Source organism: Populus euphratica, unplaced genomic scaffold, assembly GCF_000495115.2.
Source record: "Populus euphratica unplaced genomic scaffold, PopEup_1.0 scaffold114.1, whole genome shotgun sequence".
Taxonomy (NCBI): Eukaryota; Viridiplantae; Streptophyta; class Magnoliopsida; order Malpighiales; family Salicaceae; genus Populus; species Populus euphratica.
This window is the reverse complement of record NW_011499905.1, coordinates 999,761-1,071,849: the sequence shown is the minus strand read 5'-3', so window position 1 is coordinate 1,071,849 and position 72,089 is coordinate 999,761. Positions and strand designations below refer to the sequence as shown.

Sequence of the window (72,089 nt, the reverse complement as noted above, 5' to 3'; positions counted from 1 at the left end):
TTTTTTTCCTTATTTTTCTTTAATGGAGTTATCTCAATCTTATGTTCATAGTTATTGAGTTTGTGAGTTAACTTGATTTAACAACTTTTTTTTCTTTGTTTTTAGTTTTTCTTCAGTTTTATCCTTTCAAATTAGGTTTATTCCAGATAGGCTCATATTGGGTCCTTTTTGGTAGTTTTTATTTTATTTTTTTATCATTTTATTTATTGTTATTGCATTCTTTTTATTCATATTATTTAAATTACTAATTGGTTTAATGAATCAGTTCTTAAATTTTTTTTCCTTAGCATTTTTTTTACATAAAAAATAGACTTGACCATTGGAGTGAGTTTTAATATTTCAAGATGAAAACCTAGAGGGAAGCTTTCCTTTTCGTTTAAAGTGGAGAGGGAGTTCTAGTTGGTTTCACATACAATCTCACTAGTGCTTTCTTAATGAGATTGTCTTTATATTTTATTTACATAAGTTTCTGCACTTAATTACCTATAAGGAAGAAGTTCGGAGAGCTAAGTAACACCTACCCTTCCAATTAAGTCCAACGCAAGGAATTTTAATTGATAATGCGTTCCGTCGTCAATAAATAATGGCTAATAATGGCCCTTTTCCCAAAATATATTAGGAAAATAATTGCACCCCAAGTCTACATGAACTCTCACATGAGCAAAGGATGGACAAAATAATAATGTAGCAATACCCTCTATAATTTCAAGAGGTTGGTGATCAATCGATGAACTCAACTAAGAAGAAAAAAGCACTTCCATCCCACGACAAAGTACAAACCACGGACCTAATTAATAGAAACAAAGCCTTGTAACATTTTTATTGTAATTGAAATCATTATGCACTCTCTCACAAATCACTATGGATTGGAACAATGATTTTTTTCTAAATTTTCAATTTAATTTTTGAACTTTCTCTTTACATAAATACACACTTTTGAACATAAATTAACACCCAATTGCAAGTTTTTCTTTTTAAAGAAAGGATTTGATTGAAAGATAGAGGACCAGAGTGAAAAAGGTGGGTAAAATAGGTGATGGCTTTGAATTATATACAAAGAGTTTATTTCGGTCCCTTGTATTTTTTGGTTTACAGGTGATCAGTCCTTTTAGTTTTTAGAAATTCAATTTTGGTACTAAAGCTTATTTTCCTTATTTTTCAGTCATTTCTTTGTGAGATGAGAGAGAGAAGATCCTCAAATTCCAGTGATAATATAAAACGTGGCCATTGATAATGATTTTGGCCACCAAAATAATTAAAATTGGTATTAATGAGTTTCATTTTATGAAGGACGTTTTCCCTAGGTGTTGTTTTTTTCTTCTTACCTGAGGAGGCATATCTAATCACTGGAATTTTTTGTATTCGAGTTAATTTTGGATCTTTTAAGCAATTTTTTAGGTTTTTTTTAATGTTGTGGATAGGTTTACCAGGGTGTTTAATATGTTTTCTAGATGTTTTGAGTAAACAAATACGTTGAAAATGTGTTTGTAAACCCAAAAAAAAATTGACACCTCGTTTTTCTAGCAACTTTTGGTTGTTGGATTCTACACAACACAGACAATGCATTATTTATTGTCTTGTTTAAAAATAATCCAATAAGAAATTAAAAAAAATAAAACTAATCCAAAGAGCATAGGCTAGATTTTTTTTTTTTTTTGCTCAATGTGTCTAAGCTCCTTTTTTCTTCTTTTTCTTTTTTTTCCTTCTTTTTAAGGTTTTGCTATTTAATAATTGGGTTTAAAAAATGATAAAAGAACTCATTGAACCCAATAAAATCATGAATCGGATTGTATGTTTAACTCTGAACATATGGATTTAAACTTTGAAAAAGCCAAGTATAGGTGAAGAAGGACTATTGACCACCCTAATCACCCTCGATGAGGATTGGTGAACACTTATCAAACATTACTTACTTACTAATAAAATATCTTCTATCAAAATCACTGATATCCTATACTGAAGATCCACCTCAATTTCCTTTCTAAAATGGCAATCAATTTAATGAAAGCACGTGTTTTGAAAGAACTTTATGAAGGAATATGTGGTCTCTATATAGATTTTAGAGCTCTTGCTAACCAAGTTACTTGAGCAGGTTTCTATTGGCTAACCATACTCTGTGATACCACTAATTTGGCTAGAAGATATGGTAAATGCCAAAGATATGTTTTAGTCTCCTATTAGCCTTCTGTATGATGATATTTATAACCTTCTCATAACTTTTCTTCTAATGAGTTATGGATGTCTTAGGTCTTTTTCCCAATGCCACTAGTAATAGATAATTCATCCTAATAGCGGTTGACTATTTCATAAAATAGGTGGAGGCTAAGGCCTTAGAAGATATAACTGTCAACAAAGTAATATTTTTCATTTAGAAGAACATTATATATTATTTTAGACTTTCTAAATTCTTGATAATAGATAATATAACATAATTTGACAACCATAAAATGAGAAAACAATGTTAGAGACTCTATATAGACCATTAGTTTTCTTTAATAACACATCCTTGAACTAATGGTCAAGTTAAGATTACCAATAAAGACCTAATCAGTGGGCTTAAAAAGAAGATAAATGAAGCCAAATCAAAATAGGACCAAAATTTATAGGTCTATCGAACAATCTAAAAGATATCAACTTGGAAAACTCTTTTCCTCCTCATGTATGATATTGAAGTCATAATACTTGCAAAAATTAGGTTTCCAAGTCTTAGGGTAACCCATTACTCCCTAGAAAATAATAAGCAAAGATTTAAAGGTAATCTAGATCTCCATAAAGAATATTAGTTAACAATGGCTGTAAGGAACGAAGCTTATCACCATCAAATTACTCGGTATCATAATGCCAAGGTAAAAAACATGAGTTTTAAATTTAGAGACCTAGTACTTTGAAAAATAAAAGCAACAGGTAATAGGGACACCAAGGGCAAACTAGCACGAAAATAAGATGGTCTTTTTTCAGTGATAAAGGTAGTCAAAGCCAACACTTACCACATTCAAGATATGAAAGGCGAGAATTTTCCTCGTACTTGGCACTTAGATTATCTCAAAATATATCATAGAAAGGAATGTTATTTTTTTAGAAATATATGTTATATTTCTATTTTATATTCATTATGCCTCTTGAGTGATGTATGAGACCAGCACAATACTTTAGTGGTCTTTCAAGCCTCATATTATCGCCAGGGATAGCCTCGAGCCTCCCCTTCTTCAACACAGTCTTGAACTAGCACAACACTCTAGTAGAGCTTTTGAGCCTCATGTTCTCACCAGGGATAGCCTTAATCCTCCCACTTTTTAGTTCAGTCTCTGACTAGCATGATACTTTAGTGAGGTTTTTGAGCCTTATACTATTGCAAAACAGCCTCGGTTCTCCCACTTTTTAGTGCAATTTTGAATTAGCACAACACTTTAATGGGGCTTTTAAACCTCATATTATTATCGATGATGTCCTCAAGCCTCTTATTCTCCAATACAGCCTTGAACTGATATAACTTTTCAATGAAGGGTTTCTAGACTTCAGGCAATAACCAAGAAAGCCATAAGCCTCTGACTCTAGTAAGACTACTCTCAAGTGGGGTGCTCCCATATCCTATGACAATGCTAAGAAAGCCATAGGCCCTCACTCTATAATGTAATTACTTTCTAGTTAGGAGAATTCCAAGCCCCTCGTCAGTCAGGAACTGCAACCAAGAGTTTCCTCATCAATGTTGATAATATAATAACAAAGATTAATTCATCCCAAAAAAAATTATAATTTCTTAGAAAAAAATTAAAGAATAGCTTTACACATCTTGGGCTAAGACTATACATGGATATATTGAACTTCTATATAAAAACCCATTATCCAAAGCACAATTTCTACCAAGGATTGATTGTAGGAATTAGATCCCCTGCCTAGAAAGGTATAAGACCTTGGTTATACTTAGAGCTTTCGGCCTTATAACTCAAACATGGAAAAGTTTTAAACATGATAAGGAATCCTAAAATATATTAATACATTTAATATATTTAAATATAATTATAGAAACTCTATATGTTCAAGGATAATAACTCCTAGAAATTATTGCCCTTAACTAAGAGACTCTCATCACTCGTCAGGCTCCTCAGCCAAGTACTTGCTACGAGTTGTAGCAACCATCCAAGTTGGATATATATTAGCAAAATCAGGAACAGAGTTGGGGTTGAATGCTACTGAAAAGTTCATTATGATCTCCTTTGACAAATTATAAAAATAAAAGTTCGACATAACGTAGAATATCTTATCTCGAATAAATATATCTAAGGCTCGAGATCCCCTAAAACATTGTCAAAAACTCATTAGATAAGTCTCTTAATGCACTTAGGTGAGCACACTCCACTCTAAAGGCCTTCGCCTCAGCCTTAGTCGTAGTCAGATCTCCTTTAAAGCTGCCACCTAAGATTTTAAAGCCTCATAGGACTATATTAGAGATGATAACACCTCATTGGCCAGAAAAATTCTTTCCAGAACAACGCTCAACTTAGAAGCCTAGTAATCTATATCCTTTATCAACTTCCTATTGGTTTTTTAAGAATCATGGACATGGATGTCAAAGACCTCCTTAATCTCACTTTATTGAGTTTTTGGTTATGTCTTTTACCTTACGAAGGCATCGTACCTCTTTTTTTATCTCTTATTGGTTGAGCCAGGTTTGTTTTTATTTAAGCTTTTTGATAGTCCAATGTCTTCGAGAAGGCATTCAGTAGGAAACTCTAAATAAAACAATGATATTAATTTATAAACAAAATCTAAGTGCATATAACAAGGTATGCTAAACAAGATGCTCATATGGAGTAGAAGTTGCTAGTAAGAGCAAAGTGGTGAGCAAGAATCCAATTAGATAGTTTATCAACATCCGAAGGGAGATCCACTAACCTCTTTATTATATTAACCATTACCAGACCATTAAATCATAAGGCAGTGTCATTTTTCCATGTGAAGTGTTGTAAGATGTTCCTCTTCTCTTTCGATAAAGATGGTGGATAAGGTATTATAAAACCAATCAATGATCCAATATAAGAAGAACTTACTAACCTGGGTTGTAAAACTGATGTGGTCGAGCCAGCAATAACAGGTTATTCCTAGCTATTAAGTGTGGGTCTGTCACAACTAAATGAGGATCTTCCCTAGAAAGATTACATGAATGGCCTAGCAAATATATTTTGGACTAGTGGGACAAGTCAAGTTCTAAGAGGAGGTTTGGTAATGCCAAGCTAAAACAACAACTCAAAAGAGCCATAATTTTTTATCCAATCATTGGATTGTGCTTAAATATCACTGTACGAACTTCCATATCTTTAGATATCAAAAATCTAGCTGAGGCCCCTTGGTTGTGGTAGTTTTGTATTTTTCCTTTTTATTTTTGGAGTTCTTGCTTATTTAAGATTGTATGCTTCTTTCCTTTGTAATTTTATGTTTTTATTTTTGTTTTCTAGTTAAGGTAGGGTTTATGGCCTATTTAAGGCTTTGTAAATCTTTTACTGAGGTATACTTAATTATCATTATTTTTAGAGAGAATAAACTTGTTAGTTTGGATCTCACACTTGGAGCTCTTTTTACTTATTTAAAATATTTTATGTTATTTATTTAATAGTTGTCTTTAACTTCTATCTGCAATAACTTAGGGTATAGGAACCTAAATAAAAGCCCTAGCATCTCTTCCAACTAAAGAAGGCGTTGGAGATAAGGACATAGTCATAGGTGCAAGTGTTACTTCCCCACTAGCAGCATAAGACCCTTGTGAAGCTAACACTTTTCTCTTATCACTTTAGCCCTCTCAGCTACTTTAGAAAGGATACCAGGGGAAACAGTTTCCCTTCTTCCCCTAGAGATAGGTGATTTACTTCTCCTAGTGAGGGTACGCTTGGATGGTGGTTCAGTATTAGGAGTGATTTCCATCTTATGATAACTCTCTTCCATCTCTGCAACCCAAAAGATAAATATCCCTTTAGCCTCTACACTTCCTTCATTAGTATCCTCTTACGACTTCTCTTTTGAAGATGGATCTATAAAAAGAAAATAAAATAAAATATGATAAATACATCGAATTATACAAGGTATAAATTCTTGTGTACCTCGTCTTTCCACTTGGTATTGTCTCTTAGCTAACCACATAATGTTATAGTGAAGGGAAGACCTCACTATGTTCAAAAACACATCTCAATCAAAGTTACCAAGACTTGGTTTTTCATTGGCATCAAGCAAACGAGTTTGCTAAGAATAAGGGCATCCCTATTGATCTTTCACTTTGTATGGGATATACTATTTTTCACTCCTTTCAATTAACTACTTCTTATACCAATCCTTCATATAAAAGGTCTTACCCTCTAACATGTTCTTTATAAGATTTTTAGGGTGACCAATTAAAGTGAAGAACTAATGAACATTATTTCCATCACGAGAACAATCATTTAATAAACAATTTCTTAATATATTTAGGTTTGGCTTTACCCCTATTATTGCGAAACACTCCTCAAAAGACCTGACTTAAACCTATATATTAGGATATAGTTAGTTAGCGTATATATTGTTATGGAAAAACATGTCACTTATAAACCCTTTTAAAGGAAAGGTATACCTTAACTCAAACATAATAAAGGAGGTTGTTATTTTATGTAGACCATTACAAGCACCCATGATTGTTTATTGATCCTTTCTAAACTACTAGATATGAAAGCCAAATAATCTCTTCCTTATAGGTGTTTGACCTTAACTACATATTCAGTAGTCAGGGTACTTTTCCTAGTCTTTAGCCCAATCCTTTTCGATCCTAGTCCCTCATTAGAACCCTTAGTTTCTGGTTGTCTTGGCCTAAATATAAAGTCACTACTAAAAACTATTGATTTCTCTCTCCTAATGGCCATTTTAAAAGCAAAAATATTAAGGAAAGGTAGGTTACTTTAAGATGATTTCTTATAATCTATTCCAATGCAAAATTACCACATCTCACACAAAGACTAAATGTTCCTTACAATTAATGCCCTTTACATAATGGTCTAAAGAGAAGTTTTAGATAGAAACTTTAAATGAATTGAAAAGAGTCTTTATATAAAAGAAGATCTCCCTCGTCCTCAACAGGATTGGTGACACTTTTCAACACCCTTATAAATCCTCAAGAAGGCGATTAATATTATCATAAATTGTCCCCTAGGTATTTATCCAACCAAGATGAGAACTCTTTCATCTATAAATAGCATTTTATACAAAGATACTCTACTGAATTATCTTAAGAATCCCTCACTTTTCTTCTATGAAGAAATGTTAAAAACTCTAATAAAGAAAATAGATATATTTTTCAAGTCTCTTCAATAAAAAGTACCGCACAAACTTAGAGGGCCACCGATAGACCAAGATTTATTGATATTTTTTTTTTTAATATATGATAGGAAGATATTCACTTATAGCATAAACCTATAATGGGTTTCAATAATAGTCATGGGCCCAATTAATAGGCCTATATCTAGCACTATTTGGGCTCGAAATGCATTCAAGACTAATTGTTAAGCATATGCTCAGTACCTCGTGGGCTCCGATATTGCGCTCTAACCCAAGTGTTGAGTGAGTACCCAACTCCATATGTGCTCGGGCAATGCATATGAGCCTCATATCTAGACATGTGTCTGGCCTTCATGGGCCCTACCCTTGATTATGAGCCATATAATATGGCTGAATACTTATGAGCCCAACGAGTGTCTTAAGTCCAATCACTTATTCCCTCATTAGCATATGTAAGGGATATCTTTCTTCATTAATATATTCCCTCATTAATTCATGTTTAAGAGATTTTTATCCCTTACTAATGCTATTTTACCCTCCCTACTCAAGGGAAAAAAATAAGTTTCATAGGCTATAAATATCTAGTGAACTACTCATGTAAGAGGTTTAAGATTTTACATTCAAAAACACATATATGTCCAGCATAAGAACAACCTGGTTCTTAGAATTTAATGATCTCTAGCATATTTATTACTTTTTTACCTTTATAAAATTACTAATTTTACCATCTAACAATCCTCAAATCCCCCAATAAAGGATTTTTTAAAGGTATCCAAACACATTTATCAAGAAATAGTTTCCATTAGTTTGGAGAATAGCGTTATTTAAATGAGTATTTGATTAACTTATAATCCAATTACCAAAAAACCTTATTCTTAAGGATATCTAATTTTAGAACATCATCCATCATTATGCTTTAACATGTAAACTTGTAAGTTTAGAAATTTCTAGCACACAATGAAAGAATATATGTAACTTTAGTATATATATATCAACTATCAAGAATAAAAACCTTAAATTGTTTGATCCTATAGGTGAATTAGAAAGTAGATCTAAATACAGGTAATAAAAGTACATATTACTAGGTTAGTTTGTAATGTAAATGTGTTGATATACCATCATGAAATTCACATGGTATAAACTTGAAAATTATATGTTTATATCATGTGGCACTAAGCAAATAAAGGAACAGTCATGCTTTATAAACCCCCGGAATAGAAAAGTCAATTCATTGAAGTAGGATTTTCAATTCACTACATTCCATATTTTTTTAGTGTTATAGATTCTGCTTTTCAATGCTTTTTAAAAGTACGTTTTACTTGAAAAATATTAAATTAATTATTATTTTTTATATTTTTTATTTTGATATATTAATATTTAAAAAATATTTTAATATATTTTTAAGTAAAAATTATTATTCAATAAAAATTCAAGAGAGAGAACTTTAACAACCTTGTGTTCATCGTAAAAAATAGTTATCTTTATATAAACAATTATGCTTGCTCAGTTTTAGTCTTGTGATGAGGGTGCCACTTGGCAGCCGTACCAAGTCCATCTTCAAGTCTCCATGAACGGTTCAATTTCAAACTCTACCTCTCCCATTTTATCATCCTTGCTAATTAAGCCATGGTAAAAGACAATCTAAAATCAGAAAGAAACCTTACCATGAATATGCAAATATTAGGAAATATGAACTTGTAAAAGCCAACTCAGTCATTTAATTCATCATAAAAGGTTGCAAATGTAGCAAACAATATCACTTAGCATTATCTTTCAAATACAAGATTAATAAATTTTAAGGGGTGTAGTTCAACTGGTTAGGTTTTCGATTTGCTTTCTAAAAATTACTAATTTGAATTTTATAAACTTTAAAACTACTTAAGGCTTATATAATTATTAATTTTAGACCCTATAAAATTAGTCAAGATACACATAAATGGATATACATATTAATCTAAAAAAGACCAACAAAACATGTAACATGATAATGACATCCATGACAAAGTGGATGGTCTTCTCACAATATTGAGATGCACATGAGGATACGCAACAACAATGAAATACATGGTTGGTTCTGATGTTAAATCGAAGAATCTAGACTAGAAGTTACAACCAGTGGCGAGGACCATGCACTCTGCAAGGCCATTCCGAATACTGTACAACACCAATGTGGGGTTACACAACAAACTGAAGGCATTTTTTTTCACAAGAGACATAAAGGGCACAATCCACTTTTGACATAATGAAGCATTACTAGCCAGTTTTGGATATTGAAGAATATAGAGGTTGTGTTGCTATCTGGAAGGATAGCTGATTTTACAGTTGGAGTTGCATCTTTGAAGAAAGTGGCAGCAAAAGATTTGAAGGATTTGCCTCAAGTGATCCTGCTTTTAAAATGAAAGAAAAACCATAATAAAGATGGAATCAATATTTATTGGCCCATTGAAAATGAAACCCAGTTGAGATGTATTTTATGATAAAGTTCCACTCCTCTCCCTTCTTCTCCCTTTTCCTTGAGGGGTCTCAGAAGGGAGATATGGGTAAAGCCACATCTGTGTATGTCAACTAAAAGTTTTCAACATAACTTCAATGCGTTTTCAATCAGTTAGACCTTCTGAATTAGGAAAAATTGTTATAATTCTCATCTTTTGAAATAGATTTGCAGTTGGAACAGGAACGTTGAAGAGACGAGAATCAATCATAAAAGGAGTTCTTTTCTGCTAAATAAACAGGTTTATGCATGCCCCTTGTTGAAATGGATCTTATGTCCTGATGTGACAGAACATAAAACTTACCAGCTTGACGGGAAGTAACAGAGAGTTCCGGTGTGGATTTACATCGTTCTTGATCACACGAGTACTTTTCAATCTTTGCGTCGAAATGCTGACAGTCAGAAAATTATATGACATAATCTTCTCTTTAAACAAAACCAGAGAAGATAGCTGGAGCTAGTACCATCCAAAGAGAGAGGAACTTATTAGCATAGCATGCTCAACTGTCAACATTTAATTTGGACTAGGATCACAGAAGAAAAGGAGAGATTAATTTTCACCAGAACAACTAAGCAGCAGCCGACTAGGATTTTACTCTCTCTTTTATTTCCACATTTACGACATGGTTAAAGAACTGATGATCATGCTCAGAAAGCCAATAATCAAGATTCAAGAATACAACCCAAGTTTCTACCAGAAGCAAAATACAATAAAATGGGCATCCACGCGTGCCCGATGACAGCATAAGGATCACTGCTACCATCATCGCGAACAGCAAGATTAATACCCGTTTGACACAAATCCTGAGCAAATCCAGTTTCTTGCTGTAAAGTCTAATGGAGGCAGAGAAGTTATCTAGACTTACTTCCCTGAGAAAAAGGTCTGAAATACTAGGAAAGAAAGCAGCATCTAAGACCGGCCCAACTTTTTCCTGTCTTGCGAATCTGTGATTTCTGAAATGTAAGAAAATTATGAGCACATGGTACTTAGAGTAGACTTATTTTCTTGTTAATTGTTTGAATACTTATTAAAAATTGCAAAATCAGGATATTGATATTGAAAGTTTTATACTTTGAATATTTTTTTTAACTAAAATTTGGGTTAATTTTTTGCAATAAATTAATATAAATATTTTTGGAAATAAAATTAAATTGTTAAAATTGAAAATTTAGGGACCAATATTGATTGAAATTTATCAAATAAAATAATAAAATCGAAGTTTGATGTTCAATTTAAAGCAATTTCAGATTTTAGAGACTAAAGTGGAAATCCTAAAATTTTCTTTTGAGCATGAATAATAACCAGGGCCTATAGAACTCTTCCGTTCATAATTCCGAATAGCATGAGTGATGGCAAATGAAAGATACTGATTCTTTTTCTCTCTTTTGTCTTGATTTCCGTGTACTCAGTTTGGTGTGATTTCTTCCCTTGACGAATGCCATGCCAGCCGAGAGAGGGAAGGAAATAAGTGCAGAACCAATTTTGTTTAATTGAAACAAGAATATCAGGCAAGAATCCATGGGCATTAGGGTAAAGTGGTGACTATAAAAGCCATGCTACCCCTTCTTTTAATATTTTACTAGCAGCGTTGCCTCCGCCATCACCACCTTCGTCATTCGCTAGCATCTTCATATACAGTCCTAGCAGGTACCAAACTTCTTATATAACTTGTGCGTGATTTTTTATTATTATTATTCGAAGTTCTGGACGTGTTGCTGCTTAAATACAATTTTCAAAACTATATTGCAGTTCTGGGGGCTTTCTTAGATGTCACGCTAAGCATTGCACCCTTTTTTTTCATGGAAACATATAGGTTTTTCATCCTTAGAGTGAATAGTATAACATTATCGCAGCAGTCTGTGAAGAGAAAACTAAATGTTTTGCCATATCGTCATCCTCAGGTCAATGCATCAGTGTAGAAATGGAGTTTTGGTGAAACAAAGATATGGAGAGGCATTAGAATCGCCTTCCCTTCATTGGTTTGTCAATATTTTGCAGCAGTGCAGAGTCTCTTTTCCAGTGATAAGTAACAGCTAAAGCTCTAGCCAACCATCGGGAATATAATCCTCTATTCTACAATATAGTGTATTACTTCCAGGAGAGAAAGCTCGTGTGGAACCACAGAGAAATAGCATTACAATATTTCCCTCAGCCCTTCCTGACGGTAAATCGGTGTGTTCCCACAATGTTTAACTAGTACCAGCTGCCATACACCATAGACGAACACAGCATATTGCAAGAAATTTGAGAGGAAGGTGTGTTTTATTAAGTGTTTCTCTCTTTCTATTCATCTTTTTTTTTCTTTCATTTTTATGTTTGTACTTTTGATTATAAATCTATTTATAGATGTAAAGTTCTAGCCAAATAATTAAGAAATTAAAGTAAACAAAGAAAAACCTGATAATTAGAAAAAGTAATTTTATTGACTTACTCAGTTGACTGGTTCTCAACCAGTGCAAAAAAATCAGAAATCTAGTTTATTTTCAACATCTCCCCTTAAACTTGATTTTTGATAACTCATAGGATATCTCTCTTGTTGGCAAAAACATCATGTTTAAGTGGCGATGTAAAAATACAAGTGACTTGGTCTTTGATCTTTACATCCTTGACTTCAACTTCTTTGTTTGTAATGTAATATCGTAGATAATGAAATTGTATATTAATATGCTTACTTCTATCATGAAATACAGGATTTTTTGCTAAAGCAATAACTAATGAGTTGTCCACCTAAATTTCTATAAGCTTCATTTGTATCATTTGTAACTCCTTCAATAATCTTCTTAGGCATATAAAATGACAAACACATGTTGTAACAGCTATATACTTAGCTTTACAAGTTGATAATGTGATTATAGATTGCTACTTCGAACTCCATATGAATGTTATGTTTCCTATGTAGAAGACAAAAATTGTAGTGTTTTTTCTATCATCTATATTTCCAGCCCATTCATTTTCACTATAACCCACAAGATTAAAGATGTTAGAGTAATCATAGAATAAGCCAAAGTATATGGTACCTTTGATATATCAAAGAATTCACTTTAAAACTTTGAAATATGTCATAGTTGGTCTCTTTATGAACTTGCTTACAAGCCCAAACTTCTAAGTAGACTCTTGAATGTTATAGAATTTATCTTCTATCCTTTGTCATTCTTTGACAACTTTACTCCACACTCAACTGGAGTATTTATTTTTACACAATCTTGCATTTTAAACTTATTGAGAATCTCTTTTACAAACTTCTTTTGATTCACAAAGATTCCACATTCTTATTGTTTGATCTTAATCCCTAAATAGTAAGTCATAAAACCAATATTTGTTATCTCAAACTCCTTGATCATTACTTACTTGAAGTCTCCAGATATTTTTAAGATATTACCTGTAAAGATCATGTTATCCACATATAAGCATACAGTAAAAGTATCATCACTCTCTTTTATCTTCACATAAATAGCATATTCATAAGGACATTTTTTCACAAGTATATTCTTTAAGAAATAACTATCAATGCAACTATACCAAGCTTTTGGGAATTGTTTCAATTCATAGAAGGCTTTGTTCAACTTTAATACCTTGTTTTCATATCCCTTCATTTAATAATCTATAGGTTGCTCAATGTAGACCTTTTCTTTAAGAAAATCATTTAGAAAGGCTAACTTGACATCTATTTGGTAGATTTCCCATCTATATTGGACAGTTATGGCAATTATTAAGCATATGATCTTCAATTTAGCAACTAGAGCAAAAACTTTATCATATTCAATACCTGATTTTTTACTATGGCCTTTTGCTACTAATATTGGCTCATACCTCTCCACCTCTCCTTTGGCATTCTTTTTTTCTTTGTAGATCCACATAATACCTATTAGCTTTTTTCCCTATGGTATAGAAACCAATTCTCATGTGTCATTCTTCTTAATTAATGCAATATCCCCGTCTATAGCAATTCTCCATATTTCATACTTTATTGCTTCTTCAAATACTAGGTTCATATATGGCAAGATGACAATATAGTGTTAGATCATCATCAATTGGATTAGTTATCTCATACAACTCATCAAAGCTCCTTGTCTTTCTTGGTAGACTTGGTGGGATGTCATTACTTGAACTTCTACTAGAAGAAATGATAAAGGCGAAGTTTAGTTCATTAGTAATTGTGGAGGTGTAACTAGTTCTTAATGATATTCATATCTCTCCTCCTCTTCATCAAGAACTGATAGAAAGTCATATTTCTCCTCACATCTACCTTACAATCTCATTCTTTTTTTTCATCATATTTAGTTTCCCTACTAATCACCGTCTTTTCTTTATTGAGATTGTAAAGCTTGTATCCTTTAGATTTTTATTATAGCCCATAAAAATTATATTTTTGCTCTTGTCATATGGCTTGGTCCTTACTTGATCATATATATTCACATAGCCAATGCTTTTAAACACCTTCAAGTATATAGCACTTGGCTTTCTTCCATTTCGTGTCTCTTATGGAGTCATATCATTCAAGCCTTTTAGAGGACATTTATTTGACAAGTAAACAACACAATCTACAACTTCAGCCTAAAACTCGTTGGGCATCTTTCTTATTTTGAGCATATTTCTCGTCATTTTAAGGATGCTTTTATTCTTTTTCTCCACCTCTATTTTTTTATAGGGATATATAGATACTATTAAGAGTTTTTTTGTACCTTGATCCGCACAAAACTCATTAAACTTATTAGAAAAAAATCACTACCCCTATTTGTTTTAAATAATTTTATAATATAATTACTTTTTTTTAACTAATGCTTTAAACTTCTTAAAACATTTAAATATATTAGACTTTTTTAAGAAGTATACTCTTTTTTTTTTACTATAATCATCAATAAAAAGTAGAAAATATAATTTTTTACAAAATAAGCATGGTTGAATAGGACCCCTTACATCTGCTTGTATCTCTGATTGGGGTTGACTTGCTATAGATATAGACTTTTTTTAAACGCTCTTATAGGATTGTTTGCCCACTATATATCCTTCACATAACTGATTTAGATGTTTAATGGATGTAAACCCTTCAACATCTCATTTTACATCATCATCTTCAAGTCAAAGTTTACATGCTCAAGTCTCATATGTCAATTCCGAGTATCATCTTTCATATATATATATTTAGGCATTTAGGCACATCTATCTCTATGTTTAGCAAAAACACCTTGTTCGTTGTCATGGTTACTTTTGCAATCATAATTTAATAAGTATCGATGGTCTTTTATTTTAATTTCATAACCCTTCTCCAATAATTAACCCAAACTCAATTTATTGCTTTTTATAGTTAGGATATAATGAATATCACTAATAAATTGGTGAGTATCATCTTTCATTTGAATCAAAATTGTATCTTTTTCTTTTATAGAAATCTTTGAATGATCTATAAAAGTGAAATTATCTTTAATTGATTCATCAAGCTCCACGAACTTGTCTTTTTTTATACATATGTGATTGTTGTCTCCATTGTCAAGACACCATATGTTTTCTTTGGTTTTTATTTTTTTAATCATGAATTAGTAATAAAGTGGCTTCTTGCTCCTCTTATACTATTAGATTGACATTCTTTTTAACCTTTTTGGTTGAAATCCAACAATCCTTAACATAATGATCTATTCTTTGACAATTATAACACTTAATTTTATTTTATTTTTTATCAAACTTCTGGTCGACTGGTTAGCTTTAATCGATCGACCAGTTGATCTATCTACCTTAACCTCCTTTTTCTAATTTGTCTATTCCTCTACCTTGTCCACGACCTCTACCTTCTTGGCTATATCCAGATTCATCTTGCTTTTTTTTCATGAAAAGTTTTGAGAAAAGTGCTCGTGTGTCCATGTTTTCTTGAACTTTGTTGATTTTTTTTCAAGCGCTTGTAGTTTTCTTATAAGATCTTGAATTGTTAGAAAAAAAAAAAACCATTTTTTGGCAATTCCTTTATTATGACCACCACATAGTGGGATTTCTTTAACAACAAGCTTAAGATCTTTTCTACCACACTCGTTTCTTCCATATCTTTTAATCTACTTATATATAGTAAATCCTCTAATAAATTAATTTAAAATATTCTCTAATTTAAGCATATGTGATTTTTCAAAGTCACCTCGTAACTTTTGTAAGTGTATCTTTTTTACACTATCAACTTCTTGGTTTGACTGTTGTAAAACTTTTCATACTTGTCTGACAGTGATTGTGTTACATTGATGAATGATTATGAATGCTTGTTGATCCTTCCTTTCATATCTTTTACACAACTTTCATTTGGACTGAAATCAACATCACTGTTTCAAGCTCTTCAAAGATTTTTTTAATTGTTTTCCACACATCTTGAAAACTTAGCCAAGTTTTCAAACGAATACATCAAATAATACTAAATCACAAAGCAAAAGAATAAAAAGAAATTTGATAGGAACATATGTTGAATTAAATGTTTTTTTTTCCTTCTTACATTCACCTTTTTCTCTCTAATCTTATATTTATACTTCTAATTATAAGCTTATTTATATGTCTAAAGTCCTAAATAAATAAAGAATTAAACTAAACATAGAAAAATATAATACGATCAAGAAAAGTATTTATACCAACTAAACCAACTCTCAACCAATAAACCAATTTTCTTATTTAAACTAGTCGACTGATTCCTCTAATCTTTAGAAAAACTAAAAATCTAGTTTCCTGTACCAAGTCATGATACGTGGAGTAATTCAATGGATTAGAGGAAGTAATTCAATGGATTAGCAAGGATCAACCCTATACCACTAGCTAGAGCTACCACCAAACCCTTTTCTTCATCATGGAGTTCATTGCGAGTACAATTTTTTCTCGCTTTCATTGCATCAAGGGATCCAACAAGGCAAAATCTTGCCCGGTCACTGGAGACACTGGCAGCTTTAACATCCATTGAATTGATCAAGGGGTAAAACTTCCCAGTAGGTAGAGTATTAGCATTAAAACTCAGGCCCTTGTATTGTTTGTTACTTACAAGATATCAGATGGAAAATCCCTGCTGATGGTGCTAGCAGCAACCGTGAGAATCCATGGGGTTGTATTTCCAACCACACAATGAGGAGGTCCATCATTTCCTGCTGAGGAAACTAAGAGGATCCCATTCTCTCAAGCACAGAGCTCGTTTCTATATATAGAAGTGGAATCTATTAATGGTTATCTCCTTTTATGTGAGTGATGGAATAATGCACTAGGAGATTAATAGTTGGGGTAAGATCTAAATCCAAATAAAAGAAAGATTTTTCATGCAAAAAATCTCCCCTCAAAACGAGAATTGCATGCCAGTTGTCGAATATTTAAACAAACAAAATTGGACTATAATTACATGTTTTGGCAACAATTTCTCCCGAGCTCCTAAGGTGTTCTATACGATCAAACCACAAATTCTACAGGCAAAAAAGGCCCCATGGAAAAATCAGGCATAAATTGGCATCTAGCAAGTATCAACTACTTAACTGGGGGTCATTGGCATAGAGCCACCAACCGAAGCTTTGATGTATATGACTGCTAAATTTTAAACTCCTCCCCTCCCGGAAACTATTGGTTTTACTTCAATAACCTGCTGCGAATACTTTCTGCAATCTTTCAGCAGAAAGGGATGCTCTTTTATTAGTTGGCTCAAGCACCAGGGCATATTTGAAATCTGCAAGAATAAAAGGTTTCATTAATCCAGTGGGGTCAAGCGGTAAGATTATAAATAACTGGAAGATATGGATCAGACAAATTCCAAAGACGAATATATATTTGGCATATCGCCCCTTCAAAAATAAAAACTGTCCTCTTTTTAATTGAAACCAACAATGTTTAATTTGGGCCCATTTAAATTATCCTCGCCTCTGTTGACATGGAACCTGGATTTGACCAAAGCCAGGGAGCAAGCAGCCAACATATAGATGAAAAGATGAAACAAAGAATAAATCTACTCAAAGAAACTTGTAATGTGATGAATTGACTCACCTTCAATTGCATCCTTATAGTAACCAAGCATCTCTCTTGCTGTCCCTCTTCGCAAATAAGCCTTAACATTCTGGAAACAAAAAGGAAAACAGGAACCAATGTTAAAGTAGTCTGAATAAACTACAGCACAATGCACTAAATCTCCAGGGATAACCGTTGCTTCAGATGTATAAAGCAAACCTTAACAAATGAGCAAGTTTCAAAGACAAATTCATTGTAGTTAATGAAAAATAGTGATAACAAGCAATCCATGACAAAACTAATAAAAAATTGCAAGAAATCACCTTTTTATCAAGGTTGATAGCATTGGAACAATCTGCTTCAGCATGGTGGAAACTGAAAGTAAAATAAAATATGTCAAGCAAGTACAATAAGATACCTATACAACAATGTTGAAGAATAAAAAAAATACCTTCCCAGTTCAAGATATGCTGCAGCTCTGTTACTGTAATATGTTGCATTTTTGTCATTAAGTTTGATAGCTTCGGTATAATAGCTAACAGCCTTCTGCCACTGCTGCTCCTTAAATGCTTGATTGCCCTTGATCATAGAATTAGGTGGCAAGCAAAGAAGTTCAGGCTCAATAAAGATCCATTAACTAATATAGCACAAAAACATTTGTAAAGTATATAGGGTAGTAAAACAATATGAAACTAATTAATATTTTGCATGAAACCAGACACTGAATAAAGTCATAAAGATGACTACTAACATATTTTCCAAACTATAAGAATCACAAGTCTTCCATCTCATGTAGTCCAAGATAAGTTATGACTACTAACATATTTTCCAAACTATAAGAATCACAAGTCTTCCATCTCATGTAGTCCATGATAAGTTGAAATGAAAATGCACATTTATAGAAGCTGATCAAATTTAAAAAAAAAAAATCCATTGATCATTGGCAGCATCACCAAGCTTCTGTTCAGGTGTTGCTGGTCTGTGTCTGTGATCTTCTCTTATGCATCTTCCTTGAAATGTTTTTTCATTTACTTATTTAATTTTTTAAACACCAATTGAAAAAGGGTGCAAAGAGCTACAAGCAAGAAGCCAATTTTCTCAGAAAGATAAATAAACAGTTTAATGATTACAAAAAATTGTAGTAGCCATGCTATCACCACTACAAGTGCACATCCAACTGGCTGAGATATCTAAAAGGAAAAGAACATAAAACTTTTCAAATTCATCACGTACACCATTGAATAAGCAGTATCATCAACAACATGAATAGAATTAGCAAATAAATTCAGAAAAATTCAGTGGACTTCCTTTTTCTCTTTTGAAGAGAGGGAGAGAACCACAAGCTGAACGTGAAAAAAAGTTAAATTCACTATACACACACACACAGACTCTCAGTATTGAAACAAGATGGGCACTGGATCCAAGATTAAATTCCATTTGATTATCTAGAACAGTTCATCGTGCAAAGGTGCACTATGAACAACATTTTAATTATGACAGTGAATCTAATTAGTACAGCTAAATCCAAGGCTCAGTTCTAACTTTTGACCCTCAGTCAACTTCTGAGGTGCATATGGAAATCGATTTAAAGCAAGCATTAAAGTCAACAAATAAAAGATCAAGATCAACATGCCAAGTGCAATCAAATTCAATCCAAAATCTGTCACTGGACATGTTACAGTTTTGACAGGTAAGACACATGAAGAATGCATAATCTACCTTTTCTTTAGCCATCTCAGCAGAATTTGCCCGGCTGTCTTTGTTACTCAATTTGGAATTCACATATGTCTCAGCTTGTTCTTGAAAAGTTTTATACATGGTCTGCACTGTATCTAGTAAAAAGCGATCGCTGCCATGTCTGGCTATCAAGGACACTGAGACAGGACACTTGTTATAATATCCTAATGGTACAGTGACCTGAAACATATAAAAAAACAAATAAAGTTAAATAACAAAACTTTGCTGTTATAAGAGGAAACAGGAATTCAGTGCAGCGTCTTATTGCCATTTGCACATGCATGCATGTCTCGTCTTATTGCCATTTGCACATGCATGCATGTCTCTGTGTGTGTGTGTGTGTGTGAAAGAGAGAGGGGGAGAGAGAGAGAGAGATTCACCTGACAGCAACCTGATAGGCTAGCAATACTCAAAAGACCAAATGAAGAGCTCTGATATTCTTCAGATAAAATCTCCTTCCCACCAAGTTTTGGAGGAAGATAAGCAGTTGTCGGGACCACCAGAATCCCATCATCCTGGAAAGCCACAGAAACCAAAAGAAGAAAAAATAAAGGTGTTTACAAGGCATAATCAATATAACCATTATGAATAAACAAATCAAAATTAGATAATCAAGGTTGCACTATTTGAAAAACAAACAGAAATGTTAATTCAAGCTCCAAGACCCTAACTCGAACCAATTACACAAATTAAAATGGAAGTGCAATGTGTTTTCTTTTCCAAGTGCTCCTACATATTCATAAAATGAAAAAAGAGTTAATGAAGTTCTAGAAGAAGAAACCCACTGAAAGACAGAAGGTTATATAGTCAAAAAATAAAATAAAATAAACTGGGACAAGGATATAATGACTCCAGCAACTAACTAAAATGGGCATAACCATATACACTTAAAGCCCAGTCATAGAGTTGAAGGATACAAGATCCTTGCATTTCAGAACTAACATTGATGTGTAATGAGAAAAAAATAAAAGCCAAAGTTAGATATAAGGTACTGTATGCACTGTAACAATCCTATCGTCAACCTAGCACATAAAAACAGAGTAAAGGAGAGCATTAAAGGATGATGAATTGCAATAAAAACAATGATCTCATACATGCTGTTCAACCAATTATTATTGTTTTTTTAATTGTTTCAACTCTGTTCTTTTTTCCCAAGACTCATTTTTCTTTATTTGGGCGGAAAACATAAGACAAGCTGGGCATTGCATTAAAAATCTAAACAACCACTCTTTCCTTTTAGCTGTATTCATTAATGCATCCATTAGGAGTTGATGGAAGCTTAAGCGAAGAAAAATCAATTCCAGTATATAAGATAGACATTAAACCAATATCAGCTTTTAATTAACAAAGCATCTCTTGTAGTTTTCAACAAATGATATTTTTGTTTATATAAACTATTGATGACTTGTGATATTCAAATTCAAAGGTCTTCATTTAAGGAAAAAAAATACCTTCAATAGGAAGTTGACAGCCGAACGCATTTCTTCTCTAATAGACTTGCAGAGTTCAATCTCTGCATCTGACAGCTCCATTATTTCATTCATCTGAGCTGAGAAATTGGGTTCAAGAATTGGCTTTACTGTGTTAATCCATTCCTCGTGATTGCTTCTGAACTCATATCTATTACAAGATAGAGACAAGATTCATATTGTCAAGAAAATATCAAAATAAATGTACAATAAAGTGAAGAAGCATCCGACTTTCACGTCATACACCATACTCAAATGCTCATCAAGAAATTGAACATCACAAAATTCTATCCTCCTCCACAAGTTAAATAACACATATAATTAAGTCAAAGAGCACCCAGGTCTAGTCCAAAATGCAGAGGAAATAATTATTTGGTTTGTCCGTTGTAACTTTAACAGATCATGAGGCTTCTAATAACAGTATATTCAATGTATTGATCATAATTTGAAGGTAGGAAACAGTCTCTAACTACTACACCTGATTAGAAACTATAAATACATTTTATAAGCCATAAGCAACTACTGGTTGAAATCCCATTTTATTCCAACACAAGAAGTCGAGAGATCTAGCCCAATCATCTGATAATCTCTCTCTCAGATTTTCTTTTTTTATTGATAAAATTTCTCATTAACTACAAACCCCAATATAAACATACTGATTTATGTCTTCGGAGATGACTATCAGAAAAAGGTTAAAGTTCCAAAACTGATATTGATGTTTGAACACTATAAATTTCTCGCATGGACTGTACACATAAATGATCTATATCAAACCACCTCCATATGCCTAAATATGATCGATAATGATACCTCCATCCCAAGCGACCAAAAAAACAGATGAAGAAAGCTAATCAAAAACTAATTTCGATATTGGTTTTCCAATCATATTACAAAAAGTGGAAAAAAGAACAAAGTTCTACAGTGGTACAATTACAAGCAGTAGATAAACTGTCATCGTGCCTTCAAAGGAAATTTTGACTACAACTGTATATCCCATTCTCAGCTTTTCCACAACAAGTTCAATCATATATTCACACTTGATTATCTGAAAGACTTACCTATGAAGAAGCTGCATGACATTCGCAAGCAATCTTATTGAAGAAGTTTTAACTTCACCATTTGTTTTTTTGTTGTGGAACTCTTTCAGGCTTGGAACTTTAGATTTCAGATACACATCAAGAATTTCATGCTTCAATAATTGTCCTGGAGAAGTGTGTCGAGGTATAATTCAGAGACAAACTCCACTAGAGAAGAGCAAATATTTGTGAAATATAACAAAGGAAAAAATTTACAACTCTAGGTCAGAAGATCATGACATACTTCCGAAATGCTTTTCAGTTGACTTAACCACCACCTGGGCAATTCTATCAACAGGAATCTTTAGTGATTGAAAACAATCATCTGCCATTATAATTTGCCTAGGACTACGGTGACCTCCAAAAGCAGATTGAAGAAGAACATGTCCAACACGTTGCAGAATATTAGGATCCTTAGCAAACCAACCTGCAAGAGTTGTTTCAGAAGTTGATCAAAATTAGTATTGATGAGGCAACCAGAGAGAATCAAAAGGAATCTCATCAATTCAAAGTAATAGTCAATCAATGGCTAGACGAGAATAAAATGACCTCTACTTCAAAGATGACGTTACACACATGCTCAAAGCAAAATAAATTACATAAAAAGTGGTGTGAAAAATAAAGAAGCAAATTCAACTTCAGAGCAAGGTTTTGATATATTTTTATTTTTATTTTGATCTAGTTCAAGGAGCTTATTAAGGCAACAAAACCAGCTCTTAGGACGTTCCAAAGCATGGATTAAGGTGAAATTTGCTTGCCTCAAGCAACAAACAATGAAATGTCATAACTGGTCAGTAGTGCAGGGCACTACAAAGTTTAGAGCTTTAGCTCGTTAAATAAATGTGCAACGAAAAGACTAAACTTCAGTTCGCATTCAAGAGAATTGATATCAGTCATCACCAAGTAAAATTACACAATAAGTAATTATATGATCAATCCTAGCTTAAACATTTGCATAATTGGTTCTTTTCTTGAAAAGGTAAAGCCAAGATCTGTGCAAAATACTAAATCATATTGTGTTCCAACTATATTTTTTTAAGTTAAAAAACATATGGAGCAAGTTGAAACACACACACATCAATCATATTCCTACTTGAAAGTAATATGAGAGAAAAATGTTCAATCAGAAAAACCTACATCAATTTGAAATAGAGACCAACAATAGACATTCAACAATTGCAATACAGAAAAATGTAGGTCGTCAACAACATTATTTCCAAAATGTGACCCTTACATACCAACAGTGTCAAGACTGGGTGAAACAGGTAAGACTCCTATCTTTGAAATAGCTCCATATGAGGGACGAAATCCTATGATACCACAAAATCCAGCAGGTACTCTCACACCACCAACAGTATCAACACCTGCCATAAAAATATCTGTATCAAATGCACATTACAAAATTTGCACATGTTTTATAGAGGTTAACTTAATGTCCAGAAAGCTAAAATTTTATTGAGTGGTCTGAAAATGCCAAAAGTTCACAAAAAGCTTGCATAACCTAAAGAAATTTAACAGCAGAATGACCTGAACAACAGTATCCTATATTACATGAATAAATACCGTCAAACAAAGTCGAAATTTTATGATGCTCCGGAAGAAACTAGTGGCATCCTATTAGTTACTTCCTGGAGTCCATTTTCAAGAAATAGATAGATACAAGTAAGGAGAGAGAAATCCTAGGTAAAAATATTATTATGACTTTTGGTGAGTAATGGATTTTATTCTATTTCCTATTTGTGTTTGTCTCTTTCTAGAAAGTAGGCCCCAGATAGTATCTAATAGGATATCACTAGTAACTCTTTGTGCACTATAAAATTTTCTCAAAAAAAAGTATCATGCAAATCATGCATTCCATTTATAGAATAGTTTATTATCATATTCCATTTCTATTTGAGGAACCATATAACTTGTGCTATATGTAAATCAACTTCAATTAAATCACAGTAAAATATTTTTGGTTTCTGTAAGAATTAAATTATAATCACTGCCAATTTAAAATGTACTTTATATAAGTATATATAAAAAAATAACTCCATTACGAAATATTCAATTAATAAGATTTGTCTCGGTGACTGATATAAAAAAGGTTTATGCCGCACATAGAAAAATAAAAAACAACAAAAGAACAAACCAATTTACAAACTGTTAAATATGTTAGAGAGCTTCATGCTAACCAGTATCCATCAATGACCCAACTTAATCATAACAACAGCAGTGACCAAAATCAAGTGAATAAAAATCAAGATTGTTTGATATACAATCACGCAACCTGCTCATAAGACAACTTTGGGATTTCAAATTTATGACAACTGTGATTGCCTTGCGGTCTAAAGGACATTCACACTAATGATAGTTTGGAAACAAAAGGAGAGCCACCCAAGCATATACAAAGGTTTCACATAAAACATTTGCATGAAAGCAATTCAAATGTTTCTGAACTCAACCCCATGATCAACGAAGATTGCCTGGTTATCTAAACAGAAAAGAAGTCACAAGAAAGATAATAACAAGCTCACCCAAAGAGAAGTCAACCAGATTAGCAGCTACAGCCACAGCAGCTCCACTACTGCATCCACCTGGTACTCGTGCAGGCTCAACAGGATTGGTAGGTGTACCATAATGCTTGTTTTCTCCAGTGATACTGAAAACAAACAGCACGCAAAGCAAACATCATCATCATCATCATCATACAAAAGAAAGCATAAATTCATAGTATGCCCTAAGTTTGCAATCTGTAGAAATTTGAAAAGAACAATAACACACCTATAAGCAAGCTCATCAATAACAGTTTTACCGACACAAGCAGCACCTCCTTCAACAAGAGTCGAAACAACAACAGATGTTCGAGAAGCCGCCTCGTGTGTCTTTGCCCAGTCTGGATGACCAAATCCAGTCACATGTCCTTCAATATCAAATCTGACAATCCCAATATATTAGCCATTCACCCAGAAAGAAAAATGTAAATTGAAAAATTAAAAACCACAAAGTTAAAACCCTAAAAAGAATATTGAACTCAAGACTAATCGACAAACAAAGCTTATTTCAATTACTCTCCAATAACTGATTCAAAAAAAAAAATTGATGAACAGAAGTGAAGGGACATACAAGTCGGAGACGGCGAAAGTAAGGCCGGTGAGAGGATGGGGAGCTTTAGGAGGAGCAGGCTGCGGCGGAGGAAGCAACTGAAGCTTGTGGATAAAAGCGCCAAAATCTTCTCTAAGAACTTTCTTGAACTTTTTAGTGAATAAAAAAATACCAGCTAGTCCTAGTCCTAACAACACCCATAGATTTGCAGGATTCGACGCCATCTCACCCTCTCCCTCTCTTATCTACCAGTACTAATCTTTACCTACCACTGCTTTGTTTATTAAAAAAAATAGAGCAGATACATTAGAGGAAAAAGGAAAAACCCTAGCAGAGGAGCAAGCCAAAGAGGAGATAAGGGGGAGAGAGAGACAGAAAGAGAGATTTTTATTTATGTGTAGTGAATTTTGGATTTTTCTAGCTGTTGATGTGCATTTCTTCCCTATCTTTTTTATTTACAAAAGCTGTGAAATGTGGACAGTTTTTCTATATAATACCGTAATGACTAAATTTTAGTTTTTCTGGTTTTTGGTCCATTCTTTTTACCTATTGTTGTATTTTGGTCCTTTTGTTCACATATACAGCCGATGCCGGATAGTTTTACGGTGAAGCCGCCGTCAGCAAGCGTAGTGTATTTAAAATTGTTGTAGTTATTATTTTTTAAAATATATTAAAATAATATTTTTTATTTAAAAATTATTATTAATTTCAGTACCAAAAAAAATATAAAAATATAAAAAAATTTAATTTAAAATAAAAAATTATTTCCGAAAAACAATATTAAACACAATAAGGGAATGGGATATGGAAAGCCAAAATCCCTTCTCTTCTCCTATGTATTTTTGGAGGAAAAGTCATAAAATAAGAGAGAAATTTTAACTTTTTTTTCACTTTAAACTATTTTTTTCTTTTTTCATTCTATATAAAATACAAAAAGATTTTTTAAAATATTATTTTTCATCGGAGTGCCCCATAAAAAAAAAAAGGCTAAGTTACAGTATTGAAATAGTTATATTGACAATTTAACTCTTTAAAATGATTTTTGGCATGAAGGGAAAAGGAGAATATGATTTTTGGACCCAACTAAGAAATAAAATTAGATAATATTATATTAGTTTATTCTCTACACCTCCTAATGTTCACAATCTCAGAATTAACTTGTATTGCAATAGTGTTTTTTCAATAAATTTTTATTTTGATTTATTTAAAAGTGCATTTTAGTTCTTTTATCTTTTTAGTTTATTAATTGACTTGTTCTTTCAATTTTAAAAAAATTAATTTTAATATTAAACTTTATTTTTTTAGTTTTTTTAATATAAAAAGAGAAAGAGGCTCACTGTATTCCAACTTAAAAAGAGAAATTTTTTGTTGCAATAATTCTAATAATCAAAATAATTAATTTTTATATAAAATAATTTTATATAATAAGAGGAGTTCAAATGAGATGTTTTTAAATCTTCAAAGTGCATACAAAAAGAGATCTTACCTTGGAATTTTAGGGTTTGGTGCCATTTTTTTTTTAGAAATTATGGATTTATTTAACAAGGTTTTTACGTATTTCTTAGACATTTTAAATTAAAAATAGATTAAAAATAAATTTCCAGCCCAAAAAAAAACCCTATTTTACATGATAATGCTGGAAGAGAAACAGATGTAGACCATAAATTTAACTTATTAACATATGTAGACTTAGAAGAGAAATAACAAGAAACAGGATAATGCTGGAGATACCATCATGATTTATTTTACAGTTACAAAAAAATCTTGAATGAAATAAATCCAACTGTAATTTTAAGTTTTTGGTTGTAAGAATTAAACAATTAACTCAATATAATTTTCTAATCTTTTTTTTTTTTTTGTATTTCAGCGATGTTGATTAATGAATGCTACAGTAAGATTGATAAATAATCAGATTCTTACCAGGAATGTCTTTTAATTAAAATTCAATATTACAACTTTATTTTTCTTTTCTTTTGGTCACTTTCTACAATACGAAACGTGATAAGCTTATAAGCTTACACCCATATTCAAAAGATTATCTGCTGCAAAAATACCAAATTAAAGGGAGCCTATCTGTATCCCTACGAGCACAAAGCTAGCATTGATGGAATTCATTGATCGAATAATATCATCAACCATACGAGTTCTAATAGATTGTTTTAAAGTCTAGCTATGATTATGCATACGAGTTCTAATAGATTGTTTTAAAGTGTAGCTATGATTATTAAAATATTTTTTATTAAAATAATATTTTTTTAATTTTTTAAAAATTATTTTTGATAGCAATATATCGTAATAATCTAAAAATATTAATTTAAAAAAAATTCAAAAACATTTTTGAAAGGTAAAAATAATTTTTGCTACCTTGGCCATAAATCCCAAGCTCTGAGTTACTTCTCCAATGATAAAATGAAGATTTTTACTTCAGACAACGTAAATATGGAGGTGTTATTCAGCACACATACCTGTTCAATTCACCATCCATAATCCAAGCTCACATACCAGAAAAGATTCATCTTGGTTAATTCTTTCTTTCTAAATTTTAGCTATCAATGATGAGCAAAACCCTCTACAGCTTTGTTGCCAACAAACAGTACAATCAATGAGAGCATGAGGATGCTAAAATCGGGATCAAAATCTTGTATCCTCAATCCTCGACGGAGCAGGATAGAACTATGGCTTGCTGAGCTCATCATGTTCTTTGAAGTTAAAAAGGCAGGAACAAATAGCAATTCTCAGACCAGGTGATCCAAGGAAAAACACAACAGTGAGATCACGTTTTTTATATTAACCGACGAATTCAACTGAGGTCAATGTTATTAGGTGCTTATATTTCATGGGGTTGAACTTATGTTTGCGCTATGCTAGTTTCAGACTTCTTGGTTCCAGAATAAGGTATGCAATTCCAATCATGCAATGATTCATGCCTAGTTAATCAACATTCAACATACATTGACTCTACCTTCCAAGTTCAAATATTGTAACATAACTTCAGCATTCTTAGTAGAAAAGGAAGCTGGTATCATCATTAAACCTTCTCCGGAAAATGCCAGAGTGGAAACCACTTCTTTTAGCGGTGGGGCAAACAAAATAAAACTGAAAACAGAAACAAAATGAAACAAAGTAGTAGAGTTGAATACCAAACAAGCAAGCAAGCACAGCAGTATCGAGCTCAAGCTTCAATAGAGAAATGACGATGATAGAAGCCAAAAGGTGGCAGATAACGCAGAAATTTAGATTGATTTGCCCTTGGAGCTGCATTACAGAATCATGGTACGTTCTTGTATCCAACAAAATGGAGTAACACAACAAGAAGTTAAACTATCTTGGAATCATAAACTGAAAAGTTTTCAACTATTAGATTACCATGTCATTTTGGAAGACCAATTTTTCTCTATATAGCTTGAATAGCTGACAAGCTTCATCAAAACAATTACAAACTTCTCAAGGAGCTTCTCAAAATATTTAAACAGAGCAACCAATTTGGGAAGCTCGTCAATCAAACTATTTGATAACAGACATGGTACTATTGAAGCCCTAGGTACAAGTCTGACCTCTTATCTCAACAGCTATACCAATTAACAGAAATGGTACTATTGAAGCCCTAGGTACAAGTCTCACCTCTTAGCTCAACAGCTACACCAATTGAATTCACCATCAACGCAGACATGCTAGAAAATCTCATCAAGTTAGATTTTCTTTTACTACGTTTCAACTTGAGGCATTGATGACGAAGGAACCTCAGCACGGATTACTGCAAGAATACAATCAACGAGCACAAGAGGCATTAAAAATTAAGATTAAATTTCTATATGCTGCTCCTTCAAACAATATTCAACCAAACAGAAACATTCTTTGGAAAGGAAAAATAAAAAATAAAAGGAAAATTTCATTACAGGCATGTCATAAATAAAACTATGACTAGCTGGTTGTAGCGGTGAAAACTCTCACCCTTTTCTTTCTTCACGAATTTGGAGAAAAGCTGAATATCTGATTCTCATTCCATCAAAAAGAAAAACAGAACAAATTCCAAGTATTTAAGTGGTAGAGACTGGTGCAAATTGATAGGATGGAAATACAAAAATGCGCATGTCCATCTGCCTGTGCACACAATAACAGCCAACAACAATTTATCTATACTTTAAACATCCAAAAGGAAGACTGCAACACGTACTTACTGAAATTGCTATAATGCTTCTAATGTGAAAATAATTGCCAGGTCTCATTTTTCAAACATGTCAAATTCAGTAACAACCAGTTAAAATTTTCAAACTAGGTGATATATTTAAAAAGAAAGGAATAAAAATAGTGAGGTTGAGTTTTAGATATGGAACAATGAATTCCACCACCCACTGAAATGTTGTAAGGTGTTTCCAAATCGTAATATTTAACAAGCCTGCACTATTCTTGATTCAGAAGCCTAGGTCTATCTCTAGCATGTGGAATTTCTATCATACAATTACTCATGCCTATTCAATAAAACTTCAATGTAAAGTGACTCGGTTGTCCCTTCCAACCATCAAATTTCACTGTTCCAACATAACTTCAGCATTCTAAGTGGAAGAGGAAGATGACCTCATCATTATATGGACCCATATGCCGGCTTAAGAAAACACCAGATAATAGAAATAGCTGCCTTTTGCTTTGCGGCAGGCAAACAGAAATCACATGTGCAAACTATGTGAAACAAGGTAGTAGATTGCATACAAGACAACAAAGCATTGCTTGACCTCCGATCAAGAAAATAAAGAAGAGAGAAGCCAAAATTGCAGATAACAAGGAAATTTAAATTGCTTTCCCTGCATCAGAGTACAGCTTGGAAGAAAGCATCCAATAAAATCAAGTACAACAACAGGAAGGAAAACCAAAATGGACCAATGATCTTAACAATGTTCAACTATTACGTTACCTCTCATTTTTGAAAGATTTGATTTCTTTTGTTATACAGCTTCAATAGCTGTGGGGCTTCCTCAACACAATTCACGAACTTCTCAAGGAACAACTTCTCAGAACACAAAAACAGAGTAACCAAGTTCGGCTTCCTTTTAATCAACTGTTTCGATAACAAAAACTGAGCAACTGAAGCTCTTGGTATAAATGTTGTCTTCAAGCCTGGCTTTAAAAGATAGGGGTTTTTCACAATAAATGAAGGTTCACAATCCATGTTATTAACCAAAAAATCCATCACTGCCATAATCTTATCATCTGATGTCATCATGCACCAAGGCTCCTTTATGAAAGCAGCAAGAACGTCTTCCTCGGACCAGCCCCAGCTCTTATAAACACCCAACCTCCTTTCCCACCCAGAATTGCTCAATAGACCCATCACCATCACTGCCGTAGCAAAATGCGGCTTAAGAGGATCACATCCCATTTCTCTCACCGTCTCAGCTATGCTTCTCAAATGATTCGGAGACATCATGACAGACCTAGGAGAACGGTGAACCAATGTAGCAATATGCCTTTTGGGGACTCCATACTCTTCCAAAATGTCGATACAAGGTTTCAAATATGTATCGATTTTATGATAGAGAATAGGCGAGTATCTTTTAACAGCAGCAATTGTCTTTTCATTAGATTGAAGCAAATTGCTAAGGAAGTTGAAATTAAGAATTATTTGGTTTTCCAAGCTTCTATTCAAAATACAAGGATGTGCACATAAAATGTGGGCAATGTCATTGCCTGACATGCCTTCGGAGTGAAAAAACTTGAGTTTCGGCAAAAGGGTTTTCTCAGGTTTGCACGAAAGCACTCGTGGGTATTTTTTAACAAGTTTAAAGATTTGGTCTTGAGAGAGACCATAGTGCTGGAACATGTGAATCACTGAGTCAGGGTTATCTGGGGTTTTAAAACTGAGATGTTTAGAAGCTGAAAGAGCAGATTCAGGAGAGAACCCAAATTTGTTTATGAGATAAGAGGCAGCAAATGACTGTTTATTTGGGTTTTCGAGGTTTGAGATGAAGAATCTAAGAGTAATAATCGAAGGTGAGTGTTGAAATGAAAAGAGCTTATGGGTGGGTGAAAGTGTGGCGGCGTGTCTCCCATGTTGGAGAAGGGATTTGTAGAGGAAATAAAACATGGGAATTGAGGGATGCAAGAAAGTTTAACTCTTTCTCTTCGTCAAGAGAATCTACAAGGATGTTGATTCGCAGAGCGAATCATGAACTTGCACCGAAGAAACCCTAATGTTTTAACTGCCCCAAATCACCGTTTCAGAAAGAGCTGGCCCGTTTAGTCGTTGTTATGTTTTAAAAGTGTATTTAAAAAAAGTTTAAATTTTTTTATATTTTTATAATATTTTAATAAGTTGATATTAAAATTAATTTTTTTAAAATAAAAAAATATATTATTTTTATATATTCTTAAGTAAAAAATATTTTAAAAAATAATTGCAGCTACACTTTCAAATATTTTTTTTTAAATAATATTATTAATATAAAAAAATCTAATAAATATTTTTTAATATATTTTTAATTAAAAATATTTTTTCGCACAATTAGTTATTTTTAACTTTTAATTCTTATAATTTTTTAATTTTAATTCTTACTATTTATTTTTAATTAATTAACTAACTAATTAATTATTATTATTATTATTATTATATTTAAAAATTTGAAAATTTCAAATGAACTTGAGTTTTTTAATGTTATTTAATAAGCTGAAATATCTAGTTTGAATTTTTGTTTTAGAAATTTCTACATGAATAGGAGATTATTGGATATTAGAGTTTGTTTAAAAATATAGTTATAGTTGTATTTTAAATAATTTTTTATGTTATAATGTATATAAATAATTATTTTTATTTTTTAAAAGTTATTTTTATATTAGCACGTTAAAATGATTTAAAAATATTAAAAATATATTAATTTAAAAAAATAAAATAAAATTTAAATTTTTTAAAAATACTTTTAAAACATATATATATATATATGGATCTATTTCTTTATATCTAGTACTTGATAATCTTCAAGTATTTATACACCCTTGGATCATTTAGACCACGTGATTTTACCGAGCAACAAATAGGAGATAAGCTTGTTGTATAATACTCTCCGAGGAATCATAAAAAAACATTTGTTTTATTACGGAGACTATGCAGCTCATAAATAAAATGAATTGTTTACATGTCCAAACAGTAACTTTTGGTTTGCTAGCTGATGAAATATTAATTATAAACTATTTAATTTTAAAAGGCACAAATTACATCATGAATTTACTTTTAAAATATTACCAATTTAAATTTTATAAATTTTAGGATTATTAGCTAATTAAATATCAATTATCAAGCTATTCAATTTCAAGAAATATAATTCAACTAATCATATTCTAAATTTATTTTCTAGAAGTCACGAATTTAAGTTCCATAAATATCAGGATTAATAAAAATTTATATAATTATTAATTTCAAAACCTGTAGAATTAGACAAGATATACACAAGCTGACCTAAATATCCATATTAATAAAAAAAAATACAAATTATCAAACTATTTCAGTTTTCTTCTCTCTCTCCCCGGTATAGTTGCCACCTCTAGTATTTAAAATTATATAAAATTTTAAAGACTCTTAAATGTTTTTTATTAAGTTGATTTTTAAGGCCAACATTAATGTAACAAACCCTATTGATGTAAAATCTAAAAACTCACAAACAAATTTAAACATAATATTGAAAAACAAAAAATCATATTTGAGCTAAAAAACATGGCACAACAATTATCTTAAATTAATGAGCCATCACGGTTAGAATTCAAATCCTCATCTAATGATTAGAAAATTACAAATAAAACATATAAGGAAACATCATTAGACAATTGTTCTTCACTAAGATAATTTCAATTCTTTTAAGAATTGAAAAGTATGAGTTTGTCTTGCACATATAAATATTACTTTGAAATCATAATTTGTAAGAGAAAAACATAAATACAAACTAAATAACTCCATTTATGATAAATAAAAAAAGATCATAAATAATGCTAGAAAAATAATAATAAAATTCTAAATAAAATAGAAAATAAATCCTAAATCAAGTAAAAAACTAATATAATCTTACATATTGGCTACTTGTAAGCCCCTACAGACAATAACAATAACAGTAATAATGGAAATGTTTCATGATGATAGATTATGGAAGAAATATAAAGAATAAGAAGGTTAACTTTGTGAATTAATAGAAATTAAAATCAAAATAAGGTTAAATTGTAGTTTTTTAATTTTTAAAAATTAATAAAACAACCAAAAGAGAAACGAGAGATTTGAGGGGGGAAAACATAAATATAAAAAGGCCAACCTCCACCTTTAATTGTAAGGAAGGTCGGCGATACCTGGCAGGTTGCGGCTCAGTGGTGTTGGCGCAGCTCTCTTTTCTTCGAACTTTGGTTCGAATTTCAGTGAGAGTGGGGCTGGAAAGCTATTTCCTTTTTGTTTCTACTAGATCCTCTTTGTGTGGTACTCTTGTCACCTCCGTGGTGCTTTACTTGTTCAGTGGGCTTGCAGGATGTTCAGTGGGCTGTGGGATTAGTCGTGGTGCGCATAAGTTAATCCGGACTCCCACGTTAATAAAAAAAAAAAAAGAAGAAGGTCGGCGACCAGCTAGTAGAGAGGGAAGATAAATTCTTCGAATCCTTTTGCTTTTCCTTTAAATTGTGAGAAGATTTACGGTTTAAAGGTCTATGAAAGAGAGAAACACCTAAGCTTCAAATTAAGAGGGATTGAAAAGAGAAAGAGTGGACTTAATGAGAGAAAGCCAAGGAAAAAGAATAAGAAAAGAAAAAAAAATTGAATGGTTGAATTTTAAAGTTTACGTTATAGATTGCTAAGGTACTTGAAACTCAAATATACATCTTAGAATAGAATTTAATTATTTTAGAGCATGTTAGAGAAAATATGGATTAAGGTTCATGGGGAAGAATTAAAACAAATGCAATTGTATGTGGAATTAACTTAATTAATAATTTATGGTCCCAAGTGTTATGGATGGTCGGCCTAAAGTGGTAATACAAGATATGATTTGATGTTGGTTTAATAATTTATTCCATAGAAGTATTAATTGAGATTTTTTGGAAAAATAGCCCTAAAGAATATTATAAAAATTTGATAAATCATTGATAAAAACTAGTATGCAGAAACCCTATTGGGAGTTTGATTCGCAGGTCGCTGAAGAAACCCTAATGTTTCAATTGCCTAACAACACACTGAAGGAGGAAGAGCAAACCAACACAACACCATCTGTTTATTTTTTTTATTTTAAAAGTATTTTTAATCAAATTAATTTTTTTTATTTTTTATTTTAAATTAATATATTTTTTATATTTTAAAATTATTTTAATATTAAAAATAATTTTTAAAAATTAAAAAAATATGATTTTAATATTAAATTAAAAATATTTTAACACGGTAGTTTTTAGCTTTTAAGAAATGAGAAAATATTGTTTCCAGTACACTGGATCAAGGTTGTCATTCCATTTCAGTTTGCGCTATGTGTTTTCAATTGGAACGGATTTTGGAGAGTACTGGCATGCAGTTTTTGACGTGCTGTTTATATACATAACAAAATTTTAATTTAACATTAAATTAACTTCAAATTATATAATTTAAATTTTAAATAAAAAAATAAAAATTAAACTAATATGATCCAATCAACTCAAAGAATCCAAAAACAATCTGAATAATTAGTAAAAATATAATTTGACTAAAACAAATTTAAAATAAGATCCAATCAACTCAAAAAATCCAAAAAAAATTGAATAATTAGTAAAAATATAATTTGACTAAAAAAAATTTAAAATAAAATATTTCTTTTAAAAAATATTTTATTTTTAATAAAAAATATTTTATTTTGAATTTTTTTTATTCAAACTATATTTTTACTAATTATAGTATATTGATAGACTCAGGTCAACCTAGGTTAAACTTTTAAATTTATGTTCTGAGTCATGAGACCATAATAACCTCAAATAAAACAAATCAAAATAAATTATGAAACTCAACTTTCAATAAATTTAAATGATAAAATTAAAAAAAAAATCAATTTAAAAAAATGACAAAAAATGATATTTTTGAAATAAAATTACAAATTTAAATAAAATTATAAAAATATCTTCAGTAGTTTCACAAGACTTTTCTAAACTCTAATTGTTTTAAAATTTTAACTTGAGATATAACAATATGTTAAGAGATTCCTCGTAAAATTTTAACTTAATCACAAGTTGGATTAGAAGATACGATTGATACCGTAAAACTAGATAATATATATTTAAAAAAAAAATATTTGGCTAGAATGGAACAGTCAAAACAAAACCAAAATATTCCACTTGGAATTTAGGCAAAATTTATAGAACGAGATGAGATTCTGAGCGACATAAAATCTATTCAAGTTTGTTTAATTTTTTAAACTAGAACAAGATATATCAAGTATTCCAGATGGAATGAAATAAATTTAATAACTCTATTATAAAATAAAATCCATGAGCACAACAAATTTACCATGCCTATGAGTTATTTTTTTTAGGCCCCTTTTCTTTCTTTCTTTTAATCTTGCCTCGTGAGGGTTTGATTGGAGGCTAATTTAAATAAAATTATTAATAAATAACAAAATTAAAAGATAGAAGACTAAAATAAAACACCAAAGGAAGATGAGTTGTGTTTTAGAAACTTCAAAATGATAACCTTAGTGCTTGGTATTTACTAATTACAAAAACTGGGTCCTTAAATCTTTAAAATTTTATAAAATAAGAATTTTGATCCGAAACTTTTTTTTTTTCTGGGTTTAAGAGTATAAAATAAGAATTTTGATCCGAAACTTTATTTTTTTTTTCTGGGTTTAAAATAAATTTATCGTATTGTAACAGTAAATAGAGAAAAATGATGTTGATGATGATTATAATTATCAAAACAGTAGATTTTTGTATCAAATAATTCTATATAATAAGTGAAGTTCCACTTATGTATTGTTTTTACATTGAAAATGCTTAAAAAAAATAATTTAAAATCAGGAAAGTTTTTGATTTTTCAGTTGATTTTCGGGTTTTTGGGGGTTTTAAGGCTATATATTGATTAACAAGGTTTTTATAGTGTTTTTTAAGTGTTTTCGCTAAAAAATAGGTTGAAAATAAGTTTTTGAGTGAAACATATCTTCAAGTTCGATTTTGTTATTATGGATGAAATTTATAGATAGTTAGACAGGTGTCATTTAACCTTTTTTTTCCCTTAAAAAATTTAAGATAAATAACATATTATCTGTTTTATTCATCAAAACAAAAGAGCCCATATCGCAAGCCAGCCCTGACAGGTACTAACTTCGTCTTTTTTTATGTATTTATATTTTTTATTTGTTTCTTTTTAAGTCTTTTTTCAAAATCAAATTTTAATTTAGATTTAAATTAACAAACTTTCTCTCTTTTAATTTGTTATTTAGACTTTTCTAAATAATAATTATTTTTTAATTATCTTGTATACATTTAGTTTTTTGAATAGATTATTCAAGTTCACCTATATTTTTTTTCTTTTTATATTTTATATGAATAGATAATATTTATTTTTTTTAATAATATTTCTAATATATATAACCTTACATAATATTTTTTATTTTATTCAATTAATTTTATACATGTTTATTTATATTATCATTTGATTAATTAAAAATTCAATTTTGATAAACAATATCATTAAATATAGTTGATTAAAAATTCAATTTTTTCATTTTCCTCTTTATTTATTTGATTATATATATATATATATATATCAAAATTTTAATTTAAAAATAAATTAACTTCAAATTATATAATTTAAATTTCAAATAAAAAAATAAAAATTAAACTGATATTATCTGATCAATTTAAAGAATCCAAAAACAACCTGAATAATTAGTAAAAATATAGTTTGACTAAAAAATATTCAAAATAAAATATTTTCTTAAAAACAAATTAAGACAACAATGTACTAATAGACTTAGGTCAACCTGGGTTAAACTTTTAAATTAATGTTCTGGGTCATGAGACCATAATAACCTCAAATATAATAAATCAAAATAAATTATGAAACTTATTTTTTAATAAATTTAAATGATAAAATTAAAAAGAAAATTCAATTTAAAAAAATAACAAAAAATGATATTTTTGAAATAAAATTACAAATTTGAACAAAATTATAAAAATATCTTCAGCAGTCTCACAATGCTTTTTTAAATTCTAATTGTTTGAAAATTTTAACTTGATAACAATATGTTAGGAGACTCCTCGTAAAATTTTAACTTGATCATAAGTTGGATTAAAAGATACAATTGATACCGTAAAACTAGATAATATATTTTTTTTTTAAAAAAATATTTGGCTAAAATGAAATAATTGAAACAAAACTAGAACATTCCACTTGGAATTCAAGCAAAATTTATAGAATGAGCTGAGATTATAAGCGACATAAAATCTATTCAAGTTCGTTTAATTTTATCAAGTATTCCAAATGGAATGAAATAAAATTAATAACTAAATTTACTATGCCCATGAGTTCCTTTTTTCTTTGTTTAGGCCCCTTGTCTTTCTTTTCTTTTAATCTTGCCTTGTGAGGGTTTGATTGGAGGCTAATTTGACTAAAATTGTTAACAAATAGCAAAATTGAAAGATAAAGGACTAAAATAAAATACAAAGATGAGTTATGTCTTAGAAACTTCAAAATGATAACCTTAGTCCTCATTATTTACTAATTACAAGAACTGGTCCCTTAAATCTTTGAAATTTCATAAAATAAAAATTTTGATCCGAAATTTCATTTTTTTCCTAGTTTAAGAGAAATTCATCAGATTGTAAAGTAAATAGAGAAAAATGATGTTGATGATGATTATGACTATCAAAACAGTAGATTTTTGTGTCAAATGATTCTATATAATAAGTGAAGTTCTACTTATGTATTGTTTTATATTGAAAGTGTTTAAAAAAACAAATTTGAAATTAGGAAAGTTTTTGGTTTTTCAGTTGATTTTCGGGTTTTTAGAAGTTTTGAGGTCATATATTGATTAACAAGGTTTCTATAGTATTTTTTAAGTGTTTTCGCTAAAAATAGGTTGAAAATAAGTTTTTGAATGAAAAACCACTTAAAGTTGGATTTTCTTAGGATGAAATTTATGAATAGTTAAACATGTGTCATTTAACCTTTTTTTTCCTTAAAAATTTAAGATGAATAATATATTATCTACTTTATATATATATAAAAAACTCATATCATAAGTCAGCCCTAGCAGGTGCTAACCTGACCTTTTTCTTTTTATTTATTTCTTTTTAAGTCTTGCTAACCTGACCTTTTTCTTTTTATTTATATTTTTTATTTATTTCTTTTTAAGTCTTTTTTCAAAATAAAATTTTAATTTAGATTTAAATTAACAACCTTTCTCTTTTAATTTTTTATTTAGATTTTTTTTAAATAAAAATTATTTTTTAATTATTTTGTATACATTTAGTTTTTTGAATAGATTAGTTGAGTTCATCTATATTTGTTTCTTTTTATATTTTATATGAATAGATAATATTTATTTTTTTTAATAATATTTCTAATATATATAACCTTACATAATATTTTTTATTTTATTCAATTAATTTTATACATGTTTATTTATATTATCATTTGATTAATTAAAAATTCAATTTTGATAAACAATATCATTAAATATAATTGATTAAAAATTCAATTTTTTCATTTCCTTCTTTATTTATTTGATTATATATACATATAAATTAAAGTTTTTTAATTTATACTTAATTTTTTTAATAGAAACAAACATTCATATATAATTTTTTTTTAGCAAAAAACAATATGGCACCCACATGGCGCGAATTAAATAGCTTTCTATAACAACTAAAACAACACTTTAAGTCTACAACTTTTATTATTGTACTCGTCACCTTGGCCCCGCAGGCTGTCTCCATAATCGTGTGTCACAGAGCGAGTTGAAAGACAATTGGAGAGAAGGAAAAATTGAATCCAAGGAATTGAGAAAACAAAGTCAGAGAGAGAGGAAGACATTTTATAAGACTCGTGGAAAACATGAATTTTAAGGTTAACAAAGCTGAATAAAAAATGGTTAACAAGACAACAAAAGTGACGGTTAAAGAAAGCAGCAGTGAGTCAAAAGGTACAGTAAAAACAGAGACTGCAACATAAAATTTGGATGTCAGAAGGGCTCGACAAACACATGTTGTTGGAGCTGGTGCGACTGAAGGCAGCTATGATCAGTGAGAGACGCAAAAGCAAGCTCCCAGTCAGCTACATGCCAAGCAAAAACATGTGGCATGGAGTCGAAAGCTAGCTAGTCTGCACCAAACAAGCAATGAATGTAAATGCAAGCTGAACAATCCAGTAGATTTCTCAAAGAAGCAATGAACAAAATAGGAGGAAAAAAAGAGAGGAGATTGCTGTCTTAAAAAAAAAAGTTGATTGAAACAAAAGGCAGAGTCATGGTTTGTCCCCACAAAACCGTATTCAAGTTGTGAAGAGCTAGCAATAATGGCACAATAACGACATCAAAGAGACCCCATTACTCCATTCATCTTGAAGCTCCTATGCGTCACTGAAACCAAACCTACAGCAGCCTTTTGATAATAAAAAACATGCATAGCAATACAGTAAAATGTGTAAAGTCTAATGCATAACAATACAGTAAAATGTGTAAAGTGTAAGGGAGAGCTTGGAAGGTGAAAGATAAACTCAAAAACAAAAATACACAAAAAAAAAAGTATTAATAAGCAATTTGCCTGCCAAATTTGATGAGAATTTTACGATACCAAGAGGGTAGCGACCATCAATTCTAAGATCTAAAGCCTAAAAAATATCTATGAATTACTTCTCATTCACTGTTAATCTCCATTTTAGGAATGAAGAGGTTGCCTACGATAAGCAGAGTCCAACTTTTGCATCATTCATACCATCAATAAGAGCAGAGAAATGTTTAATTTAAGATTAAAATCATACATGCTACCACTTTAAATGATTTTCAATCTTCAATTGAAAAGCAGATAAACTGTGTCACAAAGAGCTCATCACACAACAATCATAAGGAGAAAAACGAAAAAAATGGAAGAAGGAAACATATGGGTAATTTACGAGATGCATTGTTAATGAGGTCAGTACAAATGCTGAGGGTAGACGGTTCCCATGAAAATAAGATTAGAATTATTCTGGTCAGTAAAATTGAGCTAGACCCTAGGCACATGCAGACAGCCAGGGTCCACGTTACTGCAATACATCATAGGCAGATGCAATTGCTAATGAATGCTGAGATTGAGTTTAGATGTGGAACATTGAATTCAAAATCCTTAATCTATCTGCATTCTAGCATATGGACTCTCAATCATTCCATGACTGCTCAAAATTCACCATACAGGTAGTGTTTTTCAACACCAATTCCACCACAGCATGACTTTGATACACTTGAAATGGAAGAAGAAGATAACTCCACCAATTAATGGATGCACATGTCTTCTCAGGAAGACACCAGAGAACAGAGGCCTTCATCTTTTCCTTTGTGCTGGTAAACAAACTCACTTATAAAAGACACCACATAAATGTAGCAGTGGAGTTGCATAAAAGAGCGATGAAATACCACATTACTCAAATCGAGCTTCAATTGAGAAACTGAAGAATAAGGAAGCCAAAAACTGAGGTCAACTTACCCTTGTAGTTGCATTACAGTATCCAAATACAGCTGGAGAGAGAAAAACGATTCACAAAATGGTTACATTTCCATGTCATTTTGAAAGATTTGATTGATCTCCATACAGCTTTAATAGCTGAGGGGCTTCTTCAAAACGATACACGAATTTCTCAAGGAACATCTTCTCAGAACACAAAAACAGAGTAACCAAGTTCGGCTTCCTTTTAATCAACTGTTTCGATAACAAAAACTGAGCAACTGAAGCTCTTGGTATAAATGTTGTCTTCAAGCCTGGCTTCAAAAGATAGGGGTTTTTCACAATAAATGAAGGCTCACAATCCATGTTGTTGACCAAAAAATCCATCACTGCCATAATCTTATCATCTGATGTCATCATGCACCAAGGCTCCTTTATGAAAGCAGCATGAACGTCTTCCTCAGACCAACCCCAACTCTTATAAACACCCAGCCTCCTTTCCCACCCAGATTGGCTCAGTAGACTCATCACCATCACTGCCGTAGTAAACTGTGGCTTAAGAGGATCACATCCCATTTCTCTCACCTTCTCTACAATTCTTCTCAGATAATTCGGAGACATCATGACAGACCTAGGCCAACGGTGAACCAATGAAGCAATATGCTTTTTGGGGACTCCATACTCTTCCAAAATGTCGATACAAGGTTTCAAGAATCTATCGGGTTTATGATATAGAATAGGCGAGTATCTTTTAGCAGCAGCAATTGTCTTGTCATTAGATTGAAGCAAATTGCCAAGGAAGTTAAAATTAAGAGTTATACAGTTTTCCAAGCTTCTAACTAAAATATGAGGATACGTACATAAAATGCGTGCAATGTCATTGTTTGACATGCCTTTAGAGTGGAAAAACTCTAGTTTAGGCAAAAGGGTTTTCTCAGGGTTGCACGAAAGCACTCGTGGGTATTTTTTAACGAGTTTTAAGGTTTGAACCTGAGAGAAACCATAGTGCTTGAAAATGTGAATCACAGAGTCAGGTTTTTCTGTGGTTGTAAAATTGAGATGTTTAGAAGCTGAAAGAGCAGAATCAGGAGAGAACCCAAATTTGCTTATGAGATAAGAGGCTGCAAATGAGTGTTTATTTGGATTTTCAAGGGTTGAGATGAAGAATCTAAGAGTGAGAGTTGAAGGTGAGAGTTGAAATGAAAAGTGCTTGTGGGTGGGTGAAACGGCAGTAGTGTGTCTCCCATACTGGAGAACGGATTTGCTGAGAAAATAGAACATGGGGATTGGATTGAATTGAATTTCACTTCAAGTGATGCAAGAAAGTTACCTCTTTCTTTCCGCCAAGATAATCTACAGGGAGCTTGATCCGCAGGTCGCCGAAGAAACCCTAATGTTTCAATTGGCCAACAAAACACCGAACCAGAAGAGCAAGCCAGCCGCTAGCTAAACCAGTAGTTTTTAGCTTTTAATTGTTTACTATTTTATTTTTTTCAAGAAATGGGGAAATATTGTTTCCAAAGCACTGTGGATTTGTCATTCCGTTTCAGTTTGCGGTATGTTTTTTCAATTGGAACGGATTTTGGCATGCAGTTTTTGACGTGCTGTTTTGGAGTTATATATATATATATATTAAACAAATATAATTTTAATTTTAATTTTAAAATAAATTAATTTAAAATTATACTATTCAAAATTCAAAAATAACTAAAAAAATAAAAATTAAATTAATATGATCCAATTAACTCAACGAATCCAAAAACAATCATAATTGGTAAAAATATAATTCAACTCAAAAAAATTTTAAAAGAATTTTTTTTTTAAAAAAAATATTGAGACAATAATATATTGATAAACTTGAATCAACTTAAATTAACCTTTCAAATTTATAATCCGGGTTATAAGATCACAATAATCTAAAATAAAACAAATCAAAATAAATTATGAAACTCAATTCTTAATAAATTTGAATGATGAAATTGAAAAAAATTCAATCTTTAAAAGGATAAAAAATAACCTTTTTGAAACAAAATTACAAATTTAAAAGAAATTATAAAAATACCATTGATAGTTGCACAAGATCTTTTTAAATTCTGATTGTCTTGTTTAATCTGAGATATACTAATATATGCACAAGATCTTTTTAAATTCTGATTGTCCTGGAATTTTAATCTGAGATATACTAATATGTTAGGAGGCTTCTTATAAAATTCTAACTTGTTCAAAGGTTAGATTAATAATTATAATTGATATCATAAAACTAGACTCTTTCTCTCTCTCTCTCTTTATATATATATCATTTGGCTCGAACAAAACATTTAGAACAAAACCAGAATGTTCCCTCTTTATATATATATCATTTGGCTCGAACGAAACATTTAAAATAAAACTAAAATGTTCTAACTGGAATTTGGGCAAAATATATAAAATGAGTTGAGATTTTGAGTGAGATAAAATTCATTTTAATTTGTGTAATTTTTAAAACTAGAAAGAGATATATCAAATATTCCAAAAAAAAGTTAAATGAAATTGATAACTTTATTATAAATTGAGATTTATGGGTATAGTGAATTTATCATGCCCATAAGTTTCCTTTTTTTACCTTTTTTTTTTTAATCTTGCCTCGTAAGGGTTTGATTAAAAGCAAATTTGGTGAAAATTGTTAACAAATAGCAAAATTAAAAGATAAAAAATTAAAATAAAACACATAAAGGAGATGAGTAGTGTTGTAGAAACTTTTTTGCTAAATGCTCACTGTAATCCTTGTTTTTTTACTAATTATAAGAATTGGATTCCTCAATTCTTTGAAGTTTTTTACAAAATAATTTTGATCCAAAACTTTATTTTTCTATTTTTAGTTCGTGGTTTAAGAAAAGAAAGAGAAATTCATTGAATTTTGACAATAAAGAAAGAAAAATGAAATTGATATCGATTTTGACTACCAAAATAATTAATTTTTGTGTCATATAGTTCTATATGATAAGTAAAATTCCATTTAAGTATTGTTTTATATTGAAAACGCTTAAAAAACAGATTTAAACTAGGAAAAATAATTGGTTTTCTAGTTGATTTTGGGTTTTAGGGTAGTTTTTGGGGGTTTTAAGGCTGTATATTGATTAACAAGGTTTTTATAGAGTTTTTACAGTGTTTTAATTGAAAAGTATATTGAAAATAAATTTTTAAATGAAAAGTAACTTTAACTTTGATTGTTTTATTATGAATGGAATCTAGGAATTGTTAGACGTGCATTGTCTGACTTTTTTTTATTTAAAAAATTAAAATAAATAATATATTATCCGCTCCATTTATCAACAAAAACAAAAATATGGGCTCATATATGTGAGCCAACTTTTTCAGGTGTTGGCTAGGCCTTTTTTTATTTATATTTTTTTTTAAGTTTGTTTTCAAAATAAATTTTTAATTTGGATTTGAATTAGCAACCCTTTTCTCTTTTATTTTTTTATTTAGACTTTTCTAAATAGTAATTATTTTTTAATTATTTTGCATGCGTTTAATTTTTAAATAAACTATTCTAATTCATCTAAATTTTTTTCTTTTTATTTTTTATATGAATAGAGTATTTTTTTATAATATTTATAATATATGTAACCTTACATAATATTTTTTTATTTTATTTAATTAATTTCATATGTGTATATTTATATTATCATTTGATTAATTAAAATTTTAATTTTAGTAAATAAAGTTATTATTAAAAATTTATGTTATGAGGTCAAGTATCTTTATCTATATATGTTTCTTGATTTTTTTATTTTCATCTCGCTAGCAACTACAGTAGATTATGAACACTACAGTAGATTTCTCAAAGAAGCAATGAACAAAGTAAGAGGAAAAAACAGAGAGGAGATTGCTGTCTTAAAAAAAAAGTTGATTGAAACAAAGGGCAGAGTCATGGAACCCCCAACAAAACCATATTCAAGTTGTATTCAAGTTGTGAAGAGCTAGCAGTAACGGCACAATAACAACTCGTCAAAGAGACCCCATTACTCCATTCATCTTGAAGCTCCTAAGCGTCACTGAAACCAAACCTACAGCAGCCTTTTGATGATAAAAAAACTTGCATAAGTGCATAACAATACAGTAAAATGTGTAAAGTCTAGGGGAGAGCTTGGAAGGTGAAAGAAGAACTCAAAAACAAAAATACGAAAAAAAAAATGGTACTAATAAGCAATCTCATTCACTGTTAATCTCCGTTTCAGGAATGAAGAGGTTGCCTACAATAAGCAAAGTCCAACTTTTGAAATGCTGGAAGATTCACATGGATGTCTGCACGGGTTCTTGGTGTCATTAACTACTTTAATATCAAGGGGTTAATTTTATATCTCACCAAATAATACAAAACATAGTGTTTTATTCCTTCAATTTCAACAAGAACATAGAGTGCCTCCGTAGATGTATATGGAAAGACTTCTGAATATGATCTTGAAAAGTTTATAAAAACAATCAAAACATTACAATTTTTAATCAAATCCATCTATTATGGCGAATTAAGAAAATATGATAGGTACTGTACCATCAATTGTGAACATCAGGAAAAGAGGGGTCCTTACTCATTTAGCCAATAGAGAACCTCTCACGTAGCGATGGCTATACACCTCCATATCGAGGGTTTTTATATTCATGAAACGAGCTTCCCTCCAAGATCTTTCTCTGTACAAACTTTCAAAGAAAGTTCTTGATGATAGGTGGTGATGACAATGACTTTATACTAAATGTTCCTTAGACTTGTTTTTGGTATGCTTGGAGTATATATCCCACTTGGACAACGCTTTTTATAATGGCGAGAGTGACTTTTTATAATCGTCCTCTCCCGGCTCAGGCTCAACAAAATACGCAGGAGTTTCAACAGCCAAATCAATTCAGTCCACCATCCAAGCACATATGCAAGAAAATCCAATTCCCTCACTGGCTGCTTTGGAGGAAAAGCACACCAGACTGGGACACCCATCAAAAACTGGGAAGAGAACTGCATCATGGTGACAAGAAGATGTGCTCGAGCCTTCAAAACTTGATGTAAAGTAGGATCTTTCCCGTTACTGCAGATATTACGGTGCTGTTGTGCCAAATGTAGTTGTCCTTAAAACAGAAAACTAGTCTAACCAAATACGCAGGGTGTTATTCAAAAGGCAAACCAGTTCTATTCATCATCCAAGGGCTCGAGCAAGAATTTCACCTCATTAGTCTTTTTCCAACTTTCTAGCACCCATGACAAACAAATCTGAAGTAGCTTTGCTGCCAACCATACTATCAATAACAGAAATTGAACAGCCAAGGCCCCGGTAAAATAACAGAAATCGAACAGCCATAGCTTATTGAACAAACAAAAGGATCAAAATAGCATAAAGAATGATAGCTGTGTAATGTACCAGTTAAGAATACGATGATCCATGGATAGTTTTACAATCCAAGTGTAAAATTTCTTTATTTTCCTATCTCTCTCCAATTATACGACAGTAATCATGTTTTTAAAAATAAGATTCAGCTTCAAATTCTTCCATCACAAAATTGTTTAGCCATCAAAATCATTATCAAATCTTTTGGTTCATGTTCACAATACCGTGGTTGTAGAAGCTGGAAGTTAAAATGAGTAGTGCATAATCTATGCCTTCATCCTTGAGGACTCCCCCACAGCATTCTCCATTCTTGTGTACCAATCCCCTATTCGAGTTTGCTCCACCATATCTCTACCAGACCTCAAATAGCGGATGGGTCTCAATACCCCAAAGACAGCAAGGTCAGCTAAGTTAGGCTTTGACCCCCCTGTGGCATATAAGAAAAAACATAAGTATATCTGTCACATACAACTTTGAAAGGTTGTGCAAAGGTTAAAATCAGAATCTTAGCTTTAAACAGTTGTGAAAGTTATCTTAGCTTTCTATGAGATAAAGCAGATCAATTGCGCAGGATGGAGGCCTGGCCTTGGAAACCATCTGTTCTCCCATTACTTTTGGTTTGGTTTTTTAATTGGAGTTTACAATATAAAATGATATGGCAGCGTGCACATGTATATACATATAGTATGCAAGTCACGTGCATTAATATGATATTATGTCAGCTGCATACCAAGAAACTCTTGGCCATTTAGAGCATCCATCCACGTTTCCACAGCTTCATACAGGGCAGCACGTTCATCAGTAATGTTATATTTCTTCTTCAAATTCTTTGACACAAAATACATTGCAGCAGCTCCGGCATACTTGACTGTGATTCTTTCTGTAAAGCTAAAATTACCTGCATTTACAGGAGAAGTTTACAATGAAATCAAGATAAATGGACAAAATATATGCCATCTCACAGATAATTTTGAACAGAACCAAAGTGAACCTTAAAAGCATAATTCCATGAACAACATTAACTTGGAATAACTTACCTAGAACCTATATGAGGATGAGTACAGGATGATGAAGTAATCATAAATGAAATGATAACTGTCACTAGCAATCAAATGAAAGGAATGACTAAAGGAAGTTATTGAGTAGTTGTGATCCCCGGATGAAACAATTCAATACAATTATTAATTTTCTGATCTTCAAAGGTTCCTCAAAATAACAAACTCACACATTTACATTAGACGAGAGATGGGATACAAAGCAGTGAAAACAGAACAGCTTGATTAAAGCTTGATGGAGCCATAGACCATTTCTAGAATATTAAAGACAAGTTAATGAGATTAATTATCTGACAACCAAAAGTATAATAATGTAGAAATTCCCAATGAAACAGGGGGTGTCAAGTAATTTTGTTTCTAATATCCTGACATAATGTTCTACACCAGCCGCATCAATGTTGCCCTCAAAATAAGATTGCTCTCAAAGACAAAGTATTCTCTCCCTTTGCTCTTACTGGGAAAACGTTCTTAGAGACAAGTTTGTAATTATCAGTGGTTCTAAGACACCAACTCTAACTTTCTAAAGAATAGACTATGAGAAGAAACTGCCCAGGAACTTGGTCGTCTTATTGCTAAGTATGATGAATGTAAATACGTAAAAACTTGGTCACTATTAAACAAACTGAAAATCTTAAACAATGGTGCATTTAGTATATGCAGGTGACAATCTGTACTTCTTAACTATCAAACTTCGCACTTCGCACTTCGCACTTCAATTCTTTTTTTTTTTTTTTTTTGGTGCAGATAACTTATATGATCATTGCTTGGCAATGTTTTATAGAAAAGAGATATTTAAATGGTCCGTTGATTTACAAAGTGTATGCATACTGTCAAGCATATCATGTTTTTCACCATAATCATCAATGCAACAAAGTTAAGAGTAATCTAGGTAACTCATGTTCACGTTATCCAGCAGGGAATAAAATTGAGTGGAAAAGCCTTCCCGAGCAAATCAAGTAAGGTGAAGTTAAGAGTAATCTACAAACAAAAGCTTTGCAAATGAACATGAACAGAAATATGTACAAGAAAAGGGACTATGATAGGTAGTTATGTACAAGAAAATGGACTATGATAGGTAGTTAATTACAATGTTTCCCAAAAATATTATAATATTTTTTCAAAGGCATCATGAGCATATGGAGCAAATATTATAAGGAGAAACATACCAGACTTTCCTCGTTTAATGATTGAGAAAAAAATGAAACCATATACCAATAGGTAAATAATTATAAATCATGGCACAAAGTTATAAATGGAAAAAAGCATAAACAGAACCAAAGATATCTTTCCCACAAGAGTCAGCTGTAGGGAAACTACTGTTTCATTCAGGCATGCATATCCATGGATCATCTTACCATTGCTCGTGATATAGTCAAAGGATTCAAGAGCCTCAGAAGTATTTCGATATATGTTTGGAGACAAGACATGAACCAAGTGATTGTCAACCCACCTAAATAAGCAATAAATAATATGTCAAGATCTAGCATTGGCATGCGAGCAACAACTAAAATCTAACCAGTATTGTGCTTACAAAGAAAGAAAAGAAACAAAAACGTGACAAGTTGATAACTGTTTTACGAACATCAACCAAACATGGCATAAACATGTTGACAAAATTATGTAAGCATGGCATGTGCAAGAGTATGAGAGCATTGATTTTCTTACAATAGAAAATTATGTATGCATTAGATCACAAGCATGCAAGTCACCAAAAACAATTCCACAAATGTTCCATAACTTCATCTATATGCATAAGCAAAATTATCAGGAAATAAAAGCAAAAATTAGTCAGCCAGCTTTTGGGGAATTTCTATTTGATTTTCCTCTTTTTTCTATTTTTTTTTTGTCGATCAACAAGTGTATTTGTTGGTGGGGACACTAGAGACATTGTTTACATACTCGTATAATCATAATCATAGATGACAGAAAATAACCCAAACCATTGAGAGATTGAGCTTCAGCTTATGTTTTTAAATTGAATTTATTTGAATTTTTAGTTGTGATTTCTTAATTAGACTTTATTTATTGGGATTGATTTAACTATTGTTGTGCATTATATTTATTGAACTATGAACCCAATTCTCTATTCTAGTTAAGATTTTAGTATCTATATCTTATTTTTTTAGATATCTTATTTTTTTAGATGTTAGATAATTTTGATGAATTTAATAAAAATTGCAAAGTTACAGATTTTTTCAACACTCATTTAGTTTATCTTTTATATTGATTTATTAAAAAAAATTCAAAAGTCAAAATAGAAGGGGAGAGAGAGAGAGAATCGTGACAAAAAAAGTGGTCAAGAGAAAAAAAAAAGTGAAAAGTGACCGGAAAAAAATAAATAAAACAGGGAAAAAAATAAATAAAACAGAGAAAAAAAAGGGGGAAGTGAAAACAACAAAATGACATTATTTAGGACATTATGACATCAATGATTCAAAGTCATTTGCAATCAAATTTAATGATTTGAGTCTCGGTCAATGAATTACTCTATTTTTTGATTCCTTGAATTTTAATTTTCTTCTTTTTACATTTGTTATTTAAAGTTGTCGTTAATATTATTTTTATGCCTAAAAAAATTCTACCTTACATTTTTATCTTTTAATTTTTGTTCATCAACCTCTTTTGTCATTAATATCTAGTATCTTGTCCCCTTTGATAAGTGTAAGTCTGTGCCTAAGATATTGTGTTTGATTTTTTGTTTATAATTAGAATGTCTAGCATTGCATATCTATGCCTATGATATTATGTTTGATTTTTTGTTTATACTTGAATGTCTAGCATTGCATGCTTCTAATTTTCCCGGCGAGCTCCATTTTTTATTGATCTCCACATTAAGGGAAAAAACATGTTGTTATCTTTATTTTTATATGATGGTTCCGCGTGAAAGAACCATTTGTGATCTCAATTTTATCTCTATAGTAGTATTACATGCATTTGTGGTCATTTAGTGTCTATCTTTGAATCTACACTTATCATTGACCTGACCATTAGTGATGCACTTAGGGAATTACAACTTATGCAAATTCAGGTGACTAACATGTTTAAAAGAATTGAGCCCTAATAGAGTTCTCAAATAAGATACCCGAAGACCAATACATATTACAAGAATAATCATTGTAGACAAGTTCACCTTGAGCACCACTAATGTGACAATCATTTAGGTTACTTTAAATACGAATACCTTGATGAAGGAGTCATGAGTCCTAATAAAATAGAAGCCACCACTTTTGAGGATCATCATGACCCTTTGATATTTGATATGTGAATTCATGACATGGATCAATTCTTTGAGTGGTACAACTTGTCTGATAATAAAAGAGTTAGATCTGCTAAAATGATGCTTATTGGTGAAGTCCAACTTTATTGGAGAGATGTTGATGATTTGTTTAGAGATAAAAGGTAAACCTGTTATAACTGATTGAATCAGAATGAAACAAAAACTACAAGAGAAGTACATATTTTAGTTTTGTAGAAATAAACTCTAAGACCAATAGACCAATCTAAGACAAAGGAACAAGTCTATCAATGAGTATATAACATAGTTTAATGATTACATGATGAGATGTGCCATAAAAAAATAAAGTCATGACTTTGCATAGATTTTGTAAAGGTTTGAATGATAATTTTAGAAAAGAGATCTGGCTCACAAGTGATTTCACTCTTGACCAAGCATTTACTATAATACAAGATTATGAGTTGCTTGTAATAAGTCAATTGATAAAATGTTAAGACCCTCATACTACCCCTTTGAGATATCTCAATTTAGGAATGATGGTTATTTGTTAGGCAACCTATCATATAGACATAATCACAGTAGTGCTCAAATTTATAAAGAAAACAAGGAAAAAGAGTCGTTAGTGAAATGTCTAGAATAAGTTCAAAGGTTTAATGTGCTGACCATCAAGGTTTCGATCATATCTTCTTCAATTGCACCTTTAAACCCTTAGTCATCTAAGAACACAAGGATATAGGTGAAAAGAAAAACTATTGTGTCAAGTATATGAATCTAATCTTGAAGACTTTAGTGACCTAGATGAAGAAGATGTAAAAGAAGAGAGACTTAACATTATAAATCCAAATGAATATGAAGATGAGATTAATAAAGAATATAATAATTCTATTTTAGTGGTAGATTCATAAGTTTTAGAAAAACAATTAATGAAATTGCTTGAAGAGTTAAATAAAACCTTAGAGTCTCATGATATTAGTCCTCTTAAACTACTTGATTCCCCACTCACCGTACTTGATGTTCAGTATGTCAAAAGTTTAGAGCCGCATGCTCCTCACCCCCCTTATGCTTGACATCCAACACGTCATAAGTTTAGAGCAACATGTTGACCTTTACAATCCCTTACCCCTGATGCGTGATGAGGATGATAAAGATAATCTTAATTTACTAGGTTATGTTCAAGCTATATCTACTGAAGTTTCAAATAGTGTTTGTTTCACTCCATATTCTCAATCATATAATGTTCATAGTTACCGACTTAGAAAGCCTGTAGATCTTCTTTTGATGTCTCTTCACTCTAGAAGGTTTGATTTAGCTAAGTTTTTTGCATATAGAGTTCATAATTTGCATGTTAAGATCATAAAACATATTCAAGCAAGTAATCAACAATACAAATTTAGAGTTGATTTACACAACTATCATAATGAACTTAATGTTAAATATTATTTCATAATACAGATTTGACCTAAACGATATTCTTTGAAAACTAGTCATAAATTTCAAATGAGTAGTGTTAGACTATTCAAAGTGTTGCAAATGATTGAATCAAATAATGATATCATTAAATTGACACTAAACTTTGATATTAGCTCTACTTTTAACATGAAGGACTTCATTATATATAAAACACGATAGTCTATTCCCAATGCTCCTTTTAATATCATCACCCTTTTATCCTTATCGTTGGCACAAAAAGAACATATTAATGCTACTTAGAATGCACAAGTTATTTTTACCAAAGACTGTAAATTTCTGCGAATCACAATATATGAGCTAGATAACCAGATTTAGACTATACCTAAATTATTAGAGAGACATCGCAACAACTTGATCATGATCTTTGGAAGTATTATTGGAGTCGTCTTGAACTAGACTTGACGAAATCAAGTTTCTCCAATCCCAAGATAGTTAGTGGGGACACCGGACCGAAGATATTAATTATGCACTTATATGATCATAGATGATGGATGGTAGCTCAAACTATTAAGAGATTGGACTTTAACTTATGTTTTTATGGTTTAATTTATTTGAATTTTTAGTTGAAGTTTCTTAATTAGGCTTTAATTGTTGAGCTTGATTTAGCTATTGTTAGGTATTTTATTTATTAGGCTATGAGCTCAACTGTTTATTCTAATTAGGATTTTAGTATTTATATCTTATTTTTCTAAATGTTTGACATTTTGATGAATTGGATAAAAATTATAAAGATGTAAACTTTTCCAAAACTCATTCTTCTCTTCTTTGGCCTTTTCTTCTTTTTCTTTGGCTTCTTCTTCTTAGCTTATTACTTCATCTTCAAATCTCTTTTATCCACATTTAAAATTTTCAATTCAAGTCTAAAATGAGATGTTAGTTAGGAAAAACCTAGTATAGCTGGCAAATGTTGACATTCAAGGTGTACAGAGTTACAACAGGTGAGAAGCACCAGTTATGTTGGACAACCATCAACATTGGGGAATAAAAAAAGTGTTGTTCTTCTATTTGAAAATATAAACTTTTAAAAACACATAAAATGACTGAAAATATTTTGAAAGAACAAAAAACCAAAAAGAAAGAAACAAAGTTAACCTTTGATTCCAATGATGAAGATGCCATAATTATGAGGAAATCTCTCCCTAGTCTTAGAAATTTAATGCTTGCAATTGGATTATGGCCTACATGTGGGATATGAATTTTTGAGCTACACAATTTTCTATCACCTATTTTAAGATGTCACAACTTGAGAGAGGTTAAAGAACTCATGGTCAAGTGAGAGAATTTTGGTGGTTTAAACCAATCACAGATAGAATATGGCGAGCTAAACAACCTACCCAACAGCAATCAATCTGCTACAGGGCTAAGTTTTCATCCAGCAAGGCAGCCATAACTAATGCATCAAGATCGAACAGCTCTCATTCTGTATCTTCTGTATGATTAGATTTACAATTTGATACAAATAATGAAGAACCATTGCTGAAACTGATATAGATTACCAATTTTGAGACTTTGGGAGGGAGACCTAAGCTGAAATGTAAATGTGTAGGTTTTGATTAAAGGAGAGAGGAACTCATACCAGGGACCCATATAAATTGAAGAGATATCTTGGATTCAGATGAAAATTTGACAAAGATATATGGACCCAAAGCTGAGTTCATGAAAATCATGGAAAACCAATCTACATTACTTATTGGTCTGAACACCATGTGCAATTCATTTTTCTTTTGACCATCTGCACATTTACACATTGGTTGTCCATTCCCCTAATGAATTGGCCACATTACGATTCCCCCAGATGCATTTTAAGATGGAATTTAAAGTTTTGATTGGAAAGAAGAAGAAGAAGAAGAAGATTAGAATTCAAAAGGGAATTTTAAGAGTTAAGGTACTATTCCCTGTATCATATATATCTTTTAGTCTATTTTAGACAGCATACTACTGCTTATTTTAACATGCATGGATAAGTAGGTGTTTGCTTCATGTAGCTATAGGTACCGTTAAACTCCATAAATGGCTACAAGAATACGAAACGTTTTCAACACTCTGAAATTAATAGACACAACACGGATTATTAACTTTCCCACATTACATATATAACCAAATTCAGTAGAAACCCAACCAGTACCACTTGGAGCTCCTTTAAAGCCAGGATTCAAAACTAATTTTTATATGCCTTTCCTAAAACACCAAATCCAAAACTTAAAGAAAAAGGTCTTTTTAACCAAAAGAAAAGAACAAGCTTACAAAGGTTAAGACATTGCCGACAAAATTAACTTGCCCTAAATTTAAACATTCCCATTTTATATGATAACAATAAATAATAAATTCTCTTTTTACGACACCGGTAATGCATCTGTCTTCATTGAACAAAGAAACCAAAATGACCGAAAAAGAAAACTAAGCTACAAAAGTGAGGCACCATACCTCCGCCACTTTTTCTCTTCATCGTCCTCCTTATCAGAAGCAGAATCTACAATTTCCTTACCATGGATCTTGTTTCCCAACTTATCAATTATAGCTGCTCACATTCAATTCAACATAATCAATAACCGAAATTTACACCACCAAAATAAAATCCATCAATACAATTCAAAATCCCTTTTTAAGAAGAATCACAATGAAAATAACCTGAAGAATCAACAAGCTGCTCGCCATCTACCAACAAAATAGGTACCTTCTTATAATCAGACCATTTGATCTCTTTCTTACTAATAGGGTTCACTTCCACCACTTTGTATGGTATATCATAGTAATCCAAATATGCTGAAAATTTTACCAAACAAAAAATATCAACTATTTTAAGAACTGCAGAGCTAAAAAGCTCTATATTCATAAAATTATTTATAACTTGCATATGAAAAGGAGACCTTTAACTTTATTGCAGAAAGGACAGGCCTCATACTGATAAAGAACAACTTCCTTGGGCACGAGCTGGGCCGGTGGTGGCTCCTTGGCGAGGACTTCTTGAGAGAGAGAAGCGGCGGCAGCGGCAGAGACCAAGGCTCCCGCGACAACTAAAGGATTGAAGATCCGGCGAGTGTTGGAACTGCCAGTGCTGGTGGTGGTGCTAAAGAGTGCAGCATGGAGGAAGCGGTGGTTGATGGTAGCAACTGAGGTGGTGGAGAGGCCACTGCAATCGTGGAGGGTGGAGGAGAGGGTCCGAGAGAGGACGGAAGACGCGAGAGTCGACGCTCTTCTCATGATTGTGAACAGAAAGGAGGAGAGATCTGCGAAGAAGAGAAGAGGTTTATGTGGGGTTTTGTATTTTTATTTTTATTTAAGAAAATGAGGGTTTTATGGGAGATGATCGATTTATTCATTTTATTAGATGTGAGAATTAAATTTTGACTTTATTATTATTATTTTATAATGTCAGAAGATTATATTATTAATTATTGTATTACGGTTTTTTAAATATTTTTTTATTTAAAAATATATTAAAATATTTTTTTAATTTTTTAATATAAATATATCAAAACAATCTAAAAATATTTTAAAAAATATATTTTTACAGCAACATTTTTCAACACCACAAACAAAACAAACTCTAAAGCACAGTAGTATTCTTATAAATAACTAGTCTATTAATTAGTGTTAATCACGCTAAAATTTATTATTTTATTCAATATTTTTTTTTAATTTTAAATCTTTCCATATTATCTATTTTTAAAACAAGAATAACAAAATAAACTGAAATAAAAATTAAAAATATAGAACCAATAAAAATATTAATTTATAAATAAAACTAAAAACATAAGGACTAATTAATTGATTTTTAAACTAGAAAAATTATTTATTTTATTTTATTTTATAAAATTAGAGGGACTAATTTAAAATTAATTGTGCACTTAGGACTAAAAAAAGTATATTGTTGCCCCTAAAAAATAAATATTATTCACTTCATAACAATTAAATAATTACAAATATTAAATAGATTCACTTAATCTACTATAATACATTATCTAAACTTTTAGTAATATAATTAATTATTTCATAATTATGATAGTTATTAACAATTAAATATAACTTCAATAAAAAAAATTATATTAACTTAAAAAGGAAATAAAGTAGTTTTTTAATTATAAAAAAAATATTCTTAAGAGATTACGAAGTAGTAAATATTCAATTATTGCATGTAACCCCCAAAATAAAATAAAAATAAAAATGAGAGATGACAATCAAAATCAATCCGAGCCGTGTGTGCCATAAGTCTCCTGTGCTTGCTTGCTGCCATTTGCCTAAAACCCTGCAAAACCCCCAACCTCCATCTTTCTACCTTCCACCAATGTCATCAGCGTCAAGATTCTTACTCTTTGGCACTTCGCTCTTTCCCCGTACAACTCATTATAGCCATCCCCACAAAACTCTCTCTCCATTTTTCTCCTTTAAACCCCTCCCTTCCCTTCAATTCCACCTCTACTGCTCTTCCTCCATTGCAGCCACCGTTGCTACAGCCGCTACAGATAACACAGAAACCTTGAACTCCCTTCTACAAGAAAGGAAACAAAAACAACATCCGTGGCCTGAGTGGGTCATTTTTGTTGATAAATTGAAGGCCAGGGGTTACTTTAGCAACGCTTCTACAAAAGAAGAGGATGACGATACTTCTAGTGAGATTGCTTACACTGACATGAATCAATTAAAGAATGCTTGTCTTAGCTTTGCTCGTGACAGATATGATATTTTCAAGTAAGCCACTTTTTACCCTTTCAGTTGGATTGAAATTTGATTAGTGGTTTAAAAATGAAGGGAAGATTAAAAGATTGAGAATTTTGATTTTCAGATATTTGAGAATTAAGAAATTTTTATTGGGTCTTGAATTTGTTTTGTTTCCACTTTTGCAGATCATTGTCTATACCTGATATTCAAACAGTTGTGGAGTGTGGATGTCCTAATCTTCTTCGAAAAGCTGTTAATTCAGCTAAAAGAATGAGAGCTTACGTGCAAAAGGATGAAGGGGATGTATGTTGCTTTCCTTTCTTAATTTCGTTCCTGATTTGTTAGTGATTAAAAAGATGCATTTCAATAGAAATTTTCAAGTGCCTTCTAGCATTGTGTTTTATGAACTGTTAAGACTCTTGCTTGCAGGCTTGTGGTACTTGTACTCATCGGGGTTTTTGTGATAGAGCGTATGTGACACTAAAAGGTAATGACGCAGAAGGTCGTACCGTGGACATAGTGCGGGTCTTAATGTTCCATGCACTAGATCCATTTGTTATTTCAGGAGGACAGAAATCTCCTGGTAGTGAGCTCATTGAATCGTCTGCAAGGAAGCTGCTTTCTGAGTTGATTGAATTAAGTGAGACACCCCAAGATCCAGCACTACCAAAGCATATTCCCAAAGCCTACCATAAGAAGGAGCGAGATATTGATTTCATGGATGGCCAACTGTGTGATAATGTCGAAATGAAGAAAGAAGATTGGATGTGTACCAAGTAAGTGACAATTAGAAAATAATTAAATATATCTCTACAATGCTTTCCTTTATAACTTGATAAACTCTGCATATTCTTGAATGATGTGATCAGAGGGGAACTTTTTCTTAATGCAAAAGGGATCAAAGTTCGGATCATTGGATAACCAATCCAACTTTATGATCCTTAATAGCTTAAGTAGATGCATTGCCTCATTGGGAATTGTTTTTGTTGGCGTGCATGTTAGAATTGTATTTCTTTATTTTGATGTTTGTGGGATTTTCATTAATACCATCAAAGATTTCAGGAGGACTTCTTTTTGGAATTTGGGAAAAGGCTCCTTTGTTCTCAGTTATTCTATGTAACCCCAACCCCGTCATGTTATTTTGGTTTATAACAATTCCTTGATAATATAATTATATTACATCATCCATTTTGGATTGCCCCACAGTTCAAACATTGCATCCTTGCTTGCAATACTAATTTATTGTTGATTATTGTGCGTCTTACAACTGCATCATGAAGGTATGTGCCCAAAGAGAAAATATGATGGAATCATTTCATTCTTCGAGGATATTGCTTAGGCTTAGACTTCAACTTTTTAGTTGTTGAGAGCTTGAGGTCGAAAGATCAGAAGGAGTTAGTTAAGGGGTATTGAGAAGGAACAAGATTCATCTCTTCTGTGCCATTCCCTTGCATCTATTGTGTCCTATGAGAGGCCAGTTCTTTTTCAGTATTTTACCACTAATCACCCCAAGTCACTTACAATTAAATGATGTCCATGGCTTTGTCTCCAGTAACAATTCAGTCATCTAATAAGATTAAGCCTGAAACAGAAGGTCCATTGTCTCTAGCACCTTGATGATGTAGATTATAGGAATGTTACATTTGTGCTCAAATGCGTGCATGCAAGAGCTTTCTTCGTCTTTGCACAGGGGAATGCTTATGCATGTGGATGTTCAATATGAATCTGAAGCCAGAACTTACTATATAAATGTCAAAATGAGATGAACATCACCAATGCTCCTATTCTTTTTTCTTTTTTTCCTTTTCTTGGGAAGTTGGTCGCTGTTGGAAAGTGCAGCTCTGTATTAATCCCTCATTTTCCTCTTGCTTCTAATTGTGTGTTTATATGCTTCTTCAGACACCAGATACAGTGTGATACCCCGTTAAAAAAATTTGCATTTTGTTTATTGAAATCCTTGGTATGTTCATGCAGATGCAACTTTATGAACTTCTCAAAAAATAAAAGATGCCAAAAATGTGGTGAACAAAGTGCGAAGAAGGATGGTGATAACAATATTGAAGCTAAGAAAGGAGATTGGATATGCTCTGAGTAAGCTCCCTGTCATCTTATTTTCTTTACATTGTGTTTGACCTTTTTAAGTTTTTTGCTCTATCGACAGTATTAGGGGAAAAGAACAAATGTTTGAACTTCGAACCATGATTGATTTTACAATATTAGCTGTTATATTTGTGCTGTATTTTGTTGGTCCAGTTTCATTATGCCTTTGGAGTTCCTTTGCTAGATTCAGAAACCATTTATTTATCCAGTTTTTGCATGATTTTTGTATCTATTAAAAGCCAGTTTTCACCTAAATATTAGGGCAGAATGCAATTTGCTATTTTTTCGGGTAGAAAACTGTTCTCACACTTGTTGAAAGATTGGTCTAGAGCATTTAGTTCAAGGGGCATTTGATTTTCTTATAAATGTTCGTGTGACTTTTAGGATCTTTTGATGCATTTTCTGACTGTTCTTTTCTTTTTTATAGTTTCTAGTAAAAACTTTGATTTGTTAATTCTCAGGAACCTATAATGTTGTTCAATACAGACGAGGGTAAATCTCACAGTACTATGAGATCACAGGGCCCTCTTCTTTAAGTTCAACAACTGTAATGGCGATTCCATGTGTGAGTTGTAAAGACATGAGAGCCATCGTGTTAATCAAATGGAGTAATTTGTAAATCTACCTATCTGATTCTAGAAACTAGAGGGAGTTCTTTGTAATTATATTATACTGCAGGGGTGGCCCATGGTAAACAATATTTGAGGTACAAATTCCTAGCCTTTCTATTTATATCTGTTCCAAAAACCCAAGGAATTCCTTTTGATGCTTTTTTCTTTTTTGAATTGTAGAGCAATAACCTACAAACTCCAGTTTCTGTAGTTGAGTCGATGTTATTATTTTCATAGTGGTCTAACATAATATTCTCTATGTTGTCATAAACCTGTTGCATCTCTTATTAAATCCTTTGTCTCATTCAATCCATTAACTGGCACATTCCATTTCTGTTGCAGCTGTGAATTCGTGAATTTTTCTAGAAATATAAAATGCCTAAAGTGCAAAGCAGAGGGCCCAAAGAGGCCCGGTGTAGATGATGTGAAAATGAAGAAGGGAGATTGGAATTGCAATAGGTAAACGTAAATTTTTTGTTCCAGTAACAAGCGCAATGTAGATATACACAATTGACATTGTGGTGGGAGCATATGAGGAGAAAATAATGTGTTCTTCACCCTAATGAGATTTTTGTTTGATTAAATTTTGAAAGCATGAAATTAAGCTTGGTGCTTTTGAAGAGGGGGTTGTGGATGTTATGACAGGGCAGTTCTTTGTACCATTTATGTGAAACAATTGGCAGTGAATCATTTTTGTTACCGTACTGTGAGGCTTCTTGATTTCTGACATCCAACATAATTTCATTGATAGTTCTTGTCAGCAATAATTATATCTAGGATTTTTTTGGGACGATGGTTAAAGGAAATTTATCTTATGAAGAATGCACAAGTACATTAAAAAAATGTAATAAATGCTATTCTCCCTACGAACCACTACCATTAAATCCCTTTTTTAGTAAGTATTATGTCAGTAAAAAACACGTGGAAATATAAAAGAAACAAAGAGAAAGCCTTTGAAAGATGTGTTCCAGCTTTCATATCATCGTTATCTATCTATCTTGAAAGCTATCAACTTTTTATGGAATTTTAATTCGATATTGTTTTTTTTTTTTTCCATCTTATTGTCTGCTTTTGAAATTCTTCTGTCCATGTCACTTGGTTTCTGTTTGCAGCTGTGGGTTCATGAATTTTGCTAGCAATAAGACATGCTTACGTTGCCGAGATCCACGCCCTGAAAGAAAGACTGGAGAGTGGAACTGCCCATCGTGAGTCTCCCTCGCTCCTGATTGATTTGTCTTTCAGGATAAGATCCATCTTACTCTTTGCTTTCTGTTTCTGCAGGTGTGATTTCCTGAATTTCAGTAAGAATAAAGTCTGCCTCAAGTGCAATTGTGTGCGCCCCAAAAGAATGGCCGGAGAGTGGCACTGCCCATCGTGAGTCTTCCTCACTCTCATCATTGAGTGTCTTCCATGAAAAGATATGTTTAACTCTTTTGCTTTCCGTTTATGTAGGTGTGACTTTTTGAATTTCAGTCGGAATAAAGACTGCATCAAGTGTAAATGTAAGGCGCCCCAAGGAAGCAACAACCGAATATGAAGAACAGATATGTAAAAGCCCTTATTAAGTTATTAGTAGATGGAGGATGCATGATGCAGGAGGATCTGAATAGTAAAATATAGATATGATGCATTCGAATCACCTGGGAAGCCTAACATGTAGATTTATGGACCAGATGGACTTGTGCAAGCCCAAAAAAAGGTCTGATTGTGCCAAACAACATTTCTAAGAGAAACAAACATAATTTTTAATTTGATGATTGTATTGTGTCCAAAGTTTTTTAGAAGATTTTACGAGCCAAGTTTTGTTTTTAATCAACCGAGGTCAAGAAGGCTTTCAAATTGGATCAAAAACTAATTTTTTTCTCAATTTTGGTTTTTTTCTTATTAATTTCAGATTTTCGGTCTTTATTTTTTGATGTTTGATTAGGGTTATCTTTCCTTTCCGATTAAGGTAGATATATGTTTATATAAACTATTATAATTTTTATGTTTTTTCAAGTTAGGGATTGACATGATCATTTTTAATTAAAATATATAGTACGCTTATAGTTTATTTTCAACCTTTTTTTATGAATTTTGTCTTAATGTTCTCTTTATTTTTAATATATTTAGATTCGGTTGCGTTAACTAGCACCAAACCTAGTGTTTTTAGTTGTTTTTGTTATTACATTGTTTGATTAGAATTTATATAGGCAAATTATATAATTAACTTGTCATTTGAAATAGCAAGATTCAGAGGATCAAATGATGAATGATCATGAATTTATAACTAGTGATAAGAACTTGTTTAATGCGTGTGAGTGGAGGAGGTAGCCTTATGAGTACCATAAAGACTTGTGTTTTAATGAAACTTCTTGAGTTTGTAAGCATCTTAGAAGCTCAGGAATTTAATTATTGGTTACATGAAATTGAGATGAAGGTCCAAAATAAATAAAAGTTAATTACTATCAGATTTAAAAGGCAAGCTTTTGCATGGTAGGAACAATTAAAGAGAACTCTTAAGTGAAAGGATAAACCCATGATTTGTGACTACTAAAAGATGAAGAAAAATATGAATGGTTATTTTTTTTCTTTTTGAGTACATGTAAACATTACATTATAATTTTACATGTTAAAGGAATGGGTAAGGTTCTTTGATAAGTAAATTAAGGAGTTATATCAACTATTGATCAGAAATGACCTGTTACAAATAAAATAGTAATTGGTGACATTATAGTTAAATAGGTTATGACGGTCCATATAAGATGTGCTTTGTTCGTAATTGTTATGGACAATTTTCAAAGTTTATCGTAGAGCTTTAATTATGGAGAAATAGTTAAGGGAGCCAATAAAAGCACTCAAGTATACCAAAGTACTAAAGGTGTGCGCACCAATTACTAGCAAACAATTAATCAACCTAAATCTATTATTGAGCAAACCATATGTCACAATTTGGTGTTATAGATGTGGTGAGTGAGGTTATTGTGCTAATGAGTATCATAAGCCAAAGAATCGCACGAGTAAGTCTTTTAATAAATGATGAGTTCGAAGAAAAGAGTGAAGCCACTAAATAGCCTGTTTATAATGATAAAAGTGGTAATAGGATTCTATATATAGATGACAATGCTACCTCGATAATCCAAAAGAGTTTGCTAACTCCTAACGATGATTTAGGTGAAGATTGGCTATATACTAACATCTTTAATACAATTTGTACAATTACAAAGAAGTTATGCAACCTAATTATTGATGGTGAGAGTTCTGAGAATGTAATATTAACATGGGCAATGTAGAAGTTGTAACTTAAAATAGACAACCATGTTTGTTTTCATTTTTCATATGCACGAAGTGTTTTAATAATGTTTGGTGTAATATAGTGTCTATTGATACATGTTTTATATTGTTAGAGACATGTTTTAGTAATATGATAAAAAAAATATAGTGTGAAAAAGGTGATGCAACATGTACACCCTTAGTATCAAAGAGAAACATGTATTGGTGCTAGAGAGATAAGGGTATTTTATGTGGTTCAGATAGATAAAAAAAGAGTTTGTTATTCATGTCTCAATTTTTGGAGAAGGTTAATAATAAAGGAGTGGTTTTTAGCCTAATGTCTTTAAATAGTCTTATTAATGAGAATAATGATATTTTTAAACCTATATCCATGTCATCTCTAAAATGTCTATATGGTGGACTAACAATAAAGAGAGTCAAGCTCTTCTTAAATGAAAAAAATCAAACTAACTTACCCATAATCATCATTGGATGTTGGTCAATTTATTAGAAGTTACAAGCACTGGTCTAGCCCACTGATGGGGGGTAGTTGCAATTTTTGTAACAAAATCGACGTCACTAGCTTCATCATCAAGAACATTGTAAAGCCTCGTTAAAAAAAAAAAAAAACATAAGATCAAGTAATGAGGTCTCAATGAATAATGAAGATTTGGTATGAAAGAAAAGAATAAATAGTGGGAATGATAATAAATATGTCATGTAAGAAAAAGAATGGTCTCCATAAACAAATTTAAAAGTATTGTTAAAGTCTAAATGAGGGTTATGATTTTTAGTTTAAAACTTGTATCGTTGTCAAAACCAGCGATAAGTTTCAATGGATAGAAAAACAAAAAAAATAATTAATCAACCTAAATCTATTATTGAGCAAACCATATGTCACAATTTGGTGTTATAGATGTGGTGAGTGAGGTTATTGTGCTAATGAGTATCATAAGCCAAAGAATCGCACGAGTAAGTCTTTTAATAAATGATGAGTTCGAAGAAAAGAGTGAAGCCACTAAATAGCCTGTTTATAATGATAAAAGTGGTAATAGGATTCTATATATAGATGACAATGCTACCTCGATAATCCAAAAGAGTTTGCTAACTCCTAACGATGATTTAGGTGAAGATTGGCTATATACTAACATCTTTAATACAATTTGTACAATTACAAAGAAGTTATGCAACCTAATCATTGATGGTGAGAGTTCCGAGAATGTAATATTAACATGGGCAATGTAGAAGTTGTAACTTAAAATAGACAACCATGTTTGTTTTCATTTTTCATATGCACGAAGTGTTTTAATAATGTTTGGTGTAATATAGTGTCTATTGATACATGTTTTATATTGTTAGAGACATGTTTTAGTAATATGATAAAAAAATATAGTGTGAAAAAAGGTGATGCAACACGTACACCCTTAGTATCAAAGAGAAACATGTATTGGTGCTAGAGAGATAAGGGTATTTTATGTGGTTCAGATAGATAAAAAAAGAGTTTGTTGTTCATGTCTCAATTTTTGGAGAAGGTTAATAATAAAGGAGTGGTTTTTAGCCTAATGTCTTTAAATAGTCTTATTAATGAGAATAATGATATTTTTAAACCTATATCCATGTCATCTATAAAATGTCTACATGGTGGACTAACAATAAAGAGAGTCAAGCTCTTCTTAAATGAAAAAAATCAAACTAACTTACCCATAATCATCATTGGATGTTGGTCAATTTATTAGAAGTTACAAGCACTGGTCTAGCCCACTAATGGGGGGTAGTTGCAATTTTTGTAACAAAATCGACGTCACTAGCTTCATCATCAATAACATTTTAAAGCCCCGTTAAAAAAAAAAAAAAACATAGGATCAAGTAATGAGGTCTCAATGAATAATGAAGATTTGGTATGAAAGAAAAGAATAAATAGTGGGAATGATAATAAATATGTCATGTAAGAAAAAGAATGGTCTCCATAAACAAATTTAAAAGTATTGTTAAAGTCTAAATGAGGGTTATCATTTTTAGTTTAAAACTTGTATCATTGTCAAAACCAGCTATAAGTTTCAATAGATAGAAAAACAAAAAAAAAGAGAAGATATGTAAACCCAGTCAAAAAAGTTATTTTGACAAATTAGTGATATATAGGTAATATTGAATTTATTGAGTATAAGTTAAGGTGAAATTTCATGATGATTTAAGTAAATAAGTTCATGCATGAAATTCAGATTTTGACGTAAATTGTCTAGTTTTACAGTATCGATAATATATCTCAATCTGATTGTTGAATCGGGCTTAAATTTTATTAGGAATCTACAGACTTATTAGTTTATCTTAGGTTAAAATTTCATGTTAATTAAAATTTGAAAAAGCTTTACGAGAGTACTACATCAATCTTTTCGTCGTGTCAACTGGCAATGTGAGTTAAATAGGTGTTGAAATATTTGATAAATTATGTGTTTTTATGAAGAAATGAATAGAAAATCATGGTAATGGATGTTGTAAATTGAATTATGATATAAGAAATCATTTGGAGTGTGCTTTGAAAAATATTGGCATGTGTAGCCATTGTTGAAATTTAAGCGAAATTACATTGTTTGACGATAAATTAAACGTCTTGGAAAATTAGAAAATTGCTGATGAGAATTCATTTCTTTAGACACTAGAAAAAAAATGGTAACGAAAAGTCATGTCTTTTGTATATTGAAAATCATTGATAAAGAATTGAGTTAATTGGACATTTAATATTAGTGCAAATAAATTCTAATATAAATGAATTTAAATGAAAAGAATGAAAATAAAATACATCCATAGAAATTGTTTATAGAAGTATTTTATTTTATGAATTTGTTTATAAAAGTATTTGATTTTGTAAATTTATGAATATTATGAATAAATCGGGAATATTTGAATATTAATTCAGGATGTTATATTGAAATATAGAAAAAGCTTTTGAAGAGGGAACCAACTTCTCAGGAGCTTGTATAATAAGAGCTTAAAGAGGGACCACATGAGGGGCACAATAACCACTAGGGAGCGCGAGTTGAGCTTCTATAGCAGATAAATGTTTTATACCTACACTTTTTACATAACATTAATTTTACTAACCTGGTAAATTCTTGGTCTTTACATCTATGAGTGAAACCACAAAGAGAATGAATGAAGTGAAATAACCAAGAAATAGAAATGAATTTGAGTACGTGATTGATTTAAGAATATGAATTACATTAATGGACTCCGTTGATAATCGTTCCTCAAACTTGATTAATTGATCCTGAATACAGAGGCTAATGACGTTAGTAAGGTTTACTAACATAGGCACGATCACCCCTAAAAATAATAGATATTAAACTTGATTAACTATTCAGTTAAGAATAGTTAATGATATTGACTAGTGACGTCCATATCAACAATCACATGAAACTTGATTAGTTATTCTTAAAGTGAAAGCTAATAATCGGCATTTCTGGAAATATTCCAAGGTATTATGGAAAGAAAAATCTGATTGACTATTTCGAGTTGAAAATGATCAATGACATCAACCGATGGAATTGATGTTGGCATTTACAACAAACTTAATTAGTCGATCCCGATATGGACGAGTAATGACACTAATGAAAATTCATTAGTGTTGGTATTCCCTTCCAAGTTTTAGGGGAGAGGTGTTATAACATTATTTCTGATAAGGAATGATTAAAAGTGTTAATGAAATAGGGATTGACATCTTGAAAGGATTATTCATTCGGCCTTAAAGAGATTAATATTGATTGGAAATTATGGAATAAAATGGGTGAAAGAACTAGTTATTCGGTAATGGATTGGTCCCATTAGTTTTTCTAATTACTGAAATATGTAATTTGAGTTAAACTGATTTGTGTGGTGTTAATATTGTCAGGATAACTAATTTATTATACTATAAATAGAATGTTAGATGAAACCTAACAGTTAAAAAAAGTGGTAAATTGTGTTTATGTTGTGGATTATTGAAGAAAAAAATTAAATTGATGAAGATCTAATCCTTGTAAAAGATAAAGGCAAAGATTGTATTGTTTGGAATGTAAAAATAAAAGTTTATTGACCATGGTAGGTGTTGTACAATTGAGGGATTCAATTTAAAAATAAAAGTTTATTGACCATGGTAGGTATTGTACAATTGAGGGATTCAATTTTTTTTTATATATATATATATATATGATGTAATTTAAATTATTTGATGAATTGTAATTAATATAATTTGAGAATTGTGTAATGCGCAATGTCAAAGGATTATGACTCACAATGTAAATATATTGTATTGAGGTTTTGTGTTGTTGTTAATATGATAAGAATTTGGTGGTAATTATAATAATGTAATAAAATACTAATAACAGTGATGAAACGATGTATGACAATGACTACCAATTGTTATACCTATTGTATAAGATCATAAAGGGCTTGGTTCAAACATTGAAGATGCATAGAAATAATTTGTTATAATATTTAGAATTTAAAGAAAATGTATTACCAGAGTTAAAATTTTTATATGTTAAATACACGGTATTCAACAAGAAGTAAGTTGGTTACTATATAGAATGATGTGAGAAAGTAAATAAAGAATTATATAATTAGTCAACTATATGAGTGATGGATTATAAAATTTGGCCTTAATTATAGTGGCCAAATGAGATTAGATTGATGAATTAAATAGATTGATTAATTGATGCATGTAAGATATTCATATTATTTTAAGATGGATCGGATATGAATATTGTGAAAATGATAGTAAGTTCGATGATAAGAAGAGATTTTATTGAAAATCTAAAGAAACATTAGAATGTGCCAAAATAGGCACAAGAAATATATAAGTTGAATATATTTGAAAAAAAAAATTAAAAAAAAAACATAATGAGTTTTAATTATTTATATAGAAGAGCTATAATGAGTATAATAGATTTTAGGATTAGAATTGATATAAAGATAGAGAAAGAAAGAGAGAGAGAAATAACATGGTAGATATTATAACGAATTAAATGTGTTCATACGGTGAAACAAGACACAAAATGAAAATGATGAACGATTTCAGGAATGATGAATAGAGACATTATAATGGAAGGTTAAATAAGAATTTCAAAGAACTATGATTGCATATCGTTAAATATATGTTTAATTACATGCGCATGTATTTAGTGATTTTTCTTCTTTGCTATATTTTATTCTTACTATATTTATTCTATATATTATGAAATTGTATGTCTTTCACATTCATGCTAGAAGTAGTGTTTTAGGTATTCTAGTCTCCTTTTGTATGATTAGAGAAGAAATGAACATTAATATATTTTTTATTTAAAAAACTAAATGACTTAATATATAATAGTTCTCCTTTTATATTAAGTATGGGACATAAAATTGCACTATTTTGTATGTGTAATCTTAATGTTTTACTTCCATTTATTATGAATTATATGTGTTAATGGGAAAGGAATCAATATGTGAAATATTATGCATGTACCATGAATGATGTGTTGTTGAGGTTCAACATGATTATGATATAATTGAGAAATTAGTATAAGATGTGTATAGGATGATTGTCGATAACTTGGGATTTCTTAGTATAAAGGAAACTCTCTCAAAAATTCAATAAAATTTTTGACAAGTCCTATATAAGTTTGGTAAAAAAACACTCATTTTCTTAAGTTAAGGCTTAAAGTTCATTTACCAATGTATTAAATCACGGGGTGTTACAAACATGGTGAATTTATATTTTGGTGACCCAAGTAGCAATGACAACTCCCTATGGATCTCTTTCCTTGAATCAGGCTTGTGACTTTTGAAAGTTAAATTCTTGCCAGGTTATATAGGTTTCTTGAGTTAATTTTTATGAAACCTACAAATCAAACATTGCTTTAATCATTGTTAAATCTATGAAAATTAACCTTCTCTATAGTTTTTCTCTCCCTTATTGATTTGGTTCATAAAAAGGAGATAAATTAAAAAAGCATAATCGTAGGTGCAAAAAAGTTCAAAAAGAGAGAGGAGGAAGAAATGTGGTTAAGGAAAGGACACATAGAAAAATAAAAAAAGAGTAAAATAAATTTTGTCTAATAGAAAAAAAGATAAGAAATTAAACTTGAATTATTGTATAAATCCATAATAAAAATAAATATGGTTCACAATATTTTTACTATCTCTTTTAGTTTTTGTAGTGGAACTTTGACCCGCGGTGTCAGATCAATTTTTTTAAAATATAAAAAAATATTTAAATATCGCTAATATTTTTTTAATAAAAAATTAAATTATATAAAGGTTGATTAAATGTAATCCGCTTGACTTTGTAGGTCTAAAAAACAACCTGGATGACTCGTAAAAACATAGTTTAACTCAATATTTTTTTTTCAAAATGACATCTTGTTTTACATTAAGATAACAACTTATTGGAATAGCTTGAATCAACTCGAGTTAATATGTTAAATTTATAATTCAGGTTATGAGACTATGATAACTTCATAAAAAACAAATTAAAACAAATTATAAAGTCTAATTTTCAATCTCAATGTTGAATGATGAAATTAAAAGAAAAACACAATTAATGAAAAAAAAAACAACCTGAATTAACCTGTGAAACTCACAACTTAGGTTATAAAATTGAGATAGCCTAATAGAAAGAAAATTATAACAAATTATAAAGTTCAATTCTCAATCAGTTCAATGTTGAAGGATAAAACTAAAAAAAAAAGTCAATTAAAAAAATAACATAAAAAATAACACAAGTCATTCCACCAAACTCATGATCCAAATTATACGACCTATTAACCTCATAAAAAGAAAGAAAGAAAGAAAAAATATTTGATTTAACCCGAATTAACTTGTTAAATCCATGATGTTGACCATGAGATTGAAATAACCCAAAAAAGAGCAAATAAAAATAAACTATGAAACTTAATGCTTTATCGATCATGTTGGCCCCAATATTGAACAATGAAATTTGTAAAAAATTTAATTAAAATAATGACATAAAAAATGAGTCAATGAAATTTGTAAAAAAATTAATTAAAACAATGACATAAAAAATGAGCAAAGTCAATATAGATTAACCTGTTAAGTATTATTTTCAGGTCATAACATTAAAATAACATCATAAAAATCAAAATTAAAATAAATCATAATGTTTAATTCTCAATCAAATAAGATATTAAATGATAAAATTAGGGGGGAAATTCAATTAAAAAAATTAAGTCAACTAGATTAATCTATCAAACCTGCAATTCAAATCAATAAAAAACAAATCTAATATTGAAAGATATAAGACTGAGATAACCTCTTAAAAAAAAAGACTTGATTTAACCAAAATACCAAAACCTGTAACCTTTATCATGAGATCAATATAGCATTATAGAAAATAAATCAAAACAGATTATAAAGTTCAATTCCCAATTGATCCAATATTGAATGATAAAATTAGAAAAAATCTCAAATAAAAATATACAAAAAACAACTCAAATCAACTTGGGTTAACCCGTTAAATAATATTCTCGGGTTATGAAATCAAATTAACCTAATGTAAAGTAAATAAAACAAATCAGAAAGTCTAATTTTTAATTAACCCAATATTAAAGGATAAAATTAAAAAATTAAAAAAAAACTCTAACCAACCGGGTTAACCTATCAAACTCATGTTTTTTATCATGAAAATGAGATAACATAATAAAAAATAAATATAATATTAAAAAATAAAATTAAAAAAACATTAATTAAAAAATTATAAGACAAAAATGTAATTTTGTTTCTTAGAACCCACCAAAATATGAAGGAAAATATTATTTATTACTACAATACTTTTTTTTATTTTATTTACGTGGGGTGTTCGGGCCAGCTTGCGCGCACCATGACTACTCCTCACGGATAAATATAATATTAAAAAATAAAATTAAAAAAACATTAATTAAAAAATTATAAGACAAAAATGTAATTTTGTTTCTTAGAGCCCACCAAAATATGAAGAAAAATATTATTTATTATTACAATATTTTTTTTTCACATGTTTTATGTTTTAGTGTATTACTTTTCCTTTTTAGAGTATTATTAATAAAATAACAAAAACAAATTAAATTAGTTAGTAGATTGCAATATATGCCTTTTGACATCTTTAGGAATACGATAGATTAAAATCAGGAAGAAGATAGATTAGTGGATAAAAACTTAGGATATATTTGAAATTATAATAATAATTGTGGTATTTTTAATATAAAAATATATTAAAATAATATTTTTTTTATTTTTAAAAAATTATTTTTGATATTATCACATTTAAATAATTTAAAAATATATAAAAATAATTTTTAATAAAAAATTAAAAAAAAACACTATTGTGTATCAACGTTTGTAAACAAACTCTTAATACATTGTAATTTGAGTAATGCTTGCTAGCATATGTGTTTCCAGTAAAACCATCCTTTTTTTCAGGAAAAAAACAAAAAAAAACAATTCTTAAAATATATAAGCAACAATATTTACAATTTACAAACTTCATCCAATTTTTATTTTTATTTTTTAAGAGAAAAAACTTTATTCGAAAATCAACCTTTTGTTTTAGAACAAAGGAAGGGCAAAAAGGTAAGAACGTGCTTCAAATGAAAAAAGAAAAAGTGCGCCTCCTACCCTTCACAAAAACCCTAAATAAGTAGAGGGAGCACAAGGTGATAGTCACAAGTGAGTGAGAGAGAGAGAGAGAGAGAGATGGAAGAGGGAGACGACTACAAGTTTCTGTAAATAAAGAGGGCCGTTTCTTCTATTAACTAGCAAAAGGCAATCTAATCGGCGTCGTTCACGTGTTCGGGCACGGTATGTTTAAAAAAACTCCTGTTTCAGCTTTTATTTTTTATCGGTTTAAAAACAAATCCTGATTTTTGAGTGGCGATGATGATAAAAAAAGGCCGGACTTACGGCTGCTACCAGAAAACTAATTAATTTTTCGTGGTTGGTAGTAGATTGATGAACTTCTTTTATAAAGGTGTCTGTTCTGAGCCACTCTTTTATATATGCATATGCGTGTGTATTAATTTTTACGAATTTTTAGAAATTTTTTGCACAGTGAAAATAGTTGATGAATCGTATCCGAAACCTGGAATTCGGCTGAATATTTTCTTGGAAAGTGTGGGAAATCTGCCTATTGTTGGGTCACCTGGAGATATAATTAAGCTTTCTCCTGCCGTGGTATACATATGACCTTATGTAGTATAATAATACTCCAACGTTGTTTTGTTAATCTGTATGAGAATTACATAAGGTATCTCTTATCGCAAGTTTTTTTTTTCTTTCTCGAGAACATTTGATTAAATTGGCATGCGGGGAAGGAGATGTGGGTTTTTATTTGTTTCTTTGTAATTCTCTTGTTTCATGGTGATTTGTGATATTCTGAACCTTCAATGATTCAACAACTGGCTTAAAATGCTTATCCATGTGGGTTCTTTGTGATTTCGTTTCTTTCGAGGCTGACATTGCTGATTAAACCATCCTCTCTAGTAGCTAAGTGAACCTGCAAAGATCTGACTTTGGGATTTCAAGTGATGTGATCTATTATATGTTTGGTCTGGTGAAGAATATTTCCTGAAATTTGTTTCTAGGGAATCGAAACTGTGCTCCTGTTAGTTTTTGATAGATACCCCATGTTGGAGTAGAG

At 30.9% G+C, this 72,089-nt stretch overlaps 5 protein-coding genes and 2 long non-coding RNA genes across 12 annotated transcripts in view; 3 read left to right on the top strand and 4 right to left on the bottom strand.

Annotated features, from left to right (window-relative positions):
• Positions 1-17,030: 17,030 nt before the first annotated feature.
• On the bottom strand, positions 17,031-25,557 carry LOC105133353 (outer envelope protein 64, chloroplastic). Its single transcript, XM_011037311.1, has 13 exons — positions 25,117-25,557; positions 24,775-24,927; positions 24,528-24,652; positions 23,247-23,372; positions 22,253-22,435; positions 21,991-22,135; positions 20,915-21,083; positions 19,844-19,978; positions 19,446-19,643; positions 18,178-18,305; positions 18,050-18,101; positions 17,766-17,835; positions 17,031-17,451 (listed from the first exon to the last, which is right to left on the bottom strand). Exons 1-13 carry the CDS (start codon positions 25,317-25,319, stop codon positions 17,360-17,362), a joined length of 1,779 nt encoding a protein of 592 aa, XP_011035613.1. The 5' UTR covers positions 25,320-25,557; the 3' UTR covers positions 17,031-17,359.
• On the top strand, positions 18,312-18,922 carry LOC105133352 (uncharacterized). Its single transcript, XR_843782.1, has 2 exons — positions 18,312-18,477; positions 18,548-18,922. It is a non-coding gene; the product is annotated as an uncharacterized LOC105133352 (long non-coding RNA).
• A 2,740-nt stretch (positions 25,558-28,297) lies between the features above and the next one.
• On the bottom strand, positions 28,298-31,312 carry LOC105133351 (uncharacterized). 2 transcript variants are annotated; one of them, XR_843781.1, is made up of 3 exons: positions 30,005-31,312; positions 29,047-29,196; positions 28,298-28,849 (listed from the first exon to the last, which is right to left on the bottom strand). XR_843781.1 is itself a non-coding variant. In XM_011037310.1 (2 exons), the coding sequence occupies exon 1, from the start codon at positions 31,172-31,174 to the stop codon at positions 30,008-30,010; it is 1,167 nt and encodes a 388-aa protein (XP_011035612.1). In that variant the 5' UTR covers positions 31,175-31,312; the 3' UTR covers positions 28,298-28,849; positions 30,005-30,007. The 2 variants fall into 2 exon arrangements, 1 of the variants encoding a protein (XP_011035612.1); XM_011037310.1 differs by lacking the exon at positions 29,047-29,196.
• Positions 31,313-38,911: 7,599 nt separating this feature from the next.
• LOC105133350 (uncharacterized) lies at positions 38,912-42,287 on the bottom strand. Of its 2 annotated transcripts, XR_843780.1 has the most exons (2): positions 40,750-42,287; positions 38,912-39,391 (listed from the first exon to the last, which is right to left on the bottom strand). XR_843780.1 is itself a non-coding variant. In XM_011037308.1 (1 exon), exon 1 carries the CDS (start codon positions 41,986-41,988, stop codon positions 40,825-40,827), a length of 1,164 nt encoding a protein of 387 aa, XP_011035610.1. In that variant the 5' UTR covers positions 41,989-42,287; the 3' UTR covers positions 40,656-40,824. The 2 variants fall into 2 exon arrangements, 1 of the variants encoding a protein (XP_011035610.1); XM_011037308.1 differs by lacking the exon at positions 38,912-39,391 and having other exon boundaries at positions 40,656-42,287.
• Positions 42,288-46,037: 3,750 nt separating this feature from the next.
• LOC105133349 (prostaglandin E synthase 2-like) lies at positions 46,038-55,131 on the bottom strand. Its single transcript, XM_011037307.1, has 6 exons — positions 54,689-55,131; positions 54,450-54,584; positions 54,246-54,339; positions 48,472-48,566; positions 46,792-46,959; positions 46,038-46,488 (listed from the first exon to the last, which is right to left on the bottom strand). Exons 1-6 carry the CDS (start codon positions 55,020-55,022, stop codon positions 46,328-46,330), a joined length of 987 nt encoding a protein of 328 aa, XP_011035609.1. The 5' UTR covers positions 55,023-55,131; the 3' UTR covers positions 46,038-46,327.
• Positions 55,132-55,992: 861 nt separating this feature from the next.
• Positions 55,993-61,058, top strand: LOC105133362 (uncharacterized). The gene is made up of 8 exons (XM_011037319.1): positions 55,993-56,510; positions 56,666-56,783; positions 56,910-57,256; positions 58,455-58,571; positions 59,534-59,650; positions 60,304-60,396; positions 60,473-60,565; positions 60,644-61,058. The coding sequence occupies exons 1-8, from the start codon at positions 55,993-55,995 to the stop codon at positions 60,726-60,728; spliced, it is 1,488 nt and encodes a 495-aa protein (XP_011035621.1). The 3' UTR covers positions 60,729-61,058.
• A 9,960-nt stretch (positions 61,059-71,018) lies between these two features.
• LOC105133347 (uncharacterized) overlaps positions 71,019-72,089 on the top strand; it is a 1,747-nt gene continuing 676 nt past the window's right edge. Inside the window, exons 1-3 of one of the 4 annotated variants that reach the window (XR_843779.1) lie at positions 71,019-71,246; positions 71,343-71,420; positions 71,502-71,623. This is a non-coding gene — a long non-coding RNA (uncharacterized LOC105133347). Of the gene's footprint in view, positions 71,252-71,342; positions 71,421-71,501; positions 71,624-72,089 lie in introns of all 4 variants that reach the window. The other 3 variants (XR_843777.1, XR_843778.1, XR_843776.1) reach the window with 3 other exon arrangements.

What these genes read in the sequence shown, in the direction of transcription:
- LOC105133353 (XM_011037311.1), bottom strand. Translation starts at nt 25,319, where the DNA reads ATGGCGTCGAATCCTGCAAATCTATGGGTGTTGTTAGGACTAGGACTA. An exon ending in ACCCAGTCTTGACACTGTTG is followed by an intron (nt 22,436 to 23,246) that starts GTATGTAAGGGT and finishes CAACTCTTGCAG; the next exon opens with GTTGGTTTGCTAAGGATCCT. An exon ending in GCCTATCAGGTTGCTGTCAG is followed by an intron (nt 19,644 to 19,843) that starts GTGAATCTCTCT and finishes TATATGTTTCAG; the next exon opens with GTCACTGTACCATTAGGATA.
- LOC105133351 (XM_011037310.1), bottom strand. Translation starts at nt 31,174, where the DNA reads ATGTTTTATTTCCTCTACAAATCCCTTCTCCAACATGGGAGACACGCC.
- LOC105133350 (XM_011037308.1), bottom strand. Translation starts at nt 41,988, where the DNA reads ATGTTCTATTTTCTCAGCAAATCCGTTCTCCAGTATGGGAGACACACT.
- LOC105133349 (XM_011037307.1), bottom strand. Translation starts at nt 55,022, where the DNA reads ATGAGAAGAGCGTCGACTCTCGCGTCTTCCGTCCTCTCTCGGACCCTC. An exon ending in GCAGCTTGTTGATTCTTCAG is followed by an intron (nt 54,340 to 54,449) that starts GTTATTTTCATT and finishes GAATGTGAGCAG; the next exon opens with CTATAATTGATAAGTTGGGA. An exon ending in TGACTATATCACGAGCAATG is followed by an intron (nt 46,960 to 48,471) that starts GTAAGATGATCC and finishes CTGTAAATGCAG; the next exon opens with GTAATTTTAGCTTTACAGAA.
- LOC105133362 (XM_011037319.1), top strand. Translation starts at nt 55,993, where the DNA reads ATGACAATCAAAATCAATCCGAGCCGTGTGTGCCATAAGTCTCCTGTG. An exon ending in TGCAAAAGGATGAAGGGGAT is followed by an intron (nt 56,784 to 56,909) that starts GTATGTTGCTTT and finishes TCTTGCTTGCAG; the next exon opens with GCTTGTGGTACTTGTACTCA. An exon ending in GGAGAGTGGAACTGCCCATC is followed by an intron (nt 60,397 to 60,472) that starts GTGAGTCTCCCT and finishes CTGTTTCTGCAG; the next exon opens with GTGTGATTTCCTGAATTTCA.